Source organism: Notolepis coatsorum, assembly GCF_963971535.1.
Source record: "Notolepis coatsorum genome assembly, chromosome: 17".
Classification (NCBI taxonomy): Eukaryota; Metazoa; Chordata; class Actinopteri; order Aulopiformes; family Paralepididae; genus Notolepis; species Notolepis coatsorum.
In genome coordinates this window covers 78031587-78103675 of record NC_140181.1, presented here as the reverse complement: position 1 = coordinate 78103675, position 72089 = coordinate 78031587, and the positions used below count along the sequence as shown (strand labels likewise).

The 72089-nt window shown below is 45.5% G+C and overlaps 1 protein-coding gene across 1 annotated transcript; it reads left to right on the top strand.

Annotated features, from left to right (window-relative positions):
• Positions 1 to 18315: 18315 nt before the first annotated feature.
• Positions 18316 to 71722, top strand: LOC311244093 (hyaluronidase-1; the record flags this gene model as incomplete). Its single annotated transcript, XM_084333504.1, has 8 exons — positions 18316 to 18422; positions 51306 to 51828; positions 53005 to 53253; positions 55986 to 56132; positions 58325 to 58411; positions 59178 to 59372; positions 60870 to 61223; positions 71717 to 71722. 8 exons carry the CDS (start codon positions 18316 to 18318, stop codon positions 71720 to 71722), a joined length of 1668 nt encoding a protein of 555 aa, XP_084189630.1.
• Positions 71723 to 72089: the final 367 nt, after the last annotated feature.

The following is a 72089-nucleotide window of genomic DNA, read 5'->3' as shown; positions in this document are numbered from 1 at the left end:
CGTAAGCAAAGTGATCACCGGTGCCGACGGAAAGGTCCGAGCAGCTGAAGTGCTCGTCCAAGGGCGGACCTACACCCAACCCGTGGCGAGGCTAATAGAACTGCCAAGGCTCCCCGATACTATCGATGACGACCATGACCCCATGACTTTGTGAACTGACTGACCCTCACAACAGACATTGAGTAGAGGACAGTGCGGTTAATCTGTCTCTGCTTAGCTAATTAGGTGGGACTAATTAGGGGGCGGCTGTTACGAAGGATCAGATTAAACCGAATATATATATTTATTTATTGATATATATTGCATAGTATTTGTATATCGTTTGATATCCCTTGTATATTCCTTGTACATATACACGGAATATCCCTTTAGTCCAGCCCATAATAGTTCATTCTCCTATTGGACAGCGGTCCACCGGCGCCAGGGACCGGCCCCCGGAGCCAAGTTCAAAGTCACCGACACGACATGTCTGTACTTGCCCCGGCCCTGCCCAGGGATACGGCGACAGAAATGAGAGTGGCACTATTTGTGCACCGTGCGTATAAATACGGCGCAGGTGAATGTAGAAGACCCTTAGCCCCTTACCTCCGTACCCTTCGTGCACTTAGCATGTTACCGATAAGTTGAAGCCTCACCCACGATACAACGTGCGGTGAAGTATGGCCTGTTTGGCCTCAGAATAGAGTATCGAGACCGCGTGCGAATTAATAACTGAATTGTCAGAGTTTGGCACTATACCGTCGAGTGCGACATATTTCTATTGAGTCTTTAATAGTCTATTTGTGTATAGTGTATCGTGCGGTTAGAATTCTATAGTGACCAGCATCTCCAACGCTTTCTCGTATTAGCTAGAGTTCTTATCCAGGCTGGGCCGACCGCATGGCGCCTTCACCCGAGGAGACCTAGGCGAGAACCGTATGGACATGTACACTGGATTAATCTACCCGACGACTGCATAGCCTTTGCGGCTGGAATATATTTGCTTTGGTCCTATGATTTATGGAGCGGATAATCGCCGACGCCTGCACGTGTTGGATTTACCCCGAGAGGAGTCAAGTCGAGTCGGCGCTCAGAGAGCCTGAGGCCGCCTAGCTTTCTTCACTGTAGAGCTACAGTCTACAAGAGAACCAAGCTGTATTCGTCTGTGGATCAAGAGACTACTGCACCGGCTTCTGTACCTGAAGTCTCCCTAGTCATCGTTGACCAGACGTCCTACTACCGACAGATCTTCTACCCCCCTTGCTGGCTTACAACCAGTGGGAACCCCTTCCAGTATCTCCCGCTATCATTAGTGTACCATAGATATAATTCCTTAAGATTCAGGTTGTATAATTACCTCCTGCGTAACCAGAGAATGGACATTCGTTATTGATTTGCCTACGCATACTCCTTTGCCTTACAAGTGCATTCAAAGAATAATGTAAAGTATCCTATGTACCTTTTGCTCCATTAAATACTTGATTAATACCTTTGACTGGAACCGATTTCATTGTGGGAAGTGTTCATCATATTCATATATCGTGTACTGTATGGCCAGTAATTAAAGTACATAAAGCGGTAGTGGTTTAATGATACCATACTTATCAATACAGTCAGGGAATTGTACCCCTCAGTTACATCAATCAATAAATATATATATATTCGGTTTAATCTGATCCTTTGTAACAATAAGTATGAAATAAAATAGTATAGCATGTAAAAATAGAAGTAAAAATAGAAGTCACGTATGTAGACACAGTGTTCAGTATATACATATGTACAATGTTCGATGCAGAATAGAAGTAACTGAGTTACCATACAATATACAATATACTATGCAATATACTAATATACAATATACTATATAGTGCAAAGCAGAAATGGGATGAGGTACAATTTAGGTACAATTTACAGTAAGGTGTACTGAGGTATGGGTTGTAGTGCAAATCCTTTACCAATAAATATAAAGTGTGTTTAGGTGTTCTAAAGTGTGGAGAGTGGGTGCTGCAGTGTGTTGTTTGTTTAAAGTGAGTGTGTGCGTGTGGATGTGTGTGTTGTGAGTGCATTTGATGGTTGTTGCATAGTGTTATTGTTCGTTGAGCCTTTCTGTGCTTGCCATGAGACTTCGGTATTGCTTGCCTGACCGCAGCAGTTCAAAGAGGCAGTTGTTTGGGTGGCTGATGTTCAGGGAGAGGCTGTTCTCCTGGCACCATCCCGCCAGGACCTTGACCTCTTCCAGGTAGGCCCTCTCGTCGTTTGCAGAGATCAGGGCCCTATTCCCCGTACCTGGTTCAACTAAGTCGATCAAGAGTCCCATTATCCAGATTCAATTAGCGAGATGATTGAAGCCAGGCTATTCATGTTCCTCGAAGGCCGATTGACTCTCGTTAATTCAAACCAGACTTGACTACTCTGGATAATTGCGCACGGCCGCGTCACCTTAAAAGGCATCAGAGGTCGATTGCAGAAATGCAGATGTTCGGCGAAAATGGCTAAAGTTAGAGCGACCTTTTTCAACCCTGCGGAGCAGGAAATGCTTATGCATACATATGAGGATTACAAACACATAATAATAGCGAAGTCTAACACTGCCACCGCTGCGAGGGCAAGGCAGGGTGCGTGGCAACATATTGCCGATAAGTTAAATGCGTAAGTGTTGGGCAAATGTATATTATTTATTATTTCAACTTTCAGAATAGGTAGATACAAAAGCCCAAAGCGTATTCATATAATTGATACGAATTAATAGATACGTATATGAGGATATGTATTAGGTCAGAAATTCAATACATTGAAGCAGTGAAATGAAATTGCGTGTGATTCTCTCTATTCTTATCATGATTCATGAGTCCACCTTAATCATTTCCTACAATAATGATATGCTATGGTGTACTACTAACACTGTCATATAATTATGAGTGCTTTCAACCCCCATGTATAGAAACAACCCAGAGTCCAAACGGACATGGGAGCAAGTCAAAACCAAGCACAAAAATATCATTCAGAATGGTGAGTGAGTTAGTGAATGAATACAATTTGTGCCGTGGTATTGTATTGAACAGCTTGTCAATGTCGTATGATCCTTCATATTTCAGCAAACAAAAAGAGGGCTGACATGGCCAAGACGGGGGGAGGACCTAAGACTCCAGATTTAACTCCTGCCGAGGAGCTGGCCCTCCAGCACAATAGGGGTAGACCCATCATGGAGGGTGTAGCTGGGGGCAGCTCCTCCGGAGAGGTTGGGAGTGATACAAGGAGCCCTCATCTCAAAGGTATAGGTGCACTTCATTCTATGAGTTTCTTTCATAATTATTCATTTAGTTAACCATCGTCACATTTTGCAGTGTCTGGACCTTCCATGACCGTCCTGCAGCCACCACCCATGTTGGTTGGAGAGGAGACCACTGATGTAAGTTGATATTGCTGCATCATTGTGTAATGGTTCTATTTTAGCAATCAAAAAATCAATAATCAGAAGATTATTGAAAAATATCCCAAACCATTGCAATATTATCTACTGAATTATGTCGGTGTTTTTGGTAAATAATGTAATGTAAAAAGGGTATACAGGTATAGCAATAATAAGCCTCTGCTTCAGCCTACACGTTTTCGGTCATTTTCTTTCTTTTATAAAAGGTTCTACTACATTGCTTTGCTTTGTAAAAGACCGAAATAAAACCATCAATTCATACATGTTCATTGTGTGTGTCTTTTAAAGAACCAAAGACAATTCTCCAAAGTTCCTAATAATTCCTAATTCACTAACAGGCGGACAGTCCAGACGATGACGAGGACACTTTGACTGCGTGTTCCGGTGATGTGGTAAAAACAAGTTGTGGAAACTAATACTCCTATCCAACTCACTCCCTGTGAGTGGTATTTGGACTAAATCAATGCATTCCTTTAGGCAGGTACTGAATCACGGCCGGAGCCTGGCCCCTCTCACTCTGCTGGGGATGGGGAGGTGAGTTATCATTTAATACCCCCACATTGTGAGGGGAGGTCTGAGTTTAGTTGCCATCTGACCACCACACATTAATTTTCTTTCTTTTAATTTAGAAGGACCGTGAAAGTGTCCAGTCACTATACAAGCGGAAGTTGAGGGTGGAGATCCTATTCTTGGAGTCGGAGTCGGCGTCCCGGAACGAGTACCGCCGGCTCAAGATGCGCAAACTCCACACGGAAATAGCATTGCTTGATCGGCAGCTGGATGTAAGTTGTGAAGCTTTGCCTAAAGTATTTGTGAGCTTTGGCATGAAATGCAACTTAACTGAAATTCTTTTTTGTGTGCACTTTCATTTACAGGCGGACAGCAGTCAAAATAAATAAAGGCTTTATTCTACAACATGGATCTCTTCTTCTTCTTGTACATGTTCCTCTATGAATGGGTATAACTTGAAAGCAAAGAGGGTGGCAAAGCCTGTAACCATATAAATTAAACATGCAAACATAAAAAGAGGAAAACATAAAATGAGTCCAACATTAACCTAAATTAACTCAACACCTAACCAAAATGATGGTGGGCAATTCTGTTCCTTGCAGCCTGTCCGGTCTGCTCGTCCAAGTGGACTGGCTGTAGGTCATCCTCAGGATGGTCCAGGATGACTGGGACCCTCTCCTTCCTCAGTGTTGCCACATTGTGGAGCACTGCACAGGCCACAGTGATGTCACATGCCCTGTCTGGTGCCACCCGCAGCCCGCGCAGACACGTGAATCTGGCCTTCAGTTGGCTGAAGGTAATTTCTATCCGGGCTCTCGTCCGAGCATGAGCCCCGTTGAAACGGGCTTCAGGCCCTGGTGCTGGCTCTGGATAGGGGGTCATGAAGTAGGGCTTGCATGCATAACCCCTGTCTCCAATTAGGAGTCCATCGTAATGACATATAGTATATAATATACAATGTTAGATCACCTCTACAAAGCATTTTCTAAATGACATATTTGCTATACCTTGCTCGAAGCTGTTGCACAGTGCAGACTCTCTGAATACTCTGGAGTCGTGGACGGAGCCCGGCCACTTGGCCTCAACATTGGTGATGAGGCAGGTGGAGTCACAGATCATCTAAGATGAATTGCGGTCAAGTCATGGGTATTGTACAGTACCATACAGCAGGCAATTGCAAGGTCCATGATGACCCCTATGTTAAAATAAATATGATTGTTTTTATAGCAATGTAATTTGAGGGAAATTGTCATAAGTAGGCCTACCTGCACATTAATGCTGTGAAAGCCTTTTCGATTCACAAAATCACCCTCGTTTGGGCCAGAGGGTGCTTTGAGTTTGATGTGCGTGCAGTCCACTGCGCCAATGACATTTGGAAACTCTGCATAATAATAATGAGCTCCGTAAGGAATAGTGATATATAAATGCACTTTAATTAAATGGTGGAATATTGAATAACTCAATTACCCGCAATTCCATAGAAGCCCTCTTTGATTACATTCATTTGGACACGGCCAGGGAATGTAATGAAGTCATCCATGAACTTCTTCAAGGCCAAATATACTTTGCGAACAGCACGGCATGCAGCGGCTTTGCTGATGTTCTCCGCATCGCCTACGGTGTACAGAAAGGTACCACTGGCAAAGAAACGCAAGGCAATGCAGAGAGTCTGGGTGACACTCAACGCTCTGCTGCGGCGTGTTTGATTAACAAGGTATGGCCCGAGAAGGTCTTGGAGGTAAATGATTCCTTGTCTGCTAAATCTATAGCGCTCGTACAGGAACTCATTAGTATGAGCTAACGGATCTTGGCGATCCCTAAGCACTCTCTCTCTATGAAATGCTAATCGGACTATGATTGCTCCTTCGTCAATCGGATCTCTGAGGAAGGGACATGCCATTATTTGCGAGGGTGTAGGTTTCAATCATTAAAAATATCCCCGCGGGATTCACATTTGCAATGCTGCGCGTTATTAAAATAACCACATAATGTGTACATCGCACCTAGCGAGCGCCGTATATATAACGTGCATTATTTAGGACAAAGTGAATTTAGTATCAGCATTTTAGGTCTATTTTACATTTCAAAAGCCCCCTCTAGAAAAATGAAGAACAAGAACATAATTCAGAATGGTATAATGCAGATCTAGACTGTGAGAATCATTTGAGGAAGCGAGCTGGCATTTCTTTGCGGGGGCATGGCCATGGTTCATCCAGCTAACTGAACTTAACCCTGCCCTCGACCAGGTTCAAACTTTCTGATCTGTTGCCATGGTGATTTGGAAAATCCGACGTCGGGGAATGGAAATGTCTGGCTTAAGTCAAGCTATGCTGAAAATTATCCGGCTAACTCAGTTAGCCAGGTACGGGGAATGGGGCCCAGGCCCACCACTACTGTGTCGTCAGCAAATTTGATGATTGTGTTGTTGTTCCGCTGAGCCACACAGTCATGTGTGTACAGGGAGTAGAGGAGGGGACTCAGAACACAGCCCTGGGGGGCCCCTATGTTGAGGGTGATGGATGAGGAGGTGCAGTTGCCTGCTCTCACAATACAGAGAGATGAGACCATGAGGAGAAGACAATACAGAGAGATGAGACCATGAGGAGAAGACAATAAGGAGAGATGAGACCATGAGAAGAAGACAATACAGAGAGATGAGACCATGAGTGGAAGACAATAAGGAGAGATGAGATGAAACCATGAGGAGAAGACAGTATAGTATACACAGAGCTTTCTCTCCGCCTGTACGTCACACACTCACACAGCCTGAAACACACTCCTACACAGAGCTGCCTCTACGCCTGTACGTCACACAGCCTGAAACACACTCCTACACAGAGCTGCCTCTGCACCTGTATGTCACACAGCCTGAAACACACTCCTACACAGAGCTGCCTCTGTGCCTGTACGTCACACAGCCTGAAACACACTCCTACACAGAGCTGCCTTTGCACCTGTATGTCACACAGCCTGAAACACACTCCTACACAGAGCTGCCTCTGTGCCTGTATGTCACACAGCCTGAAACACACTCCTACACAGAGCTGCCTCTGTGCCTGTACGTCACACAGCCTGAAACACACTCCTACACAGAGCTGCTCTACACTTGTACACCATGCTGTCATGATCCAGCGGCTCCTGTGTCTCCCCTACCCCTGTTGTTCTCCTGTCTGTCCTTGTCTGTGTGTTAGCTGAGGGGAGCAGCTTCCTGCAGACCATATATGGGCAGCTTCCTGGCAATCAGCTCATTCAACTCACCTGCTCAGCAACCACACCTAAGCCATCTTCTCATCAACCCTGCAGTACATCTACCCCGGTTCTTCAGTCACTCTTCTCAGATCGTTAACTCAGCTACGTACTTGGTAGTGACGTTTCAGGCCTCTCTTTGGAAATATTACTCGACTGGTTTTTTTTCTTCTGTTTTTCTGTGTTTTTTGTGCTTTGCTCATTTCCTGTTTCTTCTGTCTCAGGATCACCATTGCCTGCCTGCCTTCTCTGCTACAGACTCACCACCTCCAACCTTCCCCCGTTCTTGAAATAAATATCTTCTATATAACTACAGTGTCCGCCTGCATCTTGGGTCCCCCAGTCCTGGTCACTGACAGCTCTGCCCTTATAACTAACAATTTACCTCCGCAACCGAATTAGTTTGAAAAGATAAATATTTAGGACCAACGGAACAATGTGGAATGATGTGGTGGAGGAGAAGGAGGAGGAATAGATTGAAGAGGTGCCAGAGGAGGAGAAAGAGGAGGAAGAGGAGGCGGAGGCGGAAGAGGAGTTTGTTTAGTGAGTGTTTGGCCCTACAGGATTAAAGGATTACGGTCATCACTGCTGGTCATGTGAGCCGTCATGGTCCATTCTGACCCTGCTTAGCTTAGCCTGGCTGTGAAGGTGAGGTCACACACACACCCACACACACCTGCTGTCACACCCTGATAGCACCTTTGCTTTCTGTCTCTCTCCCTCTGTCACTCACGCAAGATCTCGCTATGACTTTTCCCTGTTTCTCCAGAACCTTCTCCCCTTTGTCCTCTGTTCTCTCTCTTTCTTCCTCTCCTCTCTTTATCCCAAGCTCACTTTTTCACTTCTTGTAACTGTCTTGTAACTTTCTTTTAAACCTCTTTTCCTTCACTGTCATTCTGTATCTAATTCCTTGTGCCTGTCTGTCTCTATTGTTCCCTTTACATCTGTCTGTCTGGAAAGAACGTTCCCTCCTTCTCTCTCCGTGTTCCAGTCCCTTGTTCTCCGTTCACCAGCTGTTGCTCACCCATGCCTTCGCATTCCCTAGAGACTGAGCGCTGGCTTATTTTACCTGGTCTTCCCAGCGAAAGAGAGGAACAGGCTGTTTACTTCATAGAGAAAAATACTTCCGAGGACATCCTACCACCAAGAGAGGGACATGGGGACTGCTTTGGCCTTGGTAAGTCGATTTTTCTTGACTTAGTTCTGGGGTAGAGCAGAGTTGATCGTTATACACACATCACAAAAGAGATACTGGGCCAGGTGAATATGAGTAGAGCCTGCACACTACAAACTCCATGTGTACCTTTACTAAAGACAACACTTGGAAACCTCTGTGGATCTCTTGTCAGGTCAAATGGTACAGAATGTTCTCGGTTGTACAGAATTGCAAACATTCTGTGACATTTGACCTGAGGACTGAAACTCTGATGGAGAGGCGCAACAAACACTGGTATTTGTTCATTTTTAAGGCCCTTCTTCTCCCCTCAGTTTAAAACCTTGATCTCCAACCTTTGTCAATCAAGTTGTACATGTTTTAATTGATTTGTTTTCCTTACTTTTGTCTCGCCTTGTTGTCTTACTGTTATGATTTTATATGCTGTGTGATTTTATATGCCTTTGTTGGCTTATTTCTGTATGTACACTTAATGTGACTGTAAATGAGGGAAACCTTTGAAATGAGAAAATTGTCTTTAGTTTTCAAGTTGTCACATATAAAGTACATGTACATTACAGTGAAATGCTTGGTTCTGTATGAGCCCCTGAGAATGTGCTTCATACAATAAAAAAGTAAAAAGAAGAAGAATAAAGTCCCAATACTATACAAATATACAACTAAAGTACAACCTAAAGGCTAAAGTACAGTACTTTAATAAAGGTGCATGCTTGGAGTTTGTAGTGTGCAGACTCTATTCGGTACTGGGGTAACCAACCTGTATTATAGCCCCTTTCGTGACTTTCGGTTTGCAAGCCTGGGGCTTTTGTGACCGCAGTCACTTATTCTCTCATCGCGATCACCCAGCAAAGAAACAACCAAGCGTGATCGCGGGGCTCGGAGTGTGTCAAAAACATATCGGATCTGAATTTCAAAGATACCCAGCGTACAATATGGGTTTAACACAGCTTCACGATGGGGTCTGGAAGCTCGGAGTTGCTGATAAACATTTTAAATCATTTTCATAAAACGAGTGTACTCACAGAGCGAACCTTGGCAAAATGGCTGGTGCGTCCAGCGATCACTGCGCTCCCTATCGGTCCCTGTTGGTCATTACAACAATACACAGGAGACGCGCTCAGCAGATTCTACCCTGTAATGGCCTATAGGTAATGACCAACAGGGACCGATAGGGAGCGCAGTGATTGCTGGCGCACCAGGCATGCGACAAAAGAAGTTGCAGAAGGAGAAGACGCCATCTTGCTGCCAGAGTTCGCTGTGAGTACCACTTGTGTTTCCTAACAATGTTTTAAACTGTTTATCAGCAACTCCGAGCTTCCAGACCCCATCGTGAAGCTGTGTTAAACCCATATTGTACGCTGGGTATCTTTGAAATTCAGATCTGATATGTTTTTGACACACTCCGAGCCCCGCAATCACGCTTGGTTGTTTCTTTGCTGGGTGATCGCGATGAGAAAATAAGTGACTGCGGTCACAAAAGCCCCAGGCTTGCAAACCGAAAGTCACGAAAGGGGCTACCTGTATTAGTACTCCAGCAGCCACCACAAAAGGAGAAATAATGCTGTGGTTATTGGTTGCGGAAAGAGGCCATAGCTTTGGGTTTTGACAATTTTACTATAAATTTTCCTCCGCCATGGAAAACTAGAATAATAGTGGAATATAATATTTAAAATAATAATAATAAAGATCAATGACTGCAATGGGGGAGGGGACAGTGTGTCTGCTGAACTGTGTGCTGAACTGCTGGAGTCTTACTTTGTAGCTAATGGAAAGAATGTAGTGGTTACAGTGCAATGTAGTGAATCAATCGCATGTAAATAAGGGGGAATAATACTGCTCATTGTAAGGTACAAGTTCCTTTATTATTATTATAATCACTCATGGATTACCTCCGGTCCAATTACAATAAATTATTGAAAATAAATGTATAAAGTAGAACCCAAAAGTCATATTGCATTTATTAGGTGGATGTGTTTATCCAAAACACCTTACTGTACCAGTATTTTTTTTTGCATGCATGCATGGGTGGCCCCAGTGAGAACTGAACTCCTTGGCACAATTTCCCCAAGGGGATCAATAAAGGAATATCTCTTAGGAATATCTTATCTAAGGTAGCGCCATACCAATGGAGCTCTACCTACTACCATTGAGCAACCTGTATTATATCCATAATACCCATATTGTAAACTAAATATTGTGACAGTTCTATTACAATGACCATGTCCTTATTTGGAGATGTTATCTAGCCTCTGTTTGACCTTTTTTAACTTTTATTTGCGCCTCCTTAACTGCAACAGGCAGTTTATTCTGTTCTGTAGCACCAGCATAGATAAAAGAAACCTTCCCCATCATGGTTTTGATTCTTGCTTTCTTTGAATCGTGTTTACTGCTCGTCATGTATTTCTTACATAGGCTACCAATTTTGGATTTTCAGTGGTGGTGGTGCTACCCTTTTGTTTACATTTTGACTACAGATTAGGCCTTTAACAGCAGCAGATCATCATCAGCAGCATCTTGTTTAGTTAGGGACTAAATACTTTTTTCAGTAGACATTGTCTCCTAGTCATCTGCTAGTAGGGTGTCCACTGTGCTCAGACTGTTTATAGCATGATTATCCAAACTTTGATCCCCTTTGAACGGCCCAGCTGAGGTGTCTCTCCTCCACGCCGCCTGTGGTGCTCCCCCCCCCCCCCCATTGCTAGGTTTTAGTGAGTCGTTCCTCATCTTCATTTGAGAAAGTCTGGGGGTGTTGCTTACGTGGACTTTATGGTGGTTTTTGTTCTGGATCTATTGTGATGTTTCTTCTTGACTTGTAAAGCCCATGGGGGCAATTCCATGTGATTTCAGGCTAAACAAATACATTTGATTTGATTTGGTCAGTAACATGGGTCTCCCTCCACTCTGCAATAAACACAAAATAAAATTTCTGGTATCCCGTTCTCACTTCATTGAATCAGGAGAGAGAAGATATTCTTTTACTTATTTCAAGAAATCTTGCCAAGCCAAATCCGTTTTTACTTGTTTCAAGCACATATTTGTTTTTATTTCTTATTTTCATCAGACCATTTTTGCAATGTGGAGTTCTCTCTCCTGATTGGATAAAATAGTAAGGGTAAAAGTTGTTTCTCTCTACTGCAGAGCGGAGGGACTGGGAGACCCATGTTACTGACCAGACACTCTATATCAGTGATGGCTGTTTACTGCAGAGCGGAGGGACTGGGAGACCCATGTTACTGACCAGACACTCTATATCAGTGATGGCTGTCTACTGCAGAGCGGAGGGACTGGGAGACCCATGTTACTGACTAGACAATCTATATCAGTGATGGCTGTCTACTGCAGAGCGGAGGGACTGGGAGACCCATGTTACTGACCAGACAATCTATATCAGTGATGGCTGTCTAGAGCGGAGGGACTGGGAGACCCATGTTACTGACCAGACAATCTATATCAGTGATGGCTGTTTACTGCAGAGCGGAGAGACTGGGAGACCCATGTTACTGACCAGACAATCTATATCAGTGATGGCTGTTTACTGCAGAGCGGAGGGACTGGGAGACCCATGTTACTGACCAGACAATCTATATCAGTGATGGCTGTTTACTGCAGAGCGGAGGGACTGGGAGACCCATGTTACTGACCAGACAATCTATATCAGTGATGGCTGTCTACTGCAGAGCGGAGGGACTGGGAGACCCATGTTACTGACCAGACAATCTATATCAGTGATGGCTGTCTACTGCAGAGCGGAGAGACTGGGAGACCCATGTTACTGACCAGACACTCTATAACAGTGATGGCTGTCTACTGCAGAGCGGAGGGACTGGGAGACCCATGTTACTGACTAGACAATCTATATCAGTGATGGCTGTTTACTGCAGAGCGGAGGGACTGGGAGACCCATGTTACTGACCAGACAATCTATATCAGTGATGGCTGTTTACTGCAGAGCAGAGGGACTGGGAGACCCATGTTACTGACCAGACAATCTATATCAGTGATGGCTGTCGGAATGTAGAGCTATTATTTTAACATGTAGACCACTTATTTTAACAAAGAAAATACCACATCACCTTTAAGCCTCTCAATGAAATGCTATACTCTGTAGATGAAAGAATAGTATAGCCTAAAGATGTGTGATGGAATAATGTTAGGAAAATATAGTTTTTAGTGGGTAAGTTGGTGTGAATATGTTTTGTTTTATTAGGGAGTCACATCAAAACAAAGCTTGAGACTATCGTACAGGTCAAATGCCCATTAAGTCTTATGAATCTCAAATGCCTCTGTCGTGGGTTGTATGTCGCTACGCTTTAGATAACAGTGTCAGATAACAGATAACAGTGTGATAACAAACTATCATTACACATGGGCAAAACAGAGTCCATTCTCTTCGGTTCAAATAACAAACTCAGCAAGACCGACAGCTTCTCAGTTACAGTGGGTGACAATATTGTCACAAGGAAAGAAGATATTACCTACCTGGGTTCCATCCTAGAGGCAAATCTTTCCTGTGACAAAATGGCATCCAATGTAATAAAAAAAGTCAACCAACGAACTCGATTCTTGTACCGGATCTCCTCACTGGTAAACAAGAATACCCTGAAGACTCTGGCAGGAGCACTCATTCAAGGGTACTACGACTATGCTTGTACCTCATGGTACCAAAGCACCTCAAAGGCGCTAAAAACAAAATTACAAACATCTCAAAACAAACTGGTCAGACTACTGCTTGACCTTACTCCTAGAACCCACCTCACCCCTGCCCACTTTGACAACCTAGGATGGCTTAGAGTAGACGACAGAGTACAGCAAATTGCAATGGGCCTGGTCTACAAGATACACTCAGTGGTTCTCAAAGTTTTTACACCCGGTACCACCTGAGAACGTAGCTGGCTCTCCAAGTACCACCATATGACCGGCGTTAAAATACAGTCTATTCAGCTATGCACAGTTCACGCAGGAGGCAAATGTATTCCTGATACCATTATTTATTGTTAACTTTTGTCAGACACAGCCACAATGTACAAAGAGATAGCACTAGAACTACGCTTCCACACAACTCATCCAATGCAAGGGGCATTGAGAACATAATAACTAACATTCTCACATAGCAAGTGAGAAAATTAAGAACAACTGTATTTCAGCAAATGTACTTAATTATCTCTCTCTCACTCTCACTCTCACTCTCACTCTCACTCTCACTCTCACTCTCACTCTCTCACTCTCTCTCTCTCTCACACAGCAAGCAATTGTCCGTCATTCTCTCTCTCTCTCACACACACACACACACACACACACACACACACACACACACACACACACACACACACACACACACACACACACACACACACACACACACACACACAATTATTTTGTTACAAAAACTTAATTTCCTGCATTCTGGTGCAGGCATTTTTTTATTGTTACCCTTTAAATGCCAGTGTTTGTGATCACAAATTATTGTAAAAAAGAAGAAAACACATATTCAATACATTTTTGAATGTTTACCCTTTAAATGCCAGTTTGTGTGTGATGGCATCACAAATTATTGTTAAAAAAAACACGCAAAGTAAAATATTTTCAATATATCAAATGCAAAGCACATTTTTCTGGGGGGGATTATTACAGGCTAGGCATGTGTCAATGATTAGCAGCAACACATATTTTGATGGATTTTTTGTAATGTCAGATTTAACACTAACTCTTTTCAGAAAAGTGGGAGTATTTCATTTTTTATCTGACATTACAAGAAATCTAAAAATAAATGGTTATGATCAGGGCTGAAGTTGAATTAAAGATGTATGACTGTTTAGACTGCATTACTCTCCGTCACAGTGATCTCCTGGTTGTTCCCCACTTAGATTATCTAACTATCGCGCCGCCGCAACCAGAAACACTGGCCTGGCCTGCTTCTAAGTTCAGTGGCCTGACTGCAAAAAAAATAAAAATAAAATAAACATTTCCAAAAAAGCTATTTTTTTTATTTATTTATTTTTTTTAGCTTTTTTGGAAATGTTTTCAAGTACCACCAGCAGTACCATCAAGTACCACTAGTGGTACGCGTACCACAGTTTGAGAACCACTGCACTACACGACCAAGGTACCCATGTACATGTCAAAATACTTCCCAAAGGTCAGTGAATACCACGATCACAACACCAGAGGGAGCTCCACAAATCATGTTAAACCCAGATTCGGCTCAAAAAAGGGACTAAACACGTTTCGCAATTATGCCACATCAATGTGGAACGCCCTACCCAAAGCTGTAAAGGAATGTGAATCACTACTGTTGTGAAGGGCCAGATTAACACTGAGAATCTACGTTTTATTGTTTTATATAACTTGTATATTATTTATATATATAAGCTATATCCCTTTAAGCCTCCATTTGAATCATAGCATTATTCGCTTTCCTCATTGGATAACGCCCTTGACGCTGACGGCGCCAAGAATCGCGCCCCTCAGACAAGTTCAAAGACGAGTCTGGACAAGTTGAGACATGCCTGGGGCCAGCGCATTGATTCCGGCCAAGAGCTTCGGTTGCGCCCTAGAAAGCCCTCTAAGTATATATATTGTGGAAGGCGCAAACAGTAGCAGTTCAACCTAAAGCTGTTCGTCAAGTAGTTGAACCTAACATATTGTGCAGTTCGTCATTACAGTAACGTTAACCCAGTTCGTCTAGTAGCAGAGTCAAGTTCGACCTAACGTGAAGTAAAGAGCTTGTCATTTTAGTGTGAATCGTATTACAGCAGTTCGTTCGGTGTGCAACATTAACAAGCAGTTCGTTCGTTTAGTAACTAGCGTGAACCTTAGCAAGTGTGTGTGGACTTAACGTAATTAGTGCCAGAACACGAGGTGAACCTAGCAGCAGAACTATTGGACATGTGAGCATTGGAACCTACCGCGGCGTATCGTTACGGATAACTAGTAGCTCCTCAGATACTACTTTGATATTGTAGAACCATTATTGGTGGATTATAGTGACTTGTGGAAATGTAGTACCGTGGAGAAGAGCATCGTTAATACCATTGTCGTTTGGATTTAACTACCCTGAAGATTCTACATAGGGCTAGCTTCGGGGACGAAGCTGGCTGGCTATCATCATTGCTATCGGGCATTGGATTACAGCTATTACCCTGCTACCGAGCACTTGGATTATAAGGACCGGATCCGTATGAGAACCCCTTTCTTTAAGTGACCAGCCTGAGTATCTGTCTATTCTTCATTCCTCTGGAGCTTACAACTCTGTGGGAGGAAATCACCAGTCTCCAGCTATACCCTCGTTTTTGCCCCCCTATATAGCCATCTCACGCCATGCAGCGTCCGGTCTAGTATACTTAGCCTAGGATTTATTCATTCCCACTGACTTTGCTACTCTGACTTTCTAATATCATTCGCCATAAAAGAGCGACCCAGTAATTATCAGTTGTATCTCTGCATAATAATAAAATACTGTAAATGATATCTTTTTGTCACCGTGCCGTCTATTTGAGTGTCTGCCATAATAACTGTACTGTCTGGCAAGTAATAATAATAATATGTAGTAGTGGTTTAATCTATCACAATCTTTAATACAGTCAGGGTTTTGTAACCCCTCAGTTACAATTGGTCCTTCGAGCCGGAGGGTATCAGTAATACTAATCATATTAATAGTAATATGGCCAGCGGCGGACACTCTCCAAACGGCTCTCCCAAACTAGAGCGCCCTAGGCGCCAACGTCAGCCCCCTCCACACTTGGAGGACTACGCTGTCGTTCTACCTCCTAGCTTATCTAAAAAGACGTTAAGCACGGATAAAACTAATAGCTTAAGTATGCCCAACCTTATCGACTTGTCGGCCCCACTAGTAGAGACCCAAGCTGGTTTAAGCGAAACTAACTTAGCTCACGGGGGGACAAGCGGGACATGACTTGACTATGCCCAACGACCACAGCGCCGCCGAGATGGACCTCGGAGCGCCAGAAGATAAAGACCGCGCATCCGAGATGGACCTCGGAGCGCAAGAAGGTACAGAACGCGCACCCGAGATGGATCTCGGAGCGCAAGAGGATAAAGAGCGCGGCCCCGAGATGAACCTCGGCGCGCACCAAAGAAAAGAGTACCGCGTCTCCGAGATGGACCTCAGAGCGCGGGAGAAGATAAGAAACAGCGCCCTCGAGATGGACCTCGGAGCGCGTAAAGAGAACAGGTCAACGCCAAGCCCTCTCAACTCCAGATCACCATCATCAGCGTCATCCCCAAGCGAGGCCGACCAGAGGCTAGCGCAAGTCTTGATCGCCACGCTGACAGCTTCAACCGAAAGAGACCGCATCCAGGGTGAGCGTGACCGCCTCCAAGCGCAACAACAGAGTGAGCACGAACATTCTTCAACGGAAAGAGAACGCCTCCAGGCGCAACAAGAGAGTGAGCGTAACCGCCTCCAGAGCGAGCGCGAACACCTCAGACTGGAAGAGAGTCGCCTCCAGGCTGACGCCGCGATGACCATCAGACTGGAAGAGAGGCGCCTCCAGGCTGAAGAAACCATGGAGCGAGACCGCGCCAATACGCAACGCGAGGCACAGCGCGACGCAGCCAATGCCCAGCGCGAGGCGGAACGAGACCGTCTGCAGGCGCAGATGATGGAGCAAGTGCTCCAGAGGGCGACTCCCCACTCCTCCACCCGGAGCTCCCGGAGATCATCACGACAAGGGTCGAGGGCACCTTCCCCTCCCCGACCAATCTATACGGGACCCAGCCAACGGGAAGAACCTGCCTACGTCGCCGAGAAACTAACCAAGCGACTACAAAGCCTAGCGGAGGACGAGGGAGGACATAAAGCCCACACGCACCAACCCATCTCGGACCAGGAGGAACAGTACAGCCCCGACCTCAGCCCCGAGACGCTGCGTTACGAACCCCCAACCCATCCCAGGGGTGAGTTTAATCAACAGTCAGCACCGAGGAGCAGTACCTGGGGGCCCGGCCTCTGGTTCCCACCCAGCACTAACCCACGACCCCACGTACGGGGAGACTCGCCAAGGAGGCCTCTCCCCCTACGCGCATCAGTGTCACAGCCATCCATGGCATCTTACATTGGGACACCCACATTCCCAGACTTTACGCGTGAAGACAGAGCGCAGTATACCGAACTACGCATGTGTTTAGAGACCATTATGTCCGGAGTACAGGACGAGTCCTACAAATATGCCATCCTCCTCAAGCACCTTAAAGTACCCAGAGCGCACAACATAGCGCTGGCATATTCTAACTCAAGGACCCCCTACTCTGATGCCCTGGTGGCCCTTGACGCGCGTTATGGACGTACATGGGACTCTGTAATTCAAGAGATACGGGAGATTGAACGCCTCCCCCCAGCTAAAGACAATAGAGCCCTGGATGACCTATCCATTAAAGTACAATCCCTGGTAGGGATGCTCGGGTCACAAAGAGAGAAGGGGATGCACGAGTTATACGCCAACTCCAACGTGGAGCGGATATTAGAGAAGCTCCCCCCATCCCGCCAAGAACATTTTCGGCGGCAAAGAGATCACCGTGACCCCCACGGCCCAGAACAATCACTCCTAGACCTTGCTGACTTCCTAGCCAGAGAGGTCAGCAGCCTACGGATCGACACCTTCGCGTGGGGAGAAGGTTTAAAGACAACGGCAGGCCCGTCACCGTGATGCACCAGGCCGAGACGGTGTCACGGCAGACGAGTCCCAACCCCCACGCCAAGGAGAAATGGAAGGCTGCCTGTCAGTACTGCGACAGTGAACACTGGCTGTCACAGTGCGAAGCCTTCAAAGGACTGACTACAGCCGAAATAGGTCAGTGGCTTAAGGATAACCGCCGCTGCTTCCGCTGCGCGCGCGGCCACATGGCAGCAGAGTGCCGCCTCAAGAAAAGGTGCGGCAAATGTGACGGCGCCCACCTAGAAGTCCTGCATGAGAGCAATAAACGCCCACCAGGAAACCAAAGTAGGCCCACCACAGTGATGTACCAGGCCGAGGCGGTGCCACCACAGACGGGTCACCACTCCCCCGCCAAAGAGGAATGGAAGATCACCTGTTTTTACTGCCACGGCGGACACTGGCTGTCACAGTGCGACGACCACAAGAAACTGACCCCCGCCGAAATGGATCAGCGGCTTAAGGCTAACACGCATGACGCCGCTTACTGCGAATCACTGCGCAAGGTCCACAAGACAAGATTAGCTCTACAAGGCAACTCACCAACAGAAGTGCTCCACATCGACCCCGCGTATAGTGGGAGCCCCAGAGTGCTCATCAAGGTGGTCCGAGTGCTCCTGAGCTACGGGGACAAGGTACTCGACACCTACGCCGTCCTCGACGATGGGTCAGAGAAGACTCTCCTCCTCGCTTCCGCCGCGACCCAGTTGGGCCTGCGGGGTCCAGAGGAAACAATGACAATCCGTACCATTAATCGAGACTTAAAGACAATAAAGGGTGAAAACGTCTCGTTCACCATAGCAGCGATCGACCACCCTGAGAAGCGGTACAGCATCACCAAGGCGTTCACAAGCCACGACATAGGTCTGTCACGCTATGACTACCCCATCCCACAGCTGATGGAGAAGTACGCGCACCTACGCCTACTGCCCATACCGCTCATCAGCGGAGCTACGCCGACCCTACTCATTGGCTCCGACCACGCGGACCTCATTGTCCCAACCAAGGCGGCCCACATCGGACCCAAAGGATGCCCAGCCGCGGTTAAGACCCGACTGGGGTGGACGCTCCAGGGCCCCCTCTACGTACCTGCCAGCCAACCAACGACCACACGCTGCCTTTACACCAAGGTGAGCGACACAGACAACACTCTCTTACAGCCCGTTGAGAGGCTATGGACATTAGACGCGATGCCATTCAAGACCGAATGCAAGATGGTTCGGCCCAAAGAGGACAAGTACGCCATCGCTCTACTAGATCAAAAGACTACGAGAGTCAAGGTCGACAGAGTGTTCAGACACGCAACCCCACTCTTGAAGCGGACGAAGATGCCTGTGAGAGAACCGTGGGCTCAAGAAGAGGGAGTTCCGAACTCCACCCCCCTCAGCTACGCTCCAAGCGACGTAGCTGACCTCGAACCCAGCACCCCAAACTACCTCTTGATGGGGCGGCCGGACCCGGCCCCTCCTCAGACGGTGTACAGACAGGACGACAGGAACGGACGGAGGATGTGGAGACGCAACCAAGCACAGATCGACCAGTCTTGGGCCCGCTTCCTCCTACGCTACCTACCATCCCTTCCAGCCCGTCAGAAGTGGGTAAAGGACAGGGACAACCTGAAGGTGGACACAGTCGTCATGATAATAGACCAGTCACTACCCCGAGCTACGTGGCCGGCCGGCCGCGTGAGCAGAGTGATTACTGGTGCCGATGGGAAGGTCAGAGCGGCAGAAGTCATAGTCCAAGGGCGGACTTACACCCGACCTGTGGCTAAGTTGATAGAGCTGCCGGAGATCCCTGACTCCCCTGACGACGACCATGACCCACTGACTTTGTAGATTGTTCCAACTCCTCATAACAAAGTATGGAGAAGTTGACTGGACACTAATATTAATCTGCGCCCCCCTTTACTAATTAGGTGCGGACTAATTAGGAGGCGGCTGTTGTGAAGGGCCAGATTAACACTGAGAATCTACGTTTTATTGTTTTATATAACTTGTATATTATTTATATATATAAGCTATATCCCTTTAAGCCTCCATTTGAATCATAGCATTATTCGCTTTCCTCATTGGATAACACCCTTGACGCTGACTGCGCCAAGAATCGCGCCCCTCAGACAAGTTCAAAGACGAGTCTGGACAAGTTGAGACATGCCTGGGGCCAGCGCATTGATTCCGGCCAAGAGCTTCGGTTGCGCCCTAGAAAGCCCTCTTAAGTATATATATTGTGGAAGGCGCAAACAGTAGCAGTTCAACCTAAAGCTGTTCGTCAAGTAGTTGAACCTAACGTATTGTGCAGTTCGTCATTACAGTTAACGCAGTAACGTTAACCCAGTTCGTCTAGTAGCAGAGTCAAGTTCGACCTAACCTAACATGAAGTAAAGAGCTCGTCATTTTAGTGTGAAGCGTATTACAGCAGTTCGTTCGGTGTGCAGCATTAACAAGCAGTTTGTTCGTTTAGTAACTAGCGTGAACCTTAGCAAGTGTGTGTGGACTTAACGTAATTAGTGCCAGAACACGAGGTGAACCTAGCAGCAGAACTATTGGACATGTGAGCATTGGAACCTACCGCGGCGTATCGTTACGGATAACTAGTAGCTCCTCAGATACTACTTTGATATTGTAGAACCATTATTGGTGGATTATAGTGACTTGTGGAAACGTAGTACCGTGGAGAAGAGCATCGTTAATACCATTGTCGTTTGGATTTAACTACCCTGAAGATTCTACATCGGGCTAGCTTCGGGGACGAAGCTGGCTGGCTATCATCATTGCTATCGGGCATTGGATTACAGCTATTACCCTGCTACCGAGCACTTGGATTATAAGGACCGGATCCGTATGAGAACCCCTTTCTTCAAGTGACCAGCCTGAGTATCCGTCTATTCTTCATTCCTCTGGAGCTTACAACTCTGTGGGAGGAAATCACCAGTCTCCAGCTATACCCTCGTTTTTGCCCCCCTATATAGCCATCTCACGCCATGCAGTGTCCGGTCTAGTATACTTAGCCTAGGAATTATTCATTCCCGCTGACTTTGCTACTCTGACTTTCTAATATCATTCGCCATAAAAGAGCGACCCAGTAATTATCAGTTGTATCTCTGCATAATAATAAAATACTGTAAATGATATCTCTTTGTCACCGTGCCGTCTATTTGAGTGTCTGCCATAATAACTGTACTGTCTGGCAAGTAATAATAATAATATGTAGTAGTGGTTTAATCTATCACAATCTTTAATACAGTCAGGGTTTTGTAACCCCTCAGTTACAACTACCCACTTACCCAGTTACAAAAACACTCTCAAAAAACACCTAAGGGAGACTGCAATTCGAAACTGGCCACTGTAAATGTCCAAACACAACCCCCTCCAATGTACAGTAAATTACCAAGTATGGTCTTGTCAATATTCCAATGTACAGTTTTGTTTGTACAGTTGTACAGTGTACCCCACCCACCCCACTCCTACCCAACCTCCCCCCCCCCCCCCCCCCACCCACCCAACCACCTCCAATGTACAGTCCCCCCCCCCCCACCTACCCAATCCAATGTACAGTTTCTACGTCAAATGTATATACTTTTTTTTCTGGACTCTTTTGGTATCACAAACAGTACTGTATTTGCAAATCTGGTATGTCATAAATGTATAGATGTAGCAGTACTGTCTATCTGTATGTCATGTATGTCATATATGTTACGATGAATTGAAAATGGGGGACCCTGATGTAAACAAGACGAAAGTCTTTCTCTGGTCTGCATCCCCTTAACAATTGTATGTATTGAGCTGTACTGTACTGTACCCATTCTGCAATCTGTTAATAAAGTTTTCAATCAATCAATCCACCAAAGGACAACATGCATATGCTTTATGTTATGAGTTTGTTTCCATGATTACTGGTAATTATTTTCAGTCAGTTTCGGTTTACTTAAAGGACCACGCCAACATTATGGGAAATGCGCTTACCATCTTCTCCAGAGTCCGAAAAGAAGATAGCCTATAGCCTAGTTAAAAAGCTTTTGGCAGCTAGTCGAGCTGATTCGTATCCGCTTCCATTCACTTGCTAGACTAGGCTGGTTTACAGCTGGATAGCTTTCTACTGAACACACAGAGAGGAAAGTTATCTATCTTCTTGTCTGACTGGAGAAGACGGTATACACTAACTTGTAAATATTAACGTGTTCCTTTAACCGCCAAAATATTGATAATTTATTTACACAATTTATTCCATTTGACACATTTATGTTCGTTTTGTTTTTGTAGACGGATTACAGTAATCCCATGCCATGTGTAACGTGATGGTGAATAGTAAACAGTCAGTTTGGTGGCTAATCTATCCAGACTATAAGCCGTAAATCAGGGTTTATCAACAGTCTGCGTCTGGGGAGAGTTAAGACCACCTCCGCTAGAGGTTACTGACATAGTAACAGGATCCACATGTTAGTGATGTACAGTGTATGGAGTTGACTGGTTTTTTTTCTGTTTTGTCTATATATGAATATGTTGTTATGACTAGAAGAACCAATATCTGATGTAACTTGTGCTACTGAAAAATTAAAAAAAATTCTCATAGTATTTGTCCAAAAGTCCCAGAAAGGGAAAGTGAGCGGAATGGAATCAATGTTTCTCAAATGGCGACACGTGCAACCCCTGGGGGTACATCGGAGCACACTGCAAGGGGTCAGCTACACAAGAAGATTTCTTACAAGAAGAGAAAATAGTTGCATCACAGATTCAACATTGAATCTGATAACGGACTATTTCCCATATTACGACAAGGACACTCTGAATATAATGTATATTATTCAGATTTAGATTCAGATTATTGTTTACCTTATTTATACCTGCATTGCATATGATAGTCACCGTTTGGGTGTACTGTGTGCAAAGCAGCAGCAGCAGTGTTGTGACTCAGTGCAGTGAGTGAATAGTGGACAGTGGTGTTGAATGCCGAACTAGTCGACGAACAGCTTACAGTACATGGGAATTCTTTCCCTCCAGGTGGTTGAGGGCCGCTGTGGAGTGTTGTGGCTATTGCGCTGTCCATGGATCTGTTTTGCCGGTAGGCAAATCGGTGAGGGTATTTTTCAGCGATGGTCAGTAATCCGCTGCAGGTCTATTTATTGACGTGCTTCTCATTTGCAGTGGTGGGGGCTTCCCCTGGGAGGCTGGTGTTACTGACCTCAAAACGGGCATAAAAGCTGCCCGTTATGGAAGCAGCAATGTTGTGCTGTGCTGCAGGGTCTCCCTTTAAGGTCCAATATCGTATGCGAGTCATTGCCGCTTATCTGTGTTTCTATTTTCTAGTTGTATTCCCATCTGGCTGCTGTGATCACACCGCAGATATTTACCGTGTTTTCTTCACTTCTTCTTGGCTTTCAGAGGCAAAGGCAGTATGTCTTGCCTTTAGGGGCGCTTTCATATATTTTCCGTTACGGGCAATGTAGCTTGGTATCTCTAGGGACATCTATGGACCTCAGGGAATGTATTTTCACAGTGTGAGAAATATTGTGTATGTTACTATGCTTGAGTAAATTGTAATGAACCAAAGGAGAATATCAATTATTATTATTTTTAATAATTTTTTATCTTTGACGGTGAATAACACCATGCTAACATTGATCAGGCAGGACTACTGTACAAACAAAATGCTGATGGGATTCAATTTAGTTACTATGTTCATTATGTTGCCCTGTGAATTTTTCAATTGGCTGAGTTGCGCACTGACACTGGCGCTGATTTCTAGCACCCGAGAAGAGAGAGGGGGGATGAATAGGACGCACAAACAATGATTTATATTTGATACACGTTTTTGTGCATTTTAAACACAAACATACTTAAAAAAAAATTGTATTATATCGACTATTATAGAAAAATCCAAAACCATTTCTTTATTCTTTCCTCTTCTTTCCACCAGGGGGGGCGGCACCCTAGCACCCTCTATGGACCAGCCGCCACTGCTCATTATTCGAATGTATAATAATAAATAGGCCTAGATAAACTCTCACTCTAACAAGCTGTTAATGTGAGAATTGGAACGCTTTAGGTTGATAGTGTATTGTACATCTTATCAATAGTGTGTCAGTAACTTGTTACCAGTCAGCTGACTGTCAAACGGGGGGGGGGGGGGGGAAGGGGGGCATCCCGTGTTAGCCGAGCAGCAAAGCCTTAACTCTTCATCATTTTCACCTAAAACTTTGTTTACAAACCCATCCATCACCTTAACCCGAACACTGCTCCCACTGTCTACAAATTAAAAATAAACAGTTGAAAGTCTGTTGTCGTACTGAACTTGTAAGTCGCTTTGGATAAAAGTGTCAGCTAAATGACTAAATGTAAATGTATGTTGAAACTATTGACAGTCTACTGTTGTTGAAAGTCTACCATCCACATTTAACTGACACACTACTGGTAAGATGTAGCTAGTTTACAGTGGACCATCAGAATGAAGTGTGACAGGTTGCTCTGTATCATATGAAGAGAATTACCAAATTATTTTCTATTGTCTATCCTTGATGTCATGTGCAGGGTTTGCACCCATAACCCTAATTTCAGGCTATTCATGAATTCTGGATAAAACAAAGGTTGAATATAGTTAAAATATTAAACATAAACAAACAAAGAAATACGCCCTCTCACATACACAACCCCCCCCCCCCCCCCCCCCCCCCGTCAGTTTTGATCTCAGATACAGTAGTTGAACCTATGGCCTATTAAAACCCTAGTAGTGAGTAGCTGAAACCCTGCCCACGTAATGTATTTCCATCTGTGTTATTTATAGAGGAGGAAACAAGTTAATCCTAAATTGGGGCTTACTGCTAATATTCCCACAAGCCTAGAGGAAGTGTTCTGTCTCAGCCCTTCCCCAGACAGCGGAGGTCAGCCTGGAATAGCTCAGAGGTTCCAGTACTGCTGGTGAATGAAAACTTTGTAACTCAGAACCAGTGTTGTAGTAACTCGAGTCCAAGTCCTGGACTGATTTTCAGGACTTGTGACTCAACTTGGACTTGAGCACTGATGACTTGGACTTGGACTCAAGCATTGACTGCATTCGGACTCGGAAGGTGCAGACGAGGACTTGTTAATTGATAAATACAGTTGTTTATTTTTAAATGTTTTTGTAATAGGCCCTAATAATTTGGCATACGATATTGATGGCTATATGAATGGCAAAGTAAATAAACTCTGATTGAAATGGTCAGTTTTTTTTTTATTTGTATGTCAGCTCTTTGACTGCCAGAGTGGAGTGGACTCAACCTTGATGACTTGGACTTGGACACAGACTAGGGTAATGGGGACTCGACTCAGACTCGACTCAGGCTCTTCTTTGGTGACTCGGACTTGGACTCGGACTTAAACACTGGGGACTCGAGACTCGACTCAGACTCGAGAACACTGCTCGAAAACAGCCTTGTCGTCTCATAGTTGAGTATATTTTGGATGCGTGTCATAGGCCTTAGGACCGAGTCAATATGACTAATAGTGTAGGTTTTCATCCAAAAGCAGCATGTAACATATTACTATTGCCAATTAGTAAGGACTATTGTTATCGCCATCATAATAATAATAATAATAATAACTGGACTTTAGAGAAGTCTTTATTCGGCATGCAGGCAGACACACAGGAACACACACACATGCAATTAGTTTGAGTCTCTGTACTTGACCCATCCCGTCATCCTTCCCCCCCAAGGGCAGCCGAGAGCAGATAGGGGGGTCGGCGAGGGGCCGCGCCCCGGGGACCAATCCAAGTGCTGCTGTCCGTCTTCGTCAGGGACGCGACAGCGTTAGCCATCTGTTGTGCATGTTTTTCCATTGGGTTTCTCTTATCAGGGGAGGAACCCTTGCGAGAACGGGGAGAACATGCAAACTCCACACAGAAAGGCCTGGGAGATACCCCACCTGAGTACCTGGCAACGCAGAAACCTGGTCCCCAAGCGGGAATCGAACCCTGGACCTTCTAGCTGTGAGGCGACAGAGGTGTTAACCACTACACCACCGTGCCGTAATATACCTCTTCTGATTTTTTTGGTTACAGCATGTGGGCAATTAAAGTAAAATTGAATTAGTTCTATCTTTAGCTGAGTATAATTAGCCTGGGTCTCTCTACCTGTGAGCACAGCACTCTGCTATAGCCCACATAATCTATTTTGCCATACGTCAGAGTTGGCTAGCATACACAAATCATAGCTAGAATTAGACTTGTCAATATGGCATATAAAAACCCTACTGTGGTACATTTAGACCATGGGGTGTTCCTTTCAGTAATGTACTCTGTCAACAGGGATGTACTGTAGCTTAGTCTTAAACTGGTTGTGTTTGATGTTGACTTCCAAACATAACACTATATGATACTGTATTAATCAGAGGGAACTTCTACAGTAACTTCCACACTGTTGCCTGCATAGGAATTGAATGGCAAAGGCAGAGTTCCATAAGGCTGCTGTGACGTCATTGCGGGTCGCGTGAGGTGTCCACAATGCAACGTGCACAGAGCTGCTGCAGTTTAAATGCCTTCTAGCCACATTAGCCTCCAGTCTTGGTAACACCTCTTACTATTGAGCGTCTCAATAATTGGAGCATGGACCACACATACAGTATATTCAAGTATTTAGATGATTATTATTCTTTTTACTTGTTTTACTGTATGAAGCACAATATCAGGAGGCTCATATAGAGCCAAGCATTTCACTGTAATGTACATGTACCTTATATGCTACAAATAAAACAAAACTTGAAACTTGAACTGAGGCGGAAGCAGAACATTTGAAATTGAAATGAGTAAAATAAAGTATAGTTTTTAATTAGCCACTTTATAACCCAAAGTAGTTAATTACTGGACAAACTACTAATATGTCTATTGTTATACTCATTCTATGTCTGCACTTTATGCATTTTCTCTTGTTTTGCACAATTCCCAATACAAGTGGGGCCTCAGACCCTGGAGGTGGGTGGGACCTCTCTTGGGGTTTGACATTTTAACACAGAAATCTATCACAATCCTTTCATAGATTTTAATGACAGAAATCTATTAGAAATGTCCAGTGAGGTTTTAATGTCATTTTAGGCCTATGTCTATTTTATGTCTACATCACTGCTGTGAAGCACTTTGGGCTACAATTCTTGTATGAAAGGAGCTATACAAATAAAGTGCATTATTATTATTATTAGGGATGTCCGATATTATCGGCCTACCGATATTATCGGCCGATATCGGCATAAAAATGTGATATCGGAAAATATTGGTATCGTTTTTTTTTTTCTTTTTTTTTTTTTTTACATTTCTATAACCTTTATTTACCCAGGCAAGCAAGTAAGAACAAATTCTGATTTTATTTATTGTCAAAAGTATGCATAATGTTGTGTTAATTCCACAACAAGAGATATGTAATGTTAATTACCTGAAATTATTCAATTTTTTGGGGGGGGAAACCCTGCATATATTGGTATTGGTTGATATCGGTATCGGAAATTAAGAGTTGGACAATATCGGTATATCGGTATCGGTAAAAAAGCCAATATCGAGCATCCCTAATTATTATTATTATTATTATTATTATTATTATTATTATTATTATTATTATTATTATTATTATACTACATGTTGTTAACTACTCCCCATCACTGTACGTAACTCAATTCAAACCCGGGTCCACTGCATGGGAAACCATATCTACCTGTTTGCCAAAGGTGAATACCCCCCTGGCCAAGAGAGATATTAGGCTTATTAGGCTTCAGGCACATTAAACAATGCTTATTTCCACAATGTCATCAAAATGCTATGGCAGCCATCTTAGATGCACCAAAGGGATTCACCATGAAAGGGCCGTATCCATTCAAGTCTGTGTGGTTGCCAGGTTTCACCCTAGTGAAGATTAATTGGAGTTAAATGAGGAGCAGCATTGAGTAAACAGCAGATGTGGGAGGTCTTCTACTTTGACCTCACAGCAGAAGGCGTGCATTTCGGTGCCAAAGAAGAAGCCTAATAGAGTAATTTTTTGTTGCCGGTAACTGTGTTGTGCAGTTTGGAAAGGTTGAAAGGTGCTGCATCTTCAAATAAATTGCCTTTAGCCGTTGTGAACTACTATTTATAACACATGCCACCAACTTCTGCTTCCAATATCTCAACAACTAAAGTATTCACCCAGAAGTTCAGAAGTTGTTAAAATGGTCCACATTGGCAAAACTTCAACCACGAATGAACAAACTTCCCACCAGTCGGGACAGCTGTACTCGTCCAATTTTATGGCGTCGACTAAAAGCAAACTTTTTCACGTTTATCTGAAACATTTACTACTGTATGTACTATGCTACTATGTCTATACTACTACCTACTACAGTATGTACTGCTACTATGTCTATACTACTACCTACTATGTACTATGCTACTACGTCTGTACTACTACCTACTATGTCTATACTACTACCTACTGTCTATACTACTACCTACTATGTACTATGCTACTATGTCTATACTACTACCGACTATGTACTATGCTACTATGTCTATACTACTACCTACTATGTCTATACTACTACCTACTATGTACTATGCTACTACGTCTGTACTACTACCTACTATGTCTATACTACTACCTACTATGTACTATGCTACTATGTCTATACTACTACCGACTATGTACTATGCTACTATGTCTATACTACTACCTACTATGTCTATACTACTACCTACTATGTACTATGCTACTATGTCTATACTACTACCTACTATGTACTATGCTACTATGTCTATACTACTACCTACTATGTACTATGCTACTATGTCTATACTACTACCTACTATGTGCTATACTACTACCTACTATGTACTATGCTACATTGTCTATATTACTAGCTACTATGTCTATACTACTACCTACTATGTACTATGCTACTATGTCTATACTACTACCTACTATGTACTATGCTACTATGTTTATTCTACTACCTACTATATACTATGCTACTTTTTCTATACTACTACCCACTATGCTACTATGTCTATACTACTATGCACTCAAAGTGAGGCGCTCATGTTTGGCACTGCTAGACGAACAATACCCTTATAATATAATAATAATGCAGGACCTCTTTAGAGACGGCTTTATTTGGCATGCAACGACATGGGACATGCCGACATCCAGAGGTGCACCCCTCCTGCTGACTTGTTGGACACAATTTGGATAAAAGCGTCAGCTAAATAACTAGATGTAAATGTAAATGTATAATGTAGCGTTACATATCACATCCTGGGACCAGTAACGGGTACGAGTGCCTCTGGGATGGACCGAAAGGAAAACATAGTTCATTATTAATCGGATAGATTTTTTTAAAAGCTTGTTAAAAAGCCAGAGGTTACTAAATATCTCCAATATCCCAGTAGGAGTCGCTGTTGCAACGACCAGGACTCATACCCCACCGGCGACCCACCCAGTACACACTAACAATATTGTGTTCGTAGGGACGACTGACTGTAGGGAGCCGGAGGTGTCGGGAATTGAACCTGGGTGTCTGTGGTGGTAGGAGAGTGCTTATACTGCTACACTATACCCAGACGTCCCCCGGCGCAGGTTTTTCTAGCCTTTACGGCACTGGTTTGCAGTCCAGGAAACGTACAAACTTGCATGCGTTGTAAATCCTCTCATGTGATGTCACTCGGTCAATCAAATCTGGGCAATCCGATAAGCATTGCGACTCAAGTCAGTGTGTAAGTTGAGATACACACACAGCTGAGAGAGACAAGACAGACAACAGTCTGAGAAATTGATTGATTGAAAACTTTATTAACAGATTGCAGAATGGGTACAATACAGTACAGCTCAATACAAACAACTGCTAAGATGATGAAGACCAGAAAAATACTTTCGTCTTGTTTACATAAGCGTCCTCCATTTTCAATTAATCAAGAAATATACATGAGGCAAAGAAAAGTAAAAAGTGGCGTGCTCTAAAAAGAGAAAAGAAGACGGAGAAAACTGAGCTTTTAATCAAGAATGGACAGACTCTCTTACATGTTATTTCGTCCCACGGACAGCTCAAAACCAGTGTCTCATTATGTTCTAAACCAGTATGTCTCATATGTTCTAAACCAGTATGTCTCATATGTTCTAAACCAGTATGTCTCATATGTTCAAAACCAGTATGTCTCATATGTTCAAAACCAGTATGTCTCATATGTTCAAAACCAGTATGTCTCATATGTTCAAAACCAGTATGTCTCATATGTTCAAAACCAGTATGTCTCATGTGTTCCGAGACCGTGGCGATTATTAAAAGCGGCTCCTCTGCGGGATAACGCACACCTTTTCAGCAAACATATTCACTCAAATCTGAACTGAGAACACGGAACATAAACAATCTAAGGGCCCAATATGATTTGATCCACCAGAATCCTATGAGCACCTACACATACATGAGAGCGGCCCTAACACCATTCCAGCCCAGATTTTAAATCCTAGCGAGAGCTTACTTCTCTCACTGAACAAGGGGACGTGGGGGAGTGGGATATGGGAGCACAAAGAAAGAGAAAGGGAGGCGTTGAAGCTGTTCAATTGTTGTGTTGAGATGGCTTATTATAACATTGGTTGAGACCGTTAACCCTTTCACTAGTATCGCACTATATTAGAAGGTTGACCCTTTCAACTACCACACTATAGACGGTTAACCCGTTCACTACCACACTACAGACGGTAGTGAAAGGGTTAAGATGTGAAAGAGTTAACAAAAAAAGAAAAAGGACTCAAGCTACACTTTTTATAAAACATTTCTAAAATGCTGTTGACTATTATTCAGACATTGATACAACTACTAGGCTACTTCAATATACCGTATATGACACTGAATCATAATGCAAGTTAGACATTATGATGTTCCGGACCTTTGCTTGAGGACATTTTCTCTTAACTGCTCTACACAGACTGGTAGATCCTCCACATCAATCACTCAGCAGAAGACTGATAGATCCTCCACACCGACCGCTGAGCAGAAGAAGGCTGGTAGATCCTCCACACCGACCGCTGAGCAGAAGAAGGCTGGTAGATCCTCTACACTGACCACTCAGCAGAAGGCTGGTAGATCCTCTACACTGACCACTCAGCAGAAGGCTGGTAGATCCTCCACACCGACCGCTGAACAGAAGAAGGCTGGTAGATCCTCCACACCGACCGCTGAGCAGAAGAAGGCTGGTAGATCCTCTACACCGACCGCTGAGCAGAAGAAGGCTGGTAGATCCTCCACACCGACCGCTGAGCAGAAGAAGGCTGGTAGAGCCTCTACACTGACCACTCAGGAGAAGGCTAGTCGATCTTCTACACTGACCACTCAGCAGAAGACTGGTAGATCCTCTACATTGACCATTAAGCAAAAGGCTGGTATATCCTCCACACCGACCACTCAGCAGAAGGCTGGTAGATCCTCCACACCGACCGCTGAGAAGAAGGCTAGTCGATCTTCTACACTGACCACTCAGCAGAAGGCTAGTCGATCTTCTACACTGACCACTCAACAGAAGGCTAGTCGATCTTCTACACTGACCACTCAGCAGAAGACTGGTAGATCATCTACATTGACCATTAAGCAGAAGGCCAGTAGACCCTCTACACTGACCGCTCAGCAGAAGGCCGGTAGAACCTCTACATTGACCATTAAGGAAAAGGCTGGTATATCCTCTACACTGACCACTCAGGAGAAGACTGGTATATCCTCTACACTGACCACTCAGCAGAAGGCTAGTCGATCTTCTACACTGACCACTCAGGAGAAGACTGGTATATCTTCTACACTGACCACTCAGCAGAAGACTGGTAGACCCTCTACATTGACCATTAAGGAAAAGGCTGATCAATCTTCTACAACTGGTAAAACCTTTACATTTACCGGTCAGGAGAAGACTGGTATACCCTCTACACTGACCACTCAGCAGAAGACTGGTATATCCTCTACACTGACCACTCAGGAGAAGACTGGTATACCCTCTACACTGACCACTCAGCAGAAGACTGGTATACCCTCTACACTGACCACTCAGGAGAAGACTGGTATACCCTCTACACTGACCACTCAGGAGAAGACTGGTATATCCTCTACAACGACCACTCGGCAGAAGGCTGGTAGATCCTCTACACTGACCACTCAGGAGAAGACTGGTATACCCTCTACACTGACCACTCAGGAGAAGACTGGTATACCCTCTACACTGACCACTCAGGAGAAGACTGGTATATCCTCTACAACGACCACTCGGCAGAAGGCTGGTAGATCCTCTACATTGACCATTAAGGAAAAGGCTGGTCAATCTTCTACAGCTGGTAAAACCTCTACATTTACCGCTCAGGAGAAGACTGGTAGACCCTCTATATTGACCATTAAGCAGAAGGCTGGTAGATCCTGTACAGCTGGTAGGTCCTCTATGGCTGGTAGATCCTCTACACTGATCACTCAGAAGAAGGCTGGTAGATCCTCTACACTGATCACTCAGCAGAAGGCTGGTAGAACCTCTACACTGATCACTCAGAAGAAGGCTGGTAGGTCCTCTACACTGACCGCTCAGCAGAAGGCTGGTAGGTCCTCTACACTGACCGCTCAGCAGAAGGCTGGTAGGTCCTCTACACTGACCGCTCAGCAGAAGGCTGGTAGGTCCTCTACACTGACCGCTCAGCAGAAGGCTGGTAGGTCCTCTACACTGACCGCTCAGCAGCAGGCTGGTAGATCCTCTACACTGACCGCTCGGCAGAAGGCTGGTAGAACCTCTACACTGACCACTCAGCAGAAGGCTGGTAGAACCTCTACACTAGGGGTCAGATACCTTTACTATCAAAAGAGCCATTTTTACCCCTCCCACAAAATAAAATTCATCTGGAGCCGCAAAACCTATTTACCCTTAAAATGAAGATAACGCAGTGTATAACGTTTTATATATAGTTATCCCCAAGCATACCCCAAAACGCCTGACGATTGCATACCCAAAGTAATTTGCTATGTATTATACTTTATACTTATAGCACACAGTTTGTTGTATTTATGAAATTATAAACAAAAAGAAAATGTTGGACATTTTATATCTGTTTAAACCTCAAACTCTTATGAAGAGGAGAAAAAACTGGCATGTGTCAACCTATTTTGAAATAAAACACAGAAGAGGAGAAAAAACACTGGCATCTGTAGACCGACTTTGAAATAAAACACTGAACTATGCAGGTATATTTGAGTCCTTCCCTTATTTGTGGAACATTTATCAAATAAAAAGTAGTCCACTTTGAAAAAAGACTGCCATGTGTAGACCTACTTCGAAATAAAACACAGAAGAGGAGAAAAAACACTGGCATCTGTAGACTTTGAAATAAAACCCCAAATTATGCAGGTATATTTGAGTCCTTCCCTTATTTGTGGAAAATGTATCAAATAAAAAGTAGTCCACTTTGAAAAAAGACTGGCATCTGTAGACCTACTTTGAAATAAAACAGAACTATGCAGCTCTATTTGAGTCCTTCCCTTATTTGTGGAAAATGTATCAAATAAAAAGAAAATTTTTAGTTGTTCGCAAATTTCTCACCACATATCAGGCATATAGGTAAGCCTGCATCGTTAGTCGTGAAAGCAAATTAATCTGTCCACGCTGAATTAAATCCTCTATTTTCCTCTGAGACTTTTTTTTATCCATGGTTAGCTTGGTTAGGGTCGGAAACTCAAGATTAGCCACCTGCACCCCAGTCAGCGTTGCCTGCGGCTTGGGCCAGTCGTCATACTATCTCAATTGGCAGAGGTAGCGGGTGGAAAGTTGATGGGTGGGGATTGGACGTTGTGGACAGCGACTCCTACAGGTCGGTTGGGTGACGCCTGTACAGCAGAGACAAGAAGTATCGGGGGCAGCGTGAGCCTCCCACGTGTTACTCCTTGCCACTGAGAGTCCGCGCTGTCTGGTGAAAAGATGCGACAGGCTGCCTCCTCGTGTACCGGAGGGGACACGTGATGCAAGGCTTCTATCCTCACTACAGCCGACCAGTGGGAGGCATAGTCTAGCAACGTTCAAGACAGGGGAGGGGAGAATTGAAGGGGAGAATTGGCTATACGAAATTGGGATGGGAGAAAAATAGAAAAATAAGGAGAAAACGTGGATAAAAAAAAAAGATTAGCCACCTGCAGACAGCAGGGAGAGGTGTGGGGTGTGACGTATATTTTAGTTGACGAAATATTATAGTTGACAAAAATGTTTTTTATTTCAGTGTCTCCAAGATGAGAGGTGTTAAAAAAAAAGTAAAAAAAAAAAACACTCAGCAGAAGGCTGGTAGATCCTCCACACTGACCACTCAGCAGAAGGCTGGTTGATCCCCTACAGCTGGTAGATCCTCTACACCAGGGGTTCCCAAAGTGGGGGTCGCGAGCCGCCGCGGGGGGGTCGCCAGATGATTAAAAAAAAAAAATATATATATATATATATATATATATATATATATATATATATATATTTTTTTTTTTTTTTTATGCAGTCAGGCCACTGAACTTAGAAGCAGGCCAGGCCAGTGTTTCTAGTTGCAGCAGCGCAATAGTTGGATAACCTACGTGGGGAACAACCAGGAGATCACTGCTACTCACACAAGTTTGATCTCAAGTGACTACCTGGTCAAATAAAGGTTAAATAAAATAAAAATGTCTCTCTCTTGCTCTCACACACACACAAAGGGAGCCGCATGTGATTGGTGGAGGCGGGACCCTTACAAAAAACTGTTGTTGCTAATCATTGACACATGCTAGCCTGTAATAATCCCCCCTTGAAAAATCTACTTTGCATTTGATATATTGCAAATATATGCCATCACACACACTGGCATTTAAAGGGTTAGAATTATAAAATGAATGTGGTGTTATGATCAGGGCTGAAGTTGAATAAAATATTGTATTTTTTTCAATCTGACATTACAAAAAAACTGAAAATCCATCCAAATCAGTGTTGTTGCTAATCATACATATCGTTAGCCTCATAGCATAATTGCCTAAGTCATTTTTCAAGACTTTCGGAAAAGAAGAAAAATCTAATTTTCACACAAGTCACACGAGTGAGTTAGGCAGAAATAAATGTTTAAAGGACACAGCCACTAAGCCAGGGTGGTGCAGCAGTGTGAGGAGAGTAGAGTTAGGCAGAAATATCAATTTGGTCAAAAAATGACTTAGGCAATTATGCTATGAGGCTAATGATATGCTAGCCTGTTTTTTTAACAATAATTTGTGATGCCATCACAAACACTGGCATTTAAAGGGTACAAATAAAATAATTCCTGCACCAGAATGCAGGAAATGAAGTCTTTGTAACAAAAAAATTCATGGTGGGGGACCCCCAGACCCCCTGCTTAAAAAGTGGCCTGACTGGGGCTATATTTTGCATTATTTCCTGGCCTGAATGATTTCCCCAGTCCGGCCCTGGTTAAAAGCCTCCAATGCTTATTAGTGTGTGTGCGTTTGAACGTTTGCATGTTTCAACCATACATTTCCATTTATAAAAAAATTATAAATAGATTTGTACATTATTTTCTTTTTACCTCCTATAATAGTGGGGGTCGCGGCTCTCTGACAGCGTTATTTGGGGGTCGTGGCCTGAAAAGTTTGGGAACCCCTGCTCTACACCAACCAGTGTAAGTGTATTAACCACCAGTGTTAAGGTTATAGTTTACCAAACTACTAGCTACTTCACAATCAAAAGAAATTCAACTAAATCTTAACTACTCTCCAAAAGAAATGTGGTACAACGAAGGTTACCTTATAACCCTAGTTATATGAGTAACAGCGAACGCTTTGCTCTATTGGACCTACCCCTTTAATCATATCCAAATTAAAGCTTTCACCACATGTACGACCTGCCCATCCGCCTGACCACTCTCACATCCGCTCCTATAAAGCGGGGTCATGGCCATACAACAGCTCCTTCCCCAGTCTTTCACCGCCGAAACGGAAGACTGTGGGGTCCTCAGTGAGTCAGAGCAAAACGCTCGCTATTATTCGTATAACTAGGGTTATAAGATAACCTTTGTTATATTTCGTTATATTATCATACTGGCCAATCGCGTCTCGCTCTAGCCATAATGAGATATCTCTTATCTCCAGCACCTACTGTGCTCATGAACAAACATTTGCACTCTCATGCACGTGACCAGGCCACGCCCCCGCGTCCTACTATATGACGCCGGACATGGTCACACTCCCCCATCCTCTTTTTTTTGTTTCCAACATGGACGCTGCAGTGCACTCCATGACCTAGTTGTTATGAAATGCAGAGAGAAATTACACAATGTTGGGTTTTCGCCGGAGATTCACCAGCCCCTAGAATCTTCTCGGCACATCCTAACAGCGCATCGGGCCTGTCCTGGGTTTCCTCGTCTCGTGACAGCGGACCGAGGGACGTCCCATGGAAGGTTCAGAATTTTGACCGTCTCCCACCTGTTAGACGCTGTCAGGTGGGGGCCTGGTTCTCCTGCATAGACATGTAGGATGCGTGTTCGCATCCCGATCTTCCATCCTAGGGCTTACCTACGCTTCCTTTGCAGGGCTTAGCGTACGAGTACCAGAGGCTGCCGTTCGGCTATTCTCTGGCTCCCCGCATCTTCACCAAGTGCGTGTAGACCTCACTAGGGCCTCTGCGTCGTCGGGGGTTACGAAGTGTATTCTGCCCTGGACGACGTTCTGGTCCTTGGCCGGTCAGGGTAGATCGCCAGGTCTCATACCAGGCAGGTGGTGTCTCACCAACCTGGGTTTTGCTGTAGACTGGAAGCAGAGTTCTCCTCTTCCCAGTCAACGGGTGGAGTACTTGAGCTTTTTCTAAGCTCAAGGTCTATATGGGCATCCCTCTCGGAGCGGCGGCGAGTGATTGGGTTCTCGGCGCGCTCGGGAGGTTCCGTCCTAGGACGGTTACGGCGCTGTCCGTGATGCGCCTGCTGCTGGGGTCCCTCTTGGCCTCCTCTTCATGGGGAGGATGCAGAGGTGGTTTTCTCCGGTATGGAAATGGACCCGGTGTGAGACATATGGAAGCGGCTGAAGGTTCCCATGTCAGTACTGGGGGACCTCGTCTTCTGGGGAGGGTCTGGTGCCCTCACCTGCGGGGTCCCCTTGGGCAGCAGGCTGTCACACGTCACGGTCTTCACCGACGCCTCCCTCATGGGATGGGGGGGGGACGTGTCGGACCAACGCAGTAGGGGGCAGCTGCCATGCTGCCCGGTCTGCGCTACATTCAATGTGTTGGGATTGAAGGCAGTCCTTCTGGTCCTCAAACGGCTCGACCACCTTGTGGTGGGCAAGCATGTTTTGGTCAGGACGGACAACCCGACGTCAGCGTCGTATATTGTCAGACAGGGTGGAGTGCGCTCCCCCCGTCTGCACCGGGCGGCGGTCAGGCTCTGGCTATGGGCGTTCTCCATCTGCTCTGCCTGAGGGCTCTCCACATCCCCGGCAGGGTGAATGTGGGTGCAGGTGTGATGTTGCGGGGCGGTCCTCACCCTGACGAGTGGGGATTACGTCCAGACATAGTCGGGCAGGTCTGGGACCAATTCCGTGGCCGTCCGGGATTCTGTACGCTTTCCCCCCCTTACACCTGATAGCTCAGCTGTTGGGGCGGGTACGTCGGGAGCGCGGGACTTGGTCCTGGTCGTGCCGGGCCGGGGATCAGCTGTGTGGTCCCCGGCCCTGATTCAGCTCTGTGTGGCCCCGCCATGGCCTGTTCCGTGGTCACCGCGGGCCCTCTCTCAGGCACGCGGAACTCTGTTCTGCCTTCCTGTTCTGGGGCAGCCTCTAGGCTTGGCTGCTGACAGTGTGAATCTGGTGGGGATGTGTCTTGACTATTCTGTGGTTAACGCTATCCGGTACGCGCGCGCTCCATCCTCTACCACGGCTTACACTGGGGAGTGGCGTATGGTTGAGTGTGGGGGCGGAACGTTGTTCAGCCACCCTCTCCTGGGACGTTCCTGCTTGGCGCTCGGCGTCTCAAGCCGGTGGAATGTTCTGTCTCCGAGTTGGGACCTCCAACTGGTCCTCGGCCGGTTGTCTGAGGCCCTGTTGAGCCTCTTGAGCAGGCGCCGTTGGAGCAGCTGTCTTCAAGACTGCGTTCCTGCTGGCCGTCACCTCCGCTAAGCGCGTGGGTGAGCTGTGTGCTCTCTCGGTGCGGCCTGAGTGCCTGTCTATTCGTGCCAATAGCGGTGCGACTCTGAGGCCTAATCCAGTCTTTGTGCCAAAGAATATCCGGAGCTCTTTTCACTCCGAGGATATTGTGATTCAGGCGTTTCATCCGCCTCCTCACGCTAGTGGGTTAGAGGCGAGCCTTCATCTGTCGTGTCCTGTCCGTGCTTGGGGGTTTACCTCAGTCGGACTCGGGATCTCAGGGCTGCCGATCAACTTTTTGTTTGTTACGGTGGCCCTCGCGCTGGTAAGGCACTGTCCAAGCAGTGCCTTACACATTGGTTGTGTGAGGGCATTGCCCTTTGCTACACATTGGCTGGACAGGCCCCCCCTGGGGGTGTCAGCGCGCACTCCACTCGTGGAGTGGCGGCCTCTACCGCCTTGTTATGGGGGGCCTCGGTGGAGGACATCTGTGCTGCGGCCTCCTGGTCCTCCCCGGGGTCCCTTCGTTAAGTTTTACCTCATGGACATGACTGGGGGTTCTGTCTCCCAGGCGGTTCTGAGGTCTGGGACCTCCCCTGCGTCCCGCCTGTCGGTGGGTTAGCAGGGGTGTGTGGGTGTGTGCCATGGGGTGATATGTCACACGTGGTCCCGCCTGTACTGTGCGTTTATTTTTTTTGCGGCATTGAGACCCCACCAGACAGTCACTGGTGACACCACCCCCCACATCACCAGTGTATCGGACAGGGCCTAAATCAAGTGAAGGCCCTTCTCCCCTTGGCACGCCGCTCTGAAGCACTCACAAGGAAGCTTCCCCCCCACAATACTGCCGGGTGTGCCGGGGAGACAACCCTCCAAGGAGGTTGATCACTCAATCAGGCTAACGGGTCCCAAGAGCTGAACTCGACCTGTGCCCGGAGCACTGCGGACTAGACCGGCGCCTAAGGGGCTTACTGTAAGAACAGTATCCCGGCGGAAAGGGTGTTCGGTATGCCATGCACTAGGGCTGACCCCTATTAGTCGACTAATCGGTTGAAAGGAGCCGTAGTCGACTAGCCAACCTCTTAGTCGAATACAAAAAAAAATATATATATATTTATAATTATTATAATAATATTTTTTAATCATTCTTTCCAAAAGAAAAGAGGCCTAGAAGCGTGGCTAACGCTAATGGCACGCATACCAGAGGCTAAATGCCTACGAAAACAGGCACAGAGGCACTGAAAGAGGATTTCACCCATCTGATGAACACACTAGACTAGACAAATATCAAGATGTATCCATCAGTGGACCAATTGCATGCTTTTGCAGAGAACAAGAAGCCTTCAGTCGACTCCTTCAGACATTAAGCACCCCCCACAGCCCAAATGAAATGATAAAAAATGTAAAAATATATATATATATATATATATATATATATATATATATATATATATATATATATATATATATATATATAAAAAAAATTATATATAGGTATATATATATATTTTTTTTTGTCGACCAATAGTCGACTAACGGCAAATCCTTAGTCGGGGACAGCCCTACCGTGCACCATGTCACAATCTCATGGGGCCACGAACCTCGCGGAGGCAGAGTTAGCCAACTCCGCCAGCGAACAGATTCCACCACGAACCCGCCAATTTATCAATCCCGCGGGGTCGAGGTTCAGAGAGAGTTTGACACAATTCGCAGACGTCATGAAAGATGCGGGGGCATACTCTCGGGCAGACGGGGTCAGGCCCGGCCTCAACCCGAGAGTCTACTCTGCTACCAACACACCGGGGAGACAACCACCCCCCTATGTTTATTTTAACAGGAGGCGGTTGCTCCCTTAACCCACTAAGAAACCCCAGAAACACAACTGCGCATATACACAGGCTATACAAGCAGTTCAAGCGTTTCAGGTTTAAAAAGGGTTAACCCAGGCCAACAGGTCATCGAGAGCAAGGCCCGACCTGGGCCTGGCGGACCGGGACCTACACAGGGATGCATAGAGGAGTTGACAGAAGCAACCTCCCCGACAGCCCCCTCCCATCCCTGGCTTAGCAGGGTGGGAGGGGTGAAAACGAATGGAGAAGGACCAACCCCCCTAGCAGTGCAAAAGGTACAACACAGTATGGACCAATGCATATCACTGTTAAGGGCAACTTGTAGTGGAATCCATATGACACACACATTCATGACATCAACCACTGTGACGTCCGGCCCGACCTGGCATTTCCCCCCCGGAAAAGCACAAAGTCCTTCGGGGTACCAGAACTGCAGATCTGCGCCCCGGCGGACAACGGGTTAAACTGATCCGGTCCGGCGCGACCAGGACCAGTCCCGTGCCCTAGTCACGCCGCCGCCCCCAGTCCTAAGAGAGGGGTAGGTACGCGGGCGCCACCAAGACGGTCAGTACGCGAACGCACTGCTCTTGGTGGCCCACCCAAAGGCGTGAACCCCCCCTGCCAATGTTTGATCTACTCCGTCATCTCCCCCCGGAGATGTACATGAGCCGTCGAGTCTAACCTAGTGCACTGGCGCTCGGTAGAGACAAAAAATCTCCTTCCCAGCCGTCCGCATAAAAAAACACAGTTTTTATGATGTTGGGCAACCAAGGCGTGCCGGCCCACAAAGCATATTCAATCATTGAAAAAACACCCTGGGCCAGCGCTGATCGGTCTTGTAAGACCACACGCTGATTTCATAAACGGCGTATATGCTCGCAAAGAACCCGAGAACAGTGACAGCGAATTTCTAACAAGAAAGAGCCTCACAACGTTTCCCCTTGCTGTCTGGGACGAGCAGCAGGGAGCCGGTCTACAAAAGACACAGACACGGGCCCTCACATGACGAGCCTGGGAATAACAACCGTGTCAATTCTGCTCCTTATCTAACAGGGGAAGACAGCGGTTTTCCCAGAGACCTCAACGTGAGTAAACAATTGAAAAAGGTTCATGTAACACATTGGACCAAGACTCTCTGAGGAGGAGGCTCTGAAAACTCTGAGGAGGCTCCCCCACTGAGAGGGAGGTTCTGAAACTCAGAGGAGGCTCTGAAACTCCCTGAGGAGGAGGCTCTGAACTCCCTGAAATAGGAGGCTCTGACCCAATACACAACTGGTAGGGAGCAGAGTAGAAGACAAATTGACTCTACTGCATTGCATCACCTATCCTTTACAATGACAGCGGTCTGCAGCACAGGCCCTGTAACTCACGGACATGTCTCTTGGCCAATAAGAAAACGCGCTTGTGCTTCAATGGCCTCTCGAGTCTGGGAATAAAAACCGTGTCGATTCTGCTCTTCATGTAAGAGGAGAAGACAGTGATTCTCCCAGAGAGACCACAACGTGAGTAAAAACAATTGAAAAAGGTTCATGTAACAATAGGACCAAGACTCTCTGAGGAGGAGACTCTGAAAACTCTGAGGAGGCTTTCACACTGAGAGGGAGGCTCTGAACTCCCTGAGGAGGAGACTCTGAAACTCCCTGAGGAGGAGGCTCTGACCCAATGTACACTACTGGTAGGGAGCAGAGTAGAAGATAAATTGTCTCTACTGCATTGCATCACCTATCCTTTACAATGACAGCGGTCTGTAGCACAGGCCCTGTAACTCACGGACATGTCTCTTGGCCAGCAAGAAAAAGCGCCTGTGATGTTTTCAAATGGCCGGGGGAAAACCTGTGGTCCACCTATCCTGATTTGGTGTGGGAGACAGGAACGCCCCCCCCCCCCCCCCCCCCCCCCGTGACGAGAGAGACCTCGACAAGGAGACTGATAGGCACAACCTCTCGGCCAATCAGTTTCGTAAGGATATAACTATATCCGGGAGGGGAGAGGTTTATTTTACCCACCCCCTCACCACCTCACCCCTGATACGACGCCAAAAGAAAGCAGAGCCGTGACACCAGGTGCATGGCACGCCAGCCCAGATGAAGCACATACTTAAAGCTTTACATCATGCACGCCAGCCACAGCCGATAAACTCGTTTGTGTAAAAAACTGGCTTTATCCACGCCTCTGGCTTATGTGTGAAAAACTTGACACCCGTTATTTTTATCATTACCCTTAAGCAAAGAAAAGATATCAAGCTAAAGAGAGGGACTCAAGGCCCTTGGCCACTATGTACAACTCTGTAGACTAACAACCAGCCAGTCGTGGACTCGAGCTACATTTCCCAAACGTTACATGAACACACACACAACTTCTCATCATACAATAAAAAACCGAGTTCACTTTTACTCACGTAAAAAGAATGCCGTTTTTAAGTAGAGAGAAAGACATAAGCCTTGGCCAAGTGCTAGAACTTACAAGCCTTGCTAAGCTATACAATAGCGACCAACACAATTTTCAAAGAAAACTGTACAACACTCCGAGCAAGAAAAAGCAACCCCAGCATTTGTAGCTGCGAGTTCACATAGCACACGTCGTATCTCCCAAATGCAGTGAAGTAACACACGTTTTGTTAAACAAAGACATCGTTATTAACCAAAAACATTCGGGAGGGGGAGGAAGGAAGAGTGGGGCATAGTGTAATGTCCTACGGACTCCTACCTGACCCCCGGAACGCAGGATGAAATGGCCGCAACAACAGGCTAGTCCACCACGTTGACGAGGCCTCTCGCTGGCGGGGCCAGAAGCGGCGACAGCTGGAGCCTCGCTCCGGCGCGACGCCCCCATCGTGCGGCCGGTCATGGTACAGGCCGACGACATCCTCTGCCAGAAATGACGCCATAGTCAGAGTGCTCAGGGCCCGCTACTTCCTCACGGCTAGCGCCAACGGTTGTAGCACAAGCTAACCGCTAACTCCAGGCTGATGGTTTAGCATCAAGCTAACGTTTCTAGCCTTAACGTAGTAGCCAGCTAACAGCTTAGCCTAACAGCTAACTGGCTAACAGCTTTTACCGGCTATCTATAGCCACCAGCTAACGCAGTAGCAAGCTAAAGCGGCTACTACTGAAGCTGTATAACGTGAGGAATAGCGATACAGGCCAACACTTCAGACAGCCGACTGTCTCTTCTTCTTTTTATCCAAAAGAAAAAAGGGGAGGCAACACACGTCCCTCTCACAGAACGGTGTTTACCAGACACAGCGGCATCGGCAGTAAGCCCTGTTGTACGCGGGCTGCAGCCGTCCTGAGCATGGAGATATTCTCATAATGAAACGGAGAGCTCGCATCCTCCATGCCGGGTGCTTTCGTCTTGAAAGGCGGGGCCAGCGCGGCGGCAGAGGGTATCTGCCTTCAGAGACCCGGGGACTTGAACCGCAGACTCAGAATCACGCCCCCAGGAAAACAAAGCTACGACCTCTCTGAGGAGGAGCACTGTTTTATCGTGGGGCATCAAACTAGAACCCCCTCCATGCCGCTATGGAGAGGCAACTAAGGGATTCTAGCCTGTAGCCGACCTTACGCAAGCTGTGCAGTTGCCCCCTCACAACTGCACACCTGAGGCTTGCGTCGCAAAACATCACCCAACCCTAGAGAGACCGTCAGCTCTCTCAGCCCGACAGCCTCTCGCGGCATAGTATCCAGCTGCAAAGCCGGAGACAGCGCTGGCGGGGATTGCTCAGCGACGCGCGCCCCAATGCGAAGCGCCGGTGGAGGTCAGAATGATCATCATCTTCTAGACTCTCCGGTGGTGACGACATTATCCTTTCTTTCTCCTGTAAATTAGTGAGAGAGGGAGAAACAAAAGAAAATGCCAACACAGCTACTATAACTAAACTAACTACTTTAACACTAAACTTTAAGCAGTGCTATACACGGGCTTCAGTGGTGAAAGTAGGGAAGGAGCTGTTGTATGGTCATGACCCCGCTTTATAGGAGCGGATGTGGGAGTGGTCAGGCGGATGGGCAGGTCGTACATGCGGTGAAAGCTTTCATTTAGGATATGATTAAAGGGGTAGTTCCAATAGAGCAAAGCTAAAGCTATAACGAAATATAACTGAGCTGACAGAGAAAAGGGTGGGTATGTTTGATTGAGTGACTAGGGCAGGAAAAACCTCACTAAGGAATGCCTGAGGGTGTTTTTTATGGAGGGCACAGGGATCAATTGTTGGGAAGATTTTAATGTAGTTAAACTATGACCCAACTACTGCTAAATGTAGTTAAATTTGTAATTGAACTACATGTAGTTAACTACACAACAACACTGCCATCCACTCATCAGAAGGCCGGTAGATCCTCTACACTGACCACTCAGCAGAAGACCGGTAGATCCTCTAGTCTACACTGACCACTCAGCAGAAGGCCGGTAGACCATCTACACTCCACTCATCAGAAGGCTGGTAGATCCTCTACACTGACCACTCATCAGAAGGCTGGTAGATCCTCTACACTGACCACTCAGCAGAAGGCTGGTAGATCCTCTACACTCACCACTCGTCAGAAAGCTGGTAGATCCTACACTGACCACTCAGCAGAAGGCTGGTAGATCCTCTACACTCACCACTCAGCAGAAGGCTGGTAGATCCTCTAGTCTACACTGACCACTCAGCAGAAGGCTGGTAGATCCTCTACACTCACCACTCAGCAGAAGGCTGGTAGATCCTCTACACTGACCACTCAGCAGAAGGCTGGTAGATCCTCTACACTCACCACTCAGCAGAAGGTTATTTTCTGCTGGATTTCACCGTGTGGGCGGTGTATCTCTAGAGCTGCTATCTAGAGCTATTACCTGTGACACTGCTGTATTTATTCAAACCTGCCCGATTGCCTGCTATACACTTTAATTTGCCGTATGTGGAAATTAGGAACAGATGTTGATTCAATAAAGGGCACATAATTGTCGTCCTAAGTAAGGAATCATTCCTATGGGACAGATGGTAACCTTCACAGACACCTAAGGGACAACTTGAGGAACAATGAAAGTGATGAAATGCATACTTTGAAAAAGCATCTTCCTATTTAACAAAAGATGAATATAAGACACCAAGCAGACTGTTAACTTTGTTTAAATTGTCCTCTATCCTAATCAATGTTAAATATGATGACAACAACAAAAAGGTCTATATACTGTAGTAACCAGGGACGTGCACAGGACTTTAGAGGGGCAGGTGCTCAAAGGCTGAAAAGGGCACTAGACCTGTGTATGTTTTAACCGAGCGTGCATAGCGCGCAAGCCTAATTTTTAAAGGGGACATGTACTGCTATTCCTAGCACTATTTGGGCAACTTTACACAATTCCTGTGAGTGTATTGAAGACATCTGTATGTTTTTTTTCAAAAAAATTCATTGTTTTATATTTCTAATCAAGTACTCAACCATAATTTTTCAGCTTCAAGATTTCAGGCTGTTATGGCCTGGCTCCGCCCATAAGCACTTTGAGTGATAGTCAGTCCACACAGTCTGCGACTGGTTGAGAGAGAGAGAGAGAGGGGGGGGGGACAGGCCGTTCTTTTTTCTCTGCCTCTCGGGTGTGCTGCGCGCAGCTTGTGGGGGGGGGGGGGGGGGGGGGCCTCCCTTCCTCCCTCTCTCGTCCTTTTTTTTTTATCACTCTCCCGTTCGGAGGTGTGTGTCGCGCGGACCTCCGCGCGGCAGGTCCCCCCCCAAGTGCTCCTGAATGCTCTCTATCTCTCTCTCTCTCTCCCTCCAGAGTGCACACAGAGTATGAGGAAGTGGCTGGTTTCCACTCGCTGTGTACAGTCAGTCTATGTAGATTGTGGGCGGGCATTAGCTACAACCACAGAGCCAATCACATCACTGTCTGCTACCCAGAGCCTGAGTAACGTCATTCAGGCCTTCAAATCAGGATGGCCTAATTTACTGGAGAAGGAAATGATCTGAGCTGAATCAGAGCAATCCGCCAATATGGTATTTAGACACTAAAACACATTGATATACGAACTCCTATTACTATAATACAATGCTAGAGACTGAAAAATGACATTTATAGTACATGTCCCCTTTAAGGGCGCTTTTCGGGCAGGGGGGGGGGTTTTGGGGGGTTTTGGTGATCAAATATTGAATATTGAACTATAATAATCAGTGCAGGAGCTCACTTATCCTTGAAAGACACTTTTATCACTGACTTAAAAGGCCCATACATCTCCATAAATGTTCAGGGGGGAGGGAATAAGTGCTTACCCTACAGACCCCAAGAAGTGCTGTATATTCTGTATTGTTTAATATAAATGCATTTTTTATTCCAATCCCGATTTGTATTTGAGATTCCCAAATCCCATCGGACTTGACTTCTTCGTGTCCCTCAATGAGTGTAATACCAGCATTCAACTGTATGCGCCACAGCGGTTTCCATCATCATCATCATCATCACCCACGCTATGCATAAAATATATAGGTCCGCGGAGAGGCACGCTGACGGGCTCAAAAAGGTAGGTGCTCAAGCACCCCTTGGGCTCTATGTGTGCACGTGCCTGGTAGTAACACTTTTGACTGTAAGTAAGCTATGATTAGCTATCTAATAGCCTGGTTAAATGATCAACATGATTATCAACCCTTTCATTAATAGGCCTGCCTTTGTCAAATGTTTAGTTCCAGCCAGTTGATTTACTGCAAATGATCATTTAACTCAGTCTCACAGTGACATTCATCGTGCTTATTCTTTATCATTAATGTCATGAGTCACATTCTGATCTCCATTCAGTGCTGTGAGACTGACCTACTGTCCCTGTCTCCTGCTGCCATTTTGGGACACCAAGGTATGACTCAACCGATCAATCAATTGGGATAATGATGATTGAGAGCCTTGTTTACGTCAATACAGTCAGCACAGCATAGACAGACACAGACAGACACAGGTGATGACTAACAGAGAGAGAGAGAGAGAGAGGAGGTTGAGAGAGAGTGAGGGGAGGCTGAGAGGGAGAGAGAGGGAGACAGAGAGAGAGGGAGGATACAGAGAGGGGGCAGAGAGAGAGAGAGAACGACACATAGCGTAAAACTGATAGCTGATAACTGAGAGCGAAAGAGAGTGAGGGAGACAGCGAGAGAGAGAGGGGGAGGATGCAGAGAGAGAGAACGAGAAATGGAGAGGGAGGCAGAGAGAGAGGGGGTGGCAGAGAGAGATGGAAAGAAAGAGACCGAGAGAGGGGGGGAGGCAGAGAGGGAGAGTGTGAAAGAGAGATGCAGAGAAAGAGAGGCAGAGAGTGAGAGAGACGACAGGAAGGTAATTATTGCATACTAATAGGATTGGTCAATCAGGCAGAGTGTCTGGGACTCTATTCGTTCTACATAGGTGTCTTGTTGTATGTTGTTGTTGTTAGAAACCTTAACGGTACGTCTCTTAAAATGTTTCAGCGGTCGATCAGAACTGGCTGATGTTCCCTTTGAAGCACCAGGTGGTTCTAATGAAACTTCCCAGATGCCCTGCGATGCTTATTAAAGGGGCACTTCACCAAAAAGAAAACAAACAAATTGTATTAGTTACTTTTGTAAATGGTCTTCGATAAAGGAATTTGTTTTGGAAGATGTTGAGAGTCTGAATTTTTATTTGAGTTTGAGTTTGTCATCATGTGATGTCATCCGAGGACACTGAACCCTTAAAGCCGTACTACAATGGAGATGAGTCATCATCTGGAGAGAAGACTGTGTATCAACCTTTATAATCAGACCCAGACTAAAGGGCACGCGGACTGTGTTGTGACGTGGCCAAATACTTTGGTTGATGTTAACACTTAAGGCACTGGACTCAACCCTACCTAATGTAACAGGGAATTTGGGTGGCAATAGAAACACAATGTAGAACATTATGCATTTATTTGTTAATAAAATACGAGATTAAGAGATAAATTAAGATATTTTAGAAGCTCACAACAGGCTAATAACGGGTATTTCACTTCTCATCATGAAGCAAATTAGAGACTGCCTCATTGTGACTTTGATTCTGTCTGAGTTGGGTTAATAAGCACGTTTCTAAATATTCATGATTGAATATATGAGTGTCTCTACATGTTTTAAAACTAGCAGTCAGTCAATGATGAGTCAAATGATGTACAGATGGCTGTGTGCGTCATTGAGTCTGAAATTAGTTTAGTGTAAAAGTCTAAACCCAACTCAGACAGAATTAAAGTCACGATGAGGCAGTCTCTAATTTGCTTCATGATGAGAAGTGAAATATCCGTTATTAGCCTGTTGTGAGAGCTTCTAAAAATATCTTAATTGATCTCTTTCTGTGGGGACTGCGGGTGAAAATTAGCATCCTTGCTAAATCCGGTGTATTTACACTGCATTTATTTGTAGTGTCCAGTAATATGCTCTGTCCCGTCTAAATAAACCAATAAATAAATAAAGATGTACATTTGTTGGTGCTGCAGAAACATCCTGTGCCATCTTTACTCCTTGAAGGAACACTGCAACTAAGAAGAAGTCTTTATTTGTTGACCCAACCCGTCGTCCTTCCCCCCCAAGGGCAGCCGGAAGCAGACATGGGCTGCCCCCCGGGGACCAATCCAAGTCTTTGTCAGGAACGCATTAGCAATCTGTTGTGCATGTTTTTCCATTGGGTTTATCTCTTTTTCTGGAGGGGAAACCCTTGCCAGCACGGGGAGAACATGCAAACTCCACACAGAAAGGCCTGGGAGATACCCCACCTGGGTATGTGGCAACCCAGCAACCTGGTCCCCAAGCAGGAATCGAACCCAGGACCTTTGTGTTAACCATTACACCACCGTGGGAATGCGCTTACAGAGTCAGACAGGAAGATAGATACTAATTTCCTCTCTTTAGAAAGCTATACAAATTAATGGAAAAGGATACAGACCAGCTAGCCTAGCTGTCTGCCCAAAATACTGGAGTTTTAAGCTAGGCTAGTAACTGCTTTCATTCATTTGTGCTTCAGCTTTCTGCTGAATGCACAGGGAGTAAACTGGTATCTTTCTTCTTGTCTGACTCTGGAGAAGACGCTAAGCGCATTTCCCATAATGTTGGCATGTTCCTGCCGTGCCACTAATGATCCACTGGAAACCTTCCTTCATGTCATTTCCGACCAGTGTTTCCAGGAACTTCTGTGTCAGATAGTATTTCAAACCCTTTCAAGACGATGTGGGCATGACCCTATATTTAAGGAGAATGTAAGCTCAACTCTCCTGCGCCATATGAAAAAAAATTTATTTGGCCAACGTTTCTGCAAAAGAATGCATTTGCCAAAACGTTGGTCCAATAAAATTGATTATGCAAGAGTATACGATTTCATTCTCCTTAAGTATATACTTTTGCTGGTAATCAGCACCTCATGAACTTTACTTCAGTGTACGTTTGTGTTTCTCCCTAGTATGTATAGCGTGACCATACCATCCTATGTATTATAATGGTAACTAGAGAATTCCGCACGGGGGAAATTGTGAAACGTGGGGGACGCCTGTGCACCGCCGGCCAACGGGAGAGGGTCTCTCGCGAGTCTCTATGACAAACAGTTCAAAAGATACAAAAAGGGGGAGGAGCCAAACTATGGGCATGGTCAACATAGACAAATGAAAGAGGACATCCCTACTGAGTACAATGGCACAACCCGCAAGACAGAGGGCACTGTCAAGCAATTCAGTACTGCTACACAGAGGGGCGATTAAGGGTTAACTCCATGAGAGGTCATTGGCAGGTCAGCTGTACCCTTGAGCCATGAGCCATGAGCCACACACCTGTTACCTGAGTGAGTGAGTGAGTGAGTGAGTGAGTGAGTGAGTGAGTGAGTGAGTGAGTGAGTGAGTGAGTGATGTAAAAAAGTTTGAGAACCCCTGCTTTAGAGGGTTATAAGTTTGAGAACCCCTGCTTTAGAGGGTTATAACCCCCAACCAGGCCCGGACTGGCCATCGGGAGCACCGGGAGTTTTCCCGGTGGCCTGGCCTGCACAGATACAAAAAAAAAAAAAAAAAAAAAATTATATAAAAAAAAAAAAAATGTATTATATATATATTTTTTTGCCAGGTCAATGTTTCTAGTTGTGGCGGCGGCGCGGCGCGATAGTTAGATAACCTAGGTGGGTGGGGAACAACCAGGATTTCACTGTCTGCGACAGAGTTGGAGAACTATCTGACTCTCTCCCTCACGCGGATCACACACACACAATGGAGCCGTGCTGCCGCTTGTGATTGGTGGAGGCGGGACCAGGCGATACAACTGATTGACAGCGGAGGCGGCAAATGGAATGGCATACGGCACTCAGATGCAGAATAACAGCCAGGCAATGAGCCAGGTAGTGAGGGACTCGGGAGAGATCAGAGAGCAAAAGTCAATTAACGTTGATGTCAAGATGGACAGTGGAAGAAAGAGAAAGGGTGGAGGAGAGAGGGATAAAACAAAGAAAAAGAAAGGCCCTTACAGGAGAGAGTGGTTAACTGTATTATAATAGTAAATAGAAAAATATGTTGTGCTCTTGCTTTTTTCTTTTTGAAGGTGGAGAGAGTAGCATTGCTAGTGCCACAACAGTTTTATTTGAGGTCCATAACAGTACATTGTACTAAGCAATTGTTGGCTCATTAGTTTGGGTTCACATGCACTAAAATTCACCAGAATGCAGGAAATTAAGTCTTTGTAACAAAACATTTCCTGGTGGGGGACCCCCAGACCCCCCGCTTAAAAAGTGGCCTGATTGGGGCTATATTTCGCGCTATATCTCCCGGTATGAATTATTTCCCCAGTCCGGCCCTGCCCCCAACTGCTCCAGTGGAGCTGCTCAGTGGCCAACAGTATTGTACAGTACCTGGGTCAGCTCCTAGGTGTGAATGTGTGTGTGAACCAGGGCATGCTCAGTGAACCTACCCTGTGTAAATTACGGTAATAGGGATGAAAATTCAGTTTCAATCTGGCTGTGTGAGCCTCCACTTAACCTTAGTTTTTTCCCCCAATGGTATGTATCAGCCTACCAAATGTAACAGGGTGTTGATGTGTCATGCTGTCTCATTATGTAGAAATTGCATGAAATTAACCTTTACTTAAAAAAGAAAACTTTAAAATTATTAAATTAATTGATCAAATGAATTAGTTAACAACCTTCAAATGCTTTTGTTGCACGCTTAATGAATGGCTGGAGCGACACGTCCTGAAAAAAGGATGGATTAATTTACCGTTACCACATGACAAACATACTGACATGTTTGGGGGTGGGTGTGGTCCTGCCGTGTGTTTTACAGGAACATGATTGGCTGTGAGGACCTGGAGGAGTGACAGACGGAGTGGCGGCTGATCCAATGGAGTGGACAGAGCCAGGACAGAGCACGCCCCCATGTTTGAGACCACAATCCACAAAGTCTTACCATCGCAGAACTTCACTCAGAACCTTACCGAAACCTCTCCCTCTGGGTTTGGCCTTCGTCCTCCTCCTCCTCCTCCTCTCCATCTCCCCTCAGCCTAGCCTTGCCGGACCCGCCCGGGCCCCTCTCCTCTCCGGCCAGCCTTTCATCATCTTCTGGGGGATCCGTGACTCCACCTGTTCTGGTCGCTCCGACCTGGGATCCTTCGGCATGGAGCAGGAGGGCAGGGTGGCTGTTTTCTATGAGGACACAATGGGGAATTACCCATATTTCATAGACCAGGACACGCTGGTCAACAGGGGTTTGCCCCAGCACACGCGACTTGACAGCCACATCCAGAAGGTGGGGGAGGACTTGGTGGTGGCCTTACCCGCCCCGAGGTACCTGGGTCTCGGGGTGCTGCGCTGGGGGGAGTGGGCGCCGCAGTGGTCGCGGAACAGAGAGAAACAGGCGGTGTATTTGGACGCTTCCAGAGCTTTGCTGAAGGGCTTCTTTCCAGAATGGACTCCTGAAGAGGTGCAGAAGTGGTCCCAGGTAAGGAGGGAGGGGAGGTGGGAGGAAGAGGTGGAGAAGTGGTCCCAGGTAAGGAGGGAGGGGAGGTGGGAGGAAGAGGTGGAGAAGTGGTCCCAGGTAAGGAGGGAGGGGAGGTGGGAGGAAGAGGTGCAGAAGTGGTCCCAGGTAAGGAGGGAGGGGAGGGGAGGTGGGAGGAAGAGGTGCAGAAGTGGTCCCAGGTAAGGAGGGAGGGGAGGTGGGAGGAAGAGGTGCAGAAGTGGTCCCAGGTAAGGAGGGAGGGGAGGTGGGAGGAGCAAGGAAAGGGTGAACTAGATACCTCCTTATGATAAAGTAGAAGGAGGGAGGAGGGAGGAGGGATGGAACGATGGAAGGAAGTGAAGTTGAAGAGTGGTTTCAGGAAAGTATTGAAAGAGGGTGTGTGTGTGTAGGAGGAGAATAGATGAGGAGCAACTGAAAGGAGAAGGAGCCGTACACACACACCAATGGACCTGGACACACATGCTTCTGTACATGAATGATATATATATATATATACAGTAACACACACGGAAATATCATTAATCATTTGAACACCTCTTTGTAGGTCTCTCTGATTGTGATACAACAACGCCTCCTATTCCCGCCTGTCTGCCTTTTCTTATTGTCCAACCGCTTTGACTTCGCCTCTCTATTTGAGGCAAATCCAGAAAACCCCCACCGGTTTTCTACCCAGAAGACAACACTGCTTCTGGGGCGGTTGTCTGGTCATTGGAAGGTTCCCGGTTCGATTCCCACTCCTCCCGGAGTGTCCTTGAGCAAGACACTTAACCCCTAACTGCTCCCGATGAGCAGGTTGGCACCTTGCATGGTTGCCTCCGCCGTCGGTGTGTGAATGTGTGAGTGAATGGGTGAAGCCCTTGGGTTAAAGGCGCTATATAAATGCAGTCCATCCATTTACCATTCTTCCTCATTTGAGATTCAGTGGTGGTTTTCAGCATTACTGCCACTTAGTGGAAAAGAGTGTAACCCTATGACAGAATAAATCAGAGCCTCTAGGTGGCGGCATACACATGAGAACAGTGTATTGCCCCTACACATCTTGTAGAAGAAGATCATCTGCCCCACATTCCATGAAGATTTGAATATTGAAGATCGGACTGTGACACACACACACAAACTATTCATTTTCTCTCATGTCATCTCATGATGTCATCACAGGTGGACTTCGAAGCAGCAGCCCAGTCCATAATGATAGAAACTCTTCGGGAGGTCAGAAGGTTACGGCCCAAAGCATTGTGGGGCATCTCCTCGTACCCCAGCTGCTATAATGCCGACCCCGCCCAAATCCTCTTAGCCAATTACACAGGCCAATGCCCCGCCACGGAGATGGACCTTAACGACGAGATGCTGTGGCTATGGAAACGATGCTCGGCCCTCTACCCCCTCCTCACCCTGGAGAAGCTGCAGGTAGGGATCCCAGACAAACAACGTTTGGTAAAAATATGTCCCTTTATTTCCCTTTACTTTACAGTCACATGACTAGAGTTCTGGAAGACTGGGTGTGGCCCATAGAGAATGCCTATCTATACAATACAAGTGTTCCCACTACCTGAGGCAATTTCTACCCAAAACACAACATTGCTTCTCCCTCACTTGAGATTAGGGATGGGCAAAACAAAAAAAAATACTATTCGATACTCACTGGGAACTATTTGAAAATCCCCCCAATGTTCTTGTTCTCCAGAGGGAGACAAGAAGATAGATACCAGTTTCCTCTCTGTGCGTTCAGTAGAAAGCTATCTGGCTGCACGTTAGCCTAGCTTAGCACAATGAATGGAAGCGGACAGTGCCGGTTAGCATAGGCATTGTCCAACACCTCTCCCGAAGGCTAACCGGCACTGTCCGCTTCCATTCATTGTGCTAAGCTAGGCTAACATGCAGCCAGATAGCTTTCTACTGAACGCACAGAGAGGAAACTGGTATCTATCTTATTGTCTCTCTCTCTGGAGAAGACTGTAAGCTAATTTCCCAAAATGTTGGTATGTTCCTTTAATAGCAAACGTGATATAATCAAACAAGCACGCTAGCTGGCTGCTGTCATTGCTAACAGCTAGATATTAGTCGCAGCAGGCTAACGTTATTTCCAGGAGCAAGAGCATTGATTCCGAAGATTACATTGTTGATGATTGAAATGTCTGAGCTCCCACGCTAATGTATGGTTTTGTTTTTATTTAATAATGAACGTGAGATAATCAAGTGAGTTAGCATGCTGCTGTCATTGCTAACAGCTAGCGGTAGCGGACAGAGCTAGCGTATTTCGGGAACGAAAGCATTCATTCTGAACATTACATAACTGATGCTTGAAATGTATGAACTTAGTGAAACAACATGGCAAACGTACAAAATGTTGCTAAAATGTAACATATCCAGTCTCTCTTTCTTCATCTTTCTTTTCTGTTCTCCCAGCTATTAACAGACTGTTGCTACCTGGCTATCTAACGTGCTGTAAATAGGGTCCCCTCTCAATACACTACACATTTGTCTCAAAATCACAATTTAGTCACAAACATTTATTTAAAAAGAATTTATATTCAAATATTTGAATTTTCAAAAATCGATGCCCATCCCTACTTGAGATTCAGTGGTGGTTGGAACACAGTTTTTCACTCTGTGTAAATAGTGATTTGGATCTGTAACCTCAACAATAAATCAGAGCCTCTAGGTGGCGGCATGCACATGAGAAGAACAATCAGTCACCCCTGCACATGTTGTAGAAGAAGATACAATACCATTAGGAATGGGATTTTTGTGTGCTCACTCTATGCATCTCTATGGCGTAGCCTCTGTGGAGCTTGGTGCTATTGACAATGGGCAACTGCATTAAAGATGTCTGCCCCCATGTTTGATGTAATTTAGCCTCCCTAATTACACCACAAGCTAACAAATAACAGTAGCTAGTGTTAGCTGTATCATTCGGTAGCTGACTTAGCTCTAATGTTTGGTAGCTAGTCTTAGTGGGGAGCATGTCTATGTTCCCCGGGTCCTATGTTCCCCGGGTTCTATGTTCCCCGCTTTGATTGATTGATTGATTGAAAATTTTAGACCACCAGCCCTGATTCCAAACTCTAACCTTAACCAGTTCGAAAGAGGGCCTAAGCTTAACCGTTCGAAACAAGGCGGACATTAATAATTAATAAAATAATAAAAATTAATAAAATTTTCAATCTATTAATCAATCAAAGCGGGGAACATAGAACCCGGGGAACATAGGACCCGGGGGAACATAGGGATGATCCCTCTTAGTGCTATCATTAGCAAACAGCAAAAGTGTTAGACGCTTTGTATTGTGGGGTAGTGGTTTAGTAGGACTGAATGACATCAAACATAGCAGGCCAGGCAGACATCTTTAATACAGTTGCCCATTCCAGAAGGAAAAGCTTGTTGTCACAGTTGGCCAAGCTGCAACGCTGGAACTCGTCCCATCCTAACCTAAAATAGAGATAATTTTTTGTGATCATCGATTTTCAAAGATATAGTGATTGTTTTACGTTGCAGCTTGGCCGTTTAGTAAACTAAAGCAAGGTGAGAGGACCGCTGCTATCAAGTCAAGTGTTCCTTTATTAATCCCCTTGAGGCAATATTTCTCTGATGTGGCTTTGAACCTTGCACACACATGGTAAAATTATCAGACTTTTTGTACTTGTGTTTTTTTTTTTTTTTTTTTTTTTTCCCAATTAGTCGTTGTGCCAATTCCCCCCCCCCCCCTCCCCTACCTGGCTGCTGTATGCATGTTCTCCTACGAGTCGGTACAAGGGCGTCCCGAGTCGATCGCACGCTTCCTCCGAGACGTGCGCCGACAGCCAGTGACGTCTTTTCACTTGGCAGCGAGGACTCTCATTGGTGAAGTGTAACGCGTGGGAGGGCACGCTATCTCCACCAAGTCCTGCCCCGCTTAGCAAGCGCCGAGACCTGACCTGTCCACAACGCCAGATTCCCACCTGCCAGCTTCCCCACCCCCTAATACTGCCAATTGTATTAGTGTGAACGGCCAGCCAAGCTGGTGGCAACGCCGAGAGCTGGACTCGAACCCAGCATCTCTTGCGTTGGTGACGAGCGCAATCTCCGCTATGCCACCTGACCGCCTTACTTGTGTTTTTAAATCAGGATATTTACTAATGTATAACTCTTGACTGTTATAGGGCGGTACCACCGGGGCCAGGCTCTGCTTGTCCAATCAAATCAGAGAAGCGTTGAGAGTGGCACCTCTGGCTGGGACTGCCTACGACTTGCCTGTGTTCCCAATAGTGAAGAGTTCCTACGCCTCCACCAATACCTATCTCTCTCAGGTAAGAGCATGTGTATTATTATTCCTAACTTTAATATGTATTTATTCACTAAACTACCTCTGAACAACCCACATAGATTTAAAGTGAAAATACACAGAGATGTTGTAAATGTTAGGCGGCTGGGTGGCGCAGCGGACTAAGCGCTTGTCACCAACGCAAGAGACACTGGTATCGAATCCGGCTGTCAGCGTTGCCTCCGGCTTGGCCGGCCGTCATACTGGCTCGATTGGCAGAGTCAGCGGGAGGGAAGCCGGTGGGTGGGTCCGGGTCGTTGTAAACAGCGACTCCTACAGTTCGGTCGGGGTGCCTGCACAGCGAGGGAAGGGTCTGGAGGGAGGTAGTGTGACCTTCCACACGTTACACTCTCCCAGTGAGAGTCCACGCTGCCAGGTGAAAAGAAGTGGTGGGCTGGGTACACATGTGTCGGAGGAAGCATGTGATAGTCTCCGCCCTCCCAGACCGACGGTAGAGGGTAGAGGGTAGAGGGTAGAGTGCGCAACGACCAGGAAGGGGATTGGGAATTGGCATAAGGACTAAGAAAAACGGAAAAAGAAGGGGGAAAAAAGATAATAAAAAAAAGAGATGTTGCAAATGTTGTACAGTGAAAATGTGAATAGTGTACCGTAAATATGATTTCCTTTACAGAAAATGCCTAAGGAAATTAATGTGAAAGTGAAACATGTGATGATGACACATAAAAGCAAAGTTTCACATCTGATACCATGAAGGTCACACATGTACAATCATGTAAAGTGTTTCAAACATACATCAGAAATGTATGGGATTGAATCCAGCTGTCAGTGGTACCTCCGGCTTGGTCAGTCGTCCCTACTAACACAATTGGCAGTGTTAGCATTAGCGGGTGGGAAGCCGGTGGGGTATGTGTCCTGGTCGTTGTAAACTGCGACTCCTACTGGTCGGTCTGTTCAGCAGGGAGGGGATCTGGGGGAAATAGTGTGAACCTCTGCACGCGTTTCGTTCCCCCAGTGAAACTCCTCGCTCTCAGGTGAAAAGAAGCGGCTGGCGACTCCACATGTATCGGAGGAGGCATGTGATAGTTCTACACCCTCCCCAGGCCGACAGTGGGGCAATGCGCGCAACGACCAGGAAGGGAATTGGCATAATGACTTAATTGGGATGGGTGAAAAATACAGAAAGCCCCCCAAAAAAATAGAATACAAAACAAATATTTCAATTCTAATCTCATCATGCACGTGAACGGGTTCAATTGTTTCATTTCACCATGTTGGGGCATAGCACCGGCTGACGCAAAGTGAATCTCTCATCTCGTAACCTTTCTCATTCAAAGCACTATATCAGTGTACTATGTTTGACATTTAATACTCACTCAAACCTTGCAAGTGCAGTACTGTGTGTCTGGAGGCGTATCCAGAGCTATTTATTACCAGAGTTTGGACAGCGAGGTTTCAAAAGGAGTTCTATAGTGTCAGTAGCTTATGACTCACTGTGATACACAACATGGCATCCATAATATCCAACCTGGCCAAACTCTGGTAATAAATGACTGTGGGTATGTCCAGTTTTATGAAAATAATGGACACTCTCAAGGACTTCAGAATCCCAATCCCAGTGTCCTCCAACGTTCACTCTTTATAGTAATGCTTTCATTAGTTTAGTTTATTAGGATCCCCTATTGGCTACAGCATTGCAGTTGCTATTCTGCCTGGGGTCCACAAAAGAAATTTACATTGTGACCATGCAACATAACACTTACATCATAACATGACAATTATATTATATATTATATTATTATTACAAGTAAACATGACAAAGGACTAGTACACACACACACACACAGACAGACAGACAGACAGACAGACAGACAGACAGACAGACAGACAGACAGACAGACAGACAGACAGACAGACAGACAGACAGACAGACAGACAGACAGACAGACAGACAGACAGACAGACAGACAGACAGACAGACAGACAGACAGACAGACAGACAGACAGACAGACATCATAACATGGCATTACAAGTAAGACAAGCTCCAATATACAATATACAATGTTCATACACACCTAATTTAACATGTAACTAAATTGATGTTGATACATAATGATGTTGTTGCAATGCATAGTCCCAATACAGAGACCCTGTGCATTGGTTAATAATACATTCACACAGTACGGTATATGTTGTAATAAGCATTGTGTCATTTCTAGGATGACCTGATCAGCACCATAGGAGAGAGTGCTGCCATGGGAACAGCAGGGGTTGTCATCTGGGAGGAGAAAGAGACAACGACTGAGGTATGGATGTAGATGTAAAGAGTAAGTTCAGATTTCTTTTTAACCCTAGTTAAAACAAAAAGTGTACTTATCAATGATGTTGCCGGTCAGTAGAGTCTTTTCTCAACACAACCCATGCTGTTGGATGTGGATACCTGCAGCTCCGGCTATAAGCTAGTGACAAACCAATGCAAAGTCAATGGCCCCATGCTGCTTTGATTGATTGATTGATTGGTTGATTGAAAATGTTATTAACAGATTGCAGAATGGGTACAATACAGTACAGCTCAATACACACAATTGTTAAGGGGATGCAGCCCAGAGAAAGACTTTCGTCTTGTTTACATCAGGGATTTCCTCTTGGGACCAAGTAAGGTTTCGTTGATAATCCAATGTACAGTCACCCCCCCACCATCCTGATGGCCAGGGGATAGAAGCTCCTTTTGAGTCTCTCTGTGCTGACTTTCCAATGAAGAAACGCATGGGACCAAACACAATCATCTGCTGGGTGGATTAACATTGGTAATCTATACTAGAAGGTGATACATTACGTGTCATGGTGGCTGTGGATGTTTTTGAACCAATGGAATTAACCGATTCTTAACAAAGTAGTTAATAATAAATGAGGCCTGTAGTCTATCTACACATCTCTGTCCGTCTCTACCTATCTGTGTTATAATTATCATTCTTAAGTGTGTGTGTGTGTGTGTGTGTGTGTGTGTGTGTGTGTGTGTGTGTGTGTCTTGTGTGTGTCTTGTGTGTGTCTTGTGTGTGTTTCCGTCCCCAGAGAGAGTGCTCAGACCTGTCGGAGTTTGTCCGTCGAGTCCTGGGACCGTACTCTCTCAACGTAACCACGGCAACTCGTCTCTGCTCGGCCTCGTTATGCCAGGGGCGGGGCCGCTGCGTCCGTCAGAACCCAGAAAGCTCCGCCTACCTCCACCTCCCACCCCCTGCCGACGTGGTGGAGAAGGTCACAGATAAGGTGACGACGGAGAAGGAGACACAAATATGGAGGAATACCGGCTGCCCACTCAATGTAGCTCTTAAACCCTTTCACTACCACACTACAAATGGTTAACCCTTTCACTACCACACTACACAGGGTTAACCCTTTCACTACCACACTACAAATGGTTAACCCTTTCACTACCACACTACACAGGGTTAACCCTTTCACTACCACACTACAAATGGTTAACCCTTTCACTACCACACTACACAGGGTTAACCCTTTCACTACCACACTACAAAGGGTTAACCCTTTCACTACCACACTACAAAAGGTTAACCCTTTCACTACCACACTACAAATGGTTAACCCTTTCACTCCCACTCTACAAATGGTTAACCCTTTCACTACCACACTACAGAAGGTTAACCTTTCACTACCACACGTCTGTAGTAGTAGTGAAAGGGTTAATCAGTGAATAGAGTATCAGGCAGTTACATTTTTGTGGTTCAATATTTTACTGAATCTATTATCTTTTTATTTGATCTTTACTATAATTATATTGCCTGTATCTATGTCTTTCTACTATTACCCTGCCCATACCTGTACCTCCCCGCCCCCCTCCCCATGCTGCTATGACGCCCGAATTTCCCCAAGGGGATCAATAAAGGAATATCCTATCTTATCTTATCTTAAAGAACTACATGGAGCTACTTTGAGCTTGCGGTCTTCCTCCTAATTAGAATCTTGATGCCAGTACCAGCGCCTCATAAAGACTGGTGTGCGTTGACCTACTCCTTCATTGAAGGTAAAGAAGAAAACCATGGCATTTCAATTGATAGAACATTATACTCCTATTCAAGTAATTTGGCCGATACACATATATGATGAGCTGCCATGGAATCTTCGATAACGTCATGAAAATCAGTGTCGGTTTGCTGAGTGAGCCTCGGAAAGTTGATGTATTACCACGGCAATTTCTTTTAAATTGTATTTAACCTTTATTTAACCAGGCAGCTTTCAATGTCTTACCTACTCTACCAATGCACAGAAATGAGGCATTTTCTTTCAAAAGTGGTTACCAGATGCATGGAAGAGAACTACACAAGCATTCTCTATTGCACTCGTCCACACGTGAAAAAATACTTCATCCATGACATCATCATCAGAATACTATGGAAACCATGTGATCTTGTGATTGTACTGAAGGGAACAATTGACCCATCTCAAACCCGCCCTCTTTTCTTTGATCCTCCAATCACAGCTGTTGCCCCGTCTATCCACCCAAGCTCTGTGGAGAGAACACTTCAAATAGATACAGAAAATAAAGATAAATATAGTCAAATAAATGTTCAAATTAAATATTCCCACAGTCACAGTCTTTCACTCGGTCTGCTGCTGTCTGTCTACGTTGCGGTACTAGTGAGGTTCTCGACAGAGACTACTGACATGTTGACAAGACAATAATAAACACAGAAGAATAGCACAGTGTGCACATCTAGCCTTATTAAAATATGTATTTCTCTTCAGGTGGAGCCCACCAAGCCCACTGACCCGCTGGACCCAGATTACCTGGAGATCTGGAAGAGAGACTTCCAGTGCCAGCTGTTTGAAGCTTCAGACGGGGCTATCGACGACCAGCAGTCCCTGAAGGACAGAGCCTCTGACGGGGGAGGAGGAGTAGGAAGGGCTGGGGACGTGACGGCCTCTGGGCCTCCGCTAGGGGAAGGAGGAGTAGGAAGGACTGGGGATGTGACGGCATCTGGGCCTCCGCTAGGGGAAGTAGGAGTAGGAAGGGCTGAGGACGTGACGGCCTCTGTGGCTCCGCTAGGGGAAGGAGGCTCGCTGGGCACAGGAAGCCCTACAGAAACGCCTACATTGCAAGTACCAACAGACTGTGGTACAAAATTGAGTGCCCCAATACTGACAGTTTTTACCTTACTGCTGGGAAGTGCCCTGTGCCTGGACCTTTAAAGACGCAACGTGTACAATCTTTCACATCATCTGGAATGAGGACCGTGCAGACTCAATCACATAGAATTCTGTGAATTCTGTGAGTTTAGTCTACGCTGTCCTGAGTTTGTGTAAGGGAACTTTGAGACGTGAGAGCCCTGGGCCTTTACTGGAAATACCCAAAGACACTGGAACAATTCACCCAGTGCCCTCATATTGGCTATGCTGGATCTCTGCTGCTGGAACGATACATGTGCTCTTGCTGGCCTGAAATCAAGGGGCTTCTTTCCTGTATTACCCTAGTGGGTAATATTCTCAGCCTTATACAACCCACTGTTATAGCAATGACTCATTTGGTTGAAGTGCTACACCAAAACAAGGATTTTAATATTATGTGGGTATACCTGTATGACTCACTGGACGTGCCCATGATTTACATTTGTAATTCATGCTGGCAACGATGATGCCGTTGGCTTCCTCCTCAGTCTTGAATGAGTCATGTGCCTGCTAGCATGATAGGTGGCTGTGCTACAAATCGAGCTAATGATAAAGCATGCTCCTGAATTAGAAGAAGCATTCCCATTCCCACTGTATTATCTACTAGCTAGACTAGAGAACCTGGATTTTAAAGTTGTCATTTAGAATGTTTGGAATGAAGACCGCGTTGACTCAACCACGTTTAGTTACGTGGAATAAGCGTGTAATGTAATGCTGCATTCGATTATAACTCGGGGGTCGGACATTATGACTTCCTACTAGGAAAATAATTTCTCAACCCCCATTTCAAGCCTCTGCGTCATTTGACATAATTCCAACATGGCCACCCACATCATATAAATGTTAATGTTGTCATTAGGTGTTTTAAGAGTACATTTGTAAGTATATTAGCTATATGTCATATGTGTGTCGAACGCACATAGGTCGGAGGTGATGCGTTTCCCACTTCCAGCTTCCCACCTCCAACCATAAACGAATGCAGCATAATGTTTGAATTCTCATCGCCAGCTGACAGTGTGACAGGGTGGGGGCAGCGGAGGACTAAATGTTAGAGACCAGAAGGTTGAATGTTTGATCCCCCAGACCGGCAGGAAAATAAATCTGGGTGGGGAAGTGAATGAATAACCCCCCCCCTCCCCACACACACACACACACACACACACACACACACACCCTCAATACCAACCGCTGAAAGGGCCTTGAGCAAGGCACTGAACCCCCAACTGCTTCAGTGGAGCTGCTCATTGGCCAGCAGTATCAGACTGTTGTACTGAGCAGGGTTCAGTGCCTTGCTCAAGGGCCTTTCAGCGGTGTGGGTGTGAAGCAGGGCGTGGCTGAAAAAGAGCACCTGTGCTCAGCGAACCTATCCTGGGTAAACAAACAGAAATAACCGCGTAGACTCGATGTGCTTATTCCACGTCACTGCATGTGGTTGAGTCTTATTTTATGGCCTATTCCACCTTTAAATGTTCTTTCTTTGAACTACAGAAAGCCTGTGAACAATATACAATACAGTGATTCAGTCTTGGTCATGACTTGTTGGAACACTACGTCAACTCTAACATCTTATTCCTCCTGGCTAATATTTGATAAGAACTGACCGGTCTAGGTTTCGTCTTAGTCATTGGTCATCATCTTGACTACAGCTGTGCCCATGGACATACAAAGGACTCGGTGACCCAACATGAACTCCAATGCTGAAACTCACTGGCACCCTCTGCCTGTTCCTCGTTAAATTGTGGACAAGTCAACACCACTCACACTGGTGTATAAACATGTGTGTAAACAAGACGAGGGACCACATCTCCCCAGTCCTACCCTACACTGGCTCCCCGTAAAACAAAGGGTTAATTTCAAGATCCTCATGTTCACTTACAAAGCCCTAAACGGTCTTGCCCCAGCTTTTACATAAAGGAACTCCTGGTCCAATCAGCCAGCTCCAGATCCCTCAGATCAAACAGTCAAATCTGCCTTAAATCCCACACTCAAGACTGGTGACAAAGGGAAACCGGGCATTCACAGTTGCAGCGCCGAAACTCTGGAACAAGCTCCCACTAAACATCAAATCTGCAAGCACTCTACGGACTTTTAAGGCCATGCTCAAAACCCACATTTTCGCCATAAAAAATCCTTGAGCTAGTTTTGTGTTGTAGTATGACTGGTGTATTATGTCCGTCTGTTCTCCGTCTGCTTGGTTGGCCTGCATGTATTTTTTCTGTTTTATTATTGTTCCCGTCTTTGTTTTTCTTTTTTTTCCCGGGCCAATGTAACTATTGGTTGAGGGGCGCAATATAAATAAATGTATCATATCAAGACTCCAGACAGATTCAATTTGTTGATGAAAATGGTGTCTGCTGCAAATTATCTGTTGTGAATGCAGTATCTGTTCAATCAAAGCTCTAGATAAATACATGCTCTGCTCATATCCGTGGTGAGCCTTTCAGTTTATTGTAGACAGCTACAGTAGTTGTTGTAGGCTACTTCCCTTAGGGAAAAGTCTCATGGTAGTATGATGGTAATTTCAGTTTTATCATGGTTCCGGCCATTGTCTAAATAATTTACCATGGTATTGCCAGGGTAACGGTTATGTATTACCATGCCGTGCCACTTCTGTACTTTATAACACAAAACTGAAGGTGATATCTACCATCATCGTAGTGACCAAAACCTTTTTGGAAATACCATAAATACGTTTTGGAAATACCATGACACGTTTTGGAAATACCATGATAAGTTTTGGAAATACCATGATACGTTTTGGAAATACCATGATACTTTTTGGAAATACCATGATACTTTTTGGAAATACCATGATACTTTTTCACAAGGGTTGATTTAGCCACAGAAGATCCCTTTCTAAAGCCCAGTGTTGTTTAACACAACTTTTCATATTTCTCCATCACTACCTGAGACATTTCATGTTAAAGGGGACCTATTATGTATCTTTCCAACCATTTTATACGACTTCCTTGAATCTGTGGAACACGTTTTACGTTTTTTTGTGGAGAAGCTGGTCTGAATCTAATTTCCCAACATCTCTTTCTTGAACAGCACTGTTTGTAAACGTTTGTTACTATTGGGTGTGGGGTATCCAGGCAGGGAAGGAAATAATGAGTTTGATATTAGATTTTCATTGTCATTTAGCTGACGCTTCTATCCAAAGTTTTGTACAAGTCAGCAGGAAGGGTACAACTCTCCTGAGTAACAATGTTCGTCAAACAGTGCTGAAACATGGGTGCTGTAGTGTTGAGTGCATAGTACTAGACATATTAGTATAGTAGGAAGAGTGAATGATAGTATTATAAGACGGTAAGAAGGTTTGCGATATCATACGCAAATTTGGCATAAACTTTCATTTTTACGCTGATGACACCCAATTATATATACCTATTAAGCCAAATGATTCCTCCCAACTACAAAACCTTGAGGCCTGCTTGCTTGCCGTCAAAAAATGGATGTCGCAAAACTTTCTACTCCTTAATGCAGATAAAACTGAGATGTTAATTGTTGGCCCCCCAAACCACAGAGGCCTGTTTCAGGACATCTCCCTCAACTTTGATACCTGTCATGTATCCCAGAGCTCCACCATAAAAAACCTCGGAGTCATTTTTGATTCCTCCCTCTCATTTAATGCACATATAAAAAATGTCACCAAAATTGCATTCTTCCATCTTCGTAATATCGCAAAAATACGCCCCATTTTAACTCTGGCTGATGCTGAAACCCTGATTCATGCTTTTGTCTCATCACGTCTGGACTACTGTAATGCACTTTTTTCAGGCTTACCTAATTCAAGCATCAAAAATCTTCAACTCGTGCAAAATGCGGCTGCACGGATACTAACTAGAACTAGAAAATTTGATCACATCACACCAGTTTTGTCCGCCCTACATTGGCTTCCTATCCAAGCACGCTCTGACTTTAAAGTGCTACTCCTCACCTACAAAATTTTAAATGGGCTTGCACCGCTCTATCTATCTGATCTCATCTCCCGATACTCGCCCGCTCGTGCTCTGCGCTCACAAAATGCGGGGCTTCTATCGACCCCTAGGGTTAAAAAGAAATCCGCCGGCCACAGAGCCTTTGTCTACCACGCTCCCTACCTGTGGAACAAATTACCTGCCGTCATCAGGGGCGCCTGCTCTGTCGAAGCTTTTAAATCCCTGCTTAAGACTCATCTTTTCTCTCTCTCCTTCAACCTACCTTGATCTCACCTGGTTGGGGACTGACCTTTAGATTAATCTGTGTAGTTTAGTTATGGTACAGGGTACTACATGGTACCACTGGGTAGTTTACTATAGGGTAGTTTAGTTAGGGTACAGGGTACTACATGGTACCACAGAGTACTACTTAGTACTGCATGGCATTACAGGGTACTACATGGCTTACACAGCTCTACATGGCACTACATGGAACTACAAGGCACCACAGGGTACTACATGGCACTACAGGGTACTACAGGATACTACGGGGTACTACATGGCACTATGGGGTACTATAGGGTACTACATGGCACTACGGGGTACTACATGGCACTACAGGGTACTACATGTCTGCTCCTTTGCAGCACCACAAACATGGGAACTCTCTAACTCTTCCCCCCCCCCTCTCCCCCCCCCTCCCTCCCCCTTCTCTCTGAGTACCCGTCTCCTGGCGCTGACCAAGGTGATGGATGCCTCGGGGTCTTGGCCAAGCTTGTAGTGACTGCTCTACATGCACCTCCGAGGCATTGGATCAGTTATTCACCGCCGTCTGTCCGTGGTCCTGTCAACTGATTAACAGACTGTTAACAGATTAACAGTCAACGCGGTTTCATTGCTGGGTTAAGTACTTCTATTCTATTCACATAATACGCTTACTTCATATATCTACTCCATTCACATATATGCCTACCACTTGTATCTATTGCTATGTCCGCCTACTACAATCTCATGAGCTGTCTAACGCCTGTCCCGTCTCCCTGTCTTCCTATGACTTGCTGTCCTGGAGTGTTGACCGGAGTGTTGGACGTCCCGTGACGAAGGCCGGGAGATTGCGACCCCCTCTGCGTGCCCCCCTGTCTTCGGAGGTCTCGTAGTGTGACCGGAGTGCCGGATGTCCCGCGATGATGTCGGGGAGTTCGTGACCCTCTCTGCGCCACCCCCCTTCCCCCTGTCTCCGGCTGTCCCTGAGCAACGACCGGAGTGTTGAATGTCCCGTGACTAAGACGGGGAGGACGTGACCCTCTTGCGCCGCCCCTGTGCTTCAAATAGATCCGCTATCAACTCTATCTTTAATCTTTCAAAATGTTCAATTGCTATCGCTATTAGCTCTATCTTTAATTTTTCAAAATGTACAGTTGCTATTGCATGCACTCATCTGTGTTTCACCACACACATGAGTGCATGCTTACCAACTGTCCGTCTGCAACACTACTATCACCGACATCTAAGAAGGGAGATCCCCCCTTGAACGGCCCTTCTAAGGTTTCTCTCCTCCACATTGCCTGTGGAGCTTTTTTTCCCCTATTGTTAGGTTTTAGTGAGTTTTTCCTTACCTTCGCGTGGGGTATGTCTGGGAGTGCTTGCATTCTTTCATTTATTTGCATTCATCTAAAAAAATTTTGGACCCTATGGTGTTCTTGTTCTGTTCTTGACTTATTGTTATGTTGTCTTCTTGACTTGTTTAAAGAAGACCTGTACGGCCCATGGGGACATTAACGTGTGTTGTCGGGCCCTATAAATAAATTTGATTTGATTTGATTTGATTTAGTTAGTGGTTTATTATTATAATTTTTTAGATATTGATTGAAGAAGTGTGTTTTTAGTTGACGGCGAAAGATTGGTCGGGTTTCGGCTGTCCTAACTAGTGGGAAGTTCGTTCCACCATTGTGGAGCGAGGACCGAGAATAGGCGGCTTCTTTTTGATGACCCTCCCGGAGGCGTGAATATTAAAGGCAACCAACTTGTGTTCAGCTTTTAGTTCAGCGTTTCTCTGATTGGCCACACGGCCAATCAATCAATCCACTAGCACACGCCCTTCGCGGCAAGAGAGACTCGAGAGACGCGGCGAGACGCGCATGCGCATGAGGCTCCCCCAGGTACTCTTGAGAGGAGCGCCCTTGTTGGTTAATGCCACTGGTGTTCTGTTGTGTGACTGTACTAAACTCTTCCACCATGCCCACATGACCGACATTTGACATACAGTACACCTCCTATCTATGTTGGGATTATGTTTGGTCATGACAAAACAATAAAAATCGCTACTGTTAGTGCCACCACCCACTTCAATGACAGAGCTCTCATATTTGCGAATGCATAAACTATATCTTAAATTATGGCGATGTGTCTAATATGGCTGTCGCGAAGTCATTGATAAGCGACAGCCATATTAGACACAGCCATAATTTAAGATATAGTTTATGCATTCGCAAAATATGAGCATAACTGTATGGGCTTTGTTTATACACGAGTGAATCTGGTAGTACAACGGTGCTGCTGCTGCTGGAGCTGAAGTGATGTACAGTGACGCGAAACATAATAATGTTACGCTTTCTAGTTCAGCGCATTTCATAACTGTATGGGCTTTGTTTATACACTAGTGAATCTGGTAGTACAACGGTGCTGCTGCTGCTGGAGCTGAAGTGATGTACAGTGACGCGAAACATAATAATGTTACGCTTTCTAGTTCAGCGCATTTCATAACTGTATGGGCTTTGTTTATACACTAGTGAATCTGGTAGTACAACGGTGCTGCTGCTGCTGGAGCTGAAGTGATGTACAGTGACGCGAAACATAATAATGTTACGCTTTCTAGTTCAGCGCATTTCATAACTGTATGGGCTTTGTTTATACACTAGTGAATCTGGTAGTACAACGGTGCTGCTGCTGCTGGAGCTGAAGTGATGTACAGTGACGCGAAACATAATAATGTTACGCTTTCTAGTTCAGCGCATTTCATAACTGTATGGGCTTTGTTTATACACGAGTGAATCTGGTGTACAGTGACGCGAAACATAATAACGTTACGCTTTCTAGTTCAGCGCATTTCATAGCGCTCCACTGCTACCGCAGCTGAACACAAGTTGGTTGACACAAGTTGGTTGCCCGCGCTGCCGCTCGCTTGCGCTCCTTGGATTTCATTTGGGACGTGGGACGACTGCGCTTGCCTGCGCGTGGGGGCGCGGCCAATCAGAGAAAAGCCGAACACAAGTTGGTTGCCTTTAATATTCACGCCTCCCGGAGGCGTGAACACTTAAGGTAACCTACTTGCGTTCAGCGTTTCTCTGATTGGCCACGACGCCCATGTGACCACGGCAGAGAGGCAGAGCGGAAATAGGCTGCTGCTCCGGCGAAAGAAAGACAGGCATTCTATTGCCATGCTCTGCGACAAACTCTAACCTTAACCAACTCCGAAAGAATGCCTAAACTTAACCCTAACCTTAACCAACTCCGAAAGAATGCCTAAACTTAACCCTAACCTTAACCAACTCCGAAAGAATGCCTAAACTTAACCGGCGAAAGAAAGACAGGCATTCTATTGCCATGCTCTAAGACAAACTCTAACCATAACCAACTCCGAAAGAATGCCTAAACTTAACCCTAACCTTAACCAACTCCGAAAGAATGCCTAAACTTAACCGGCGAAAGAAAGACAGACGCTAGTTACATTTATATAGAGAGGCGATAAATTAATTAAACATAAAAAAAAGAAAAAAGATTGAAGTGATTCGAACTTGTCACCAACTGGACCGCAGGCTCCACAGCAAGCTGAGGAACGAGTTGAGCTAACCGTCAATGTTAAAACAGGGGGGATTGCGTATGCATAATGCCGCGGCAACCTGCGCACCGCTGCCGCTCTGGCGCTGCCGCGGGGGCGTGCTAGGCCTGGTCACGTGGGACGCTGAACGCAAGTAGGTTACCTTAAGTGTTCAGGCCTCCCGAAGCTCAGATAGGAGTAGGTCTGAGGCGGCCAGAGAATGTAGAGCGGAGGGGTCTTGAGGGGGTGTAGTTAGAGACCATTGGCTGGAGGTAGGGGGGAGCCGTTCCCTTCGCTGTACGATATGCAAGGTCGACAACCTTGAAGCGTATTCGTGTGGCGATGGGGAGCCAGTGCAGGTCCCTAAGAAGTGGGGTAATATGGGCTGATTTTGGTAGGTTGGAGATCAGGCGGGCGGCTGCGTTCTGGATGAGTTGAAGAGGCTTGGTGGCGGTGATTGGTAGACCAGCAAGCAGCAGTGCATTGCAGTAGTCGAGGCGAGACATGACTTTTGATTGGACAAGGAGTTGAGTAGCTTCTTTTTGGTGGTATAGTCTCTGATGCTCATAAATTCATGATTTCCTTCCCTGTCTGGCTACCCCACACCCGAGAGAAAGAAACGTTTACAAACAGTGCTCCTGGCTCCAAAAAGCACAGGTAATTGTATCCTTCCTGCTGACTTGTCGTACAGAACTTGTAAGTCGCTTTGGATAAAGCGTCAGCTAAATGACAATGTAAATGTAATGCGATTAAGCAATGCGAATTCACTGCATGCGTCTACCTTGTGACATCACCAAGGCCAATCATTCTGAACAGCCATGAATGAAACCTCAAGTTTGCCATTCTGAAGACTTCAAAGTAATCCAAACGGTAAGTAGTACATGTGATTTTCCTCCAGCAGCTAAATAACATTCCAGACTGTCAAATCCATGTCCTTTAAAAAAAGAAAAAGGCAGGAAAACTCCCACTTTTGCAGCTGATGTAAATGTATTTGTTATTTTTCATTAAAATATACACTCAAGATGAAGGGTAGCTAAATCATTTGTCAATCATCAGTTACAGAAAGAGATCATATTTACACATGTGCTTCTGATTGTACAGAATATGAATCATATATTAACAATGAGAAGATGCAGTTTTCTCCCATATCCCTCCGATAGGCTTCCTCACCACCACCACCCAGACTCTCCTCAAAACCCCCCAGCCAGTCACCTCAAAACCTGCTCCACATGGAGCTCTCATGGGAGTTACGTCTAGTCAGACCAGTGTTTCTTGGGAACTATGGGTAAAGAGCCCAAATGGGTCGGCGCCGGGGGCCCGGGTCTGGTGCTTCTCTCCACGTGACGAGTAGATTTTAAATGGGAATGAGTCTTGGGGCGGCTAAGACTGTGGTTCTGTGGGGAGAGAACGTTTTGGAACCGTTGACTTTTAGTGTCGATACGGAGGATCAATCGGATCCATTACTTTTACCAAACACGACTTGGACCAGTCAGTTTAGGGTTAATGGACCAAAACATGGCAGAAACGCTGACAATTAAGTGTCATCGCTTTAGTTTCTGAGATGTTACACACGACTCTTTGGTATTGGATCTTTAGTATTATGCTACAATGCAGGTCTTACTGCAGTGCACAGTGACACATAATGCAGTGGAAAAACATCAATGGCGGTGACTGAGAATTAATGCAAGTCAATGGAAGGGGAGCTTTGCTTTTGTCACGTGGGGATCAACCAGAAACAGGCCCAGGAACCTACAGTAGTTTGGGTTCGGACCCGTACACCACCTTAAAGGAATAATCCACCAAGAGAGAGAAAGCAGACATATTACGTCCATAATATCACACGTTCCCAAAACTAAAACTGATGTTTTGTGCAAATTGAATTGGTTTGGGAATTATTGAGTGTGATGTCATTATGATGTTACATACCGGTATTATCATTAAGTATTAAATAAAGTAGAATGATGTAACTGGAAGTAATATATATATATTTCTTCCATATATAAATATATATATATTTCTTCCATTTCTTATCAGTAAGTATTAAATAAAGTTAAATGATGAAAATTGGAGAAATATATATATATCGAGGCTATTGCACACTATTGCATACTTCCTGGAATAACTCAAACTCGATAACCCTCAAATCAAATAAATGTACGCGAGATAGATTCAGTTTGGAGATTATGTGCGTAAGAAATTAGCTTTATTTTCTTATTTTGGTGGTGTTTAAAGGAGATATGGAGGTTGTGGGCCTGTAAGGGCTGCTTGCATAAAACCTCAATGGGGAGTTTGACGGGTTTTCAACCCAGTAACAGTAACCAGTACCAGTCTTTGACTTGTCAGTTCCAAATCATTCTTGCCTTCACACTTTTTGTCCCCCATAATCTTTTACTGTTACTGAACATTTTTGTTGTTTTCTGCCGATCCACCACCGCCATAGGCTTCCAGTGTGTCCGAAAGTGTTTTAAATGCTACACAATCCCATGAAAGTTAACACATCCCAACTAAAACACCTTGTTTATATGTGTCACATGTTTTCTTACTTATTGACCAAATTCACACGGATGCCTTTTTGCTCCGTTATGCTATGAAAAATAAATGCACCTCCAGATGTTAGCATGTCATTTTAGTCGAATGTGGGTGACGTTCATGGGTTTATGTGGTGTTTAATACATTTTCTGATACCCTAGAGGTGATTAATAGTTGTTTTATGACAGCAAAGGATGAGTGTAACCCAAATGTTAAAAACACTGGTAGGATGCTTTGCTATCACAAAAGCAATGGAACTCATGCCAAAAAAAAAGAAAAAAGTAGAAGACATATTGCCAGAATATAGCCCAGAAGAACTCATTACAGCTGTAATAGTAATAGGTACACATACTGCATGAGTTTAGTACGAATAGCTAGTACAAGTACCAAAACGTAGTACAAAGCTGTCCGCCAGTGTAACGACCAAAGAACCAGTCTCCCCGTTAAAACGTACTGCTCCGTGAGAGCAAATGGCTTTTGGTTGGTATGCGACGGCCAAGCTATGCCGCTGCGGCTGTGGAGTCTCCTCCTCCG